This window comes from Stegostoma tigrinum, chromosome 38 (genome assembly GCF_030684315.1).
Source record: "Stegostoma tigrinum isolate sSteTig4 chromosome 38, sSteTig4.hap1, whole genome shotgun sequence".
In the NCBI taxonomy this organism is placed as follows: Eukaryota; Metazoa; Chordata; class Chondrichthyes; order Orectolobiformes; family Stegostomatidae; genus Stegostoma; species Stegostoma tigrinum.
Window position 1 is genome coordinate 6,204,665 of NC_081391.1, and position 71,890 is coordinate 6,276,554.

At 47.1% G+C, this 71,890-nt stretch overlaps 1 protein-coding gene across 1 annotated transcript; it reads left to right on the forward strand.

The window, feature by feature from the left end:
• Positions 1 to 13,665: 13,665 nt before the first annotated feature.
• On the forward strand, positions 13,666 to 34,434 carry LOC125447117 (thyrotroph embryonic factor-like). Its single transcript, XM_048521247.2, has 4 exons — positions 13,666 to 13,931; positions 22,829 to 23,134; positions 24,609 to 24,841; positions 28,822 to 34,434. Exons 1-4 carry the CDS (start codon positions 13,805 to 13,807, stop codon positions 29,023 to 29,025), a joined length of 870 nt encoding a protein of 289 aa, XP_048377204.1. The 5' UTR covers positions 13,666 to 13,804; the 3' UTR covers positions 29,026 to 34,434.
• Positions 34,435 to 71,890: the final 37,456 nt, after the last annotated feature.

Consider the following 71,890-nt stretch of genomic DNA (forward strand, 5'->3'; position numbering starts at 1 on the left):
CCATCTGTAAAGGACATTAATAGCCCAGATGGATTTTTCCAGAAATGGTCACCATAAGACTCTTAATTCCAGATCAAATTCCACCATGGCAGGATTTGAACCCAGCTCCCTCGAACATTAGCTGAGTTTCTGGATTAATAGTCTAGCGATAATCCCACTAAGCCACCGACTCCCAATGCTCCAGGCTGCTCAGACTCCCTCGTCAGTAGCGCATGCGCTGATGGTGATGTCACTGCACATGGAACACAATTATGTCCTCAGCACACATGCAGTCACTTCCTGCAGTCTGTCCTGGTGCAGACAAGCAGCATCAGACACTATGCCTGTGGATGCCCAGTGACCATTGTGTGGCTGTGACTAATCTGGGTCAAAATGGGGAGGCTCCGAGAGCTGGTACAACTCATTCCTATGGAATAATGAACTTGTTATATCCTGTTTCAGTCAATGGTTCAACTGAACAAACCCACAAATCGTCCTGGACTATTATTGAGTTGATAACATCAACTACTTCAGCTTAAATGTCAAGCAATCAGCAAGCTTCCATTGGCAGACACTTAGCCTGGCATCATAGTCTCTCAGCTTGGCATGGCAGTTTCTTGGGCCTGGCAAGGTGATCTCTAGGCCTGGCATGGCAGTCTCTCAGCCCAGCGTAGCAGTCTTTTGGCCTGGTGTGGCCTCAGCATGCGCATTTGGTCTTGAGGTGACTCCTCACAGTGCAGTTCCCATCCTGTTGAAGCTCTTAAGAAAGACTGAATTTTTAGCTTTATTTCTTTATTTTCTACTTAAACTAAGAAGGTCTGCAATCTGTAACTTTTCACCTTATTTCGTACGTTTTACCCTTTCACACTAATGAGTGTTCAACTTTTAACTCTGTTCTTTCTTTCTAACTAGTTCTTAAAATTCTGTAGCTAGGTACTTGTACTGAAGGGGGTGCCTTGTGTGGCAATGTTATACACTTTTCACTGTGCTCCTGTACTTTTGTGCTTGAGTACACATGACACTAAAAACAAATCAAATCAAAACTAATATTTTATTCAAACTTATTTTTGCTTCATGCTGTTTAGTTTCTTTATGGCTGCAGGGGGATGAATGCCACACCGCACCCCCCCCCCCCCAACCCTCACAGTACCCCAGGCTTCAGTCGAAATTCTGGAGGTTGAGTTGATTGCTGGGTGGCTGTTCCCTTGCTAGAGGCTGCGTCCTCAAGACAAAGAGGCATTATTCATTGAGTATCGAGATCCAATGCGTTTCAAAAACAGAGCCTCAATGGTCAAATAATTTGTTTATCACACGGACTGATACTTTAACATGCTCAGGGCTGAGGCAGCCGAACATGCCAACATCCAGGTTTCAAAAGGACTCCTCACCAGATTGTTGGCCTGGTGGGCTGAGGTGTGGAGTGAGGGCAGTGGTCGGGGCTTTGAAAGAGTGAGCTGATAGATTAGGTTTAATTTCTTAACAGTTCTTTCACGGGTGGGGTAACGCTGGCAAGTTGCTGCTCATCCCTCATTGACCTTTTGAGATTTCTGATAACTGGATCCATCAACTGAGCAATGGAGTGCTTTCCAGGACATGGTCCTCTCTGCGTGTCCCTAGTTGCCCCAGGAGGCTGGTAAGAAGCTGCTGCCTTTGTCTTATACACATGCAGTTCTGGTTTGTTACAGCACAGCTCCTCAATGGGTCAGTTCAGAGGGCAATTAAAGAGTGAAACCATGAGTGTAAATTTTTAACAAAATGTTTATTGGTTCCACAATTGGGAAACACTTACTGAATAATCCTGATTATGCAGATGGCTACACTAAAAAATCTGTACGTCAAAGTCAGTCGAGCTCACAAAGTGGCTCATTTATGTTTGTTAGATTGGATATATATTGATATGCAGACTCTCTGCAAAGAAAAGGTGTATGTTCAAACCTTGTGCTTATTTTCAATTGGCTCATAGGTTAGGGAACTTATTACATTTCACATTTAACTAGAGTTGATCACAGCAGAGTTAGAGTTGGTCAGGACAACCACAGAGTTGCAACAGAGTAAATCAGAGTAATCCGTAACCTTGTTACAGAGATTGTAAGAACTGCAGATGCTGGAGAATCTGAGATAACAAGGTGTAGAGCTGGATTAACCCGGCAGGCCGAGCAGGAAAGCTGACGTTTCGGGCCCAGACCCTTCATTTTTCTGAAGAAGGGTCTCGACCCAAAACGTCAGCCTTCCTGCTCCTCTGACGCTGCTTGGCCTGCCGTGTTCATCCAGCTCTACACCTTTTTAATCAGTAACCTTCCCACTTTTGTAATTGTTTGAAATCTGGCTCTCTAACATTTGTCATGATTTAGTGAGAAGTTGCAACAACATCACTCTTTTTCAGCCAAGAACATAAATCTCATGGACATTTGCTTTCCTGGGAAAGCTCAGGCCTAATTGTGCTTGAGAAGACGGTGGTGAGGCACCTTCTTGAACTGCTGCAGCCCATCTGCTGTAGATACACCCACTGTGCTGTTAGGGGGGGGAAACCCAGGAGTTTAACCCAGTGACCATGAAGAAACAGTGATGCAATTCCAAGTCAGGACAGTGTGTGCCTCAGTCGGGAACTGCGAAGCACAGAATTTGTATCTAACGCTGCCCTTGTTCTTTGAGGTGGTATAGATCACAGGTCTGAGAGGTGCTATCGGGAAGGGAGCCAGAAAAGGAAGGTTGGGGGGGGGGGGGGGGGTGCGCAAGTGAAGGAAAAGGATAGACCACCATCAGTACCAAGACCATGGTTCGAATCCCATCACGGCAGATGTGAAATTTGATCACAATTTTAATAAAAACTAGAATTAAAAGCCAGCATAATGATGACTGTATGACCACTGTCAAATGTTGTTAAAGCCCACCTGGTACAGAAATTAGGGATGAATCCACCCATCCTTGTCTGGCCTGGCCTACATGTAACTCCAGACCACACCACAATATGGTTGACTCTGATTTGCCCTCTGGGTGATGAATTTGGGCAATAAATACTGGGATCTAAAAAAAAACAAATAGAAAAAGATTCCAATTAATTTGGGTGAGACCAGAAGGCAGCCATTTGTCATTAAGTGACACTTTTAGGGTCCAATTTGAGATGTTTCTTTTGACATTTGAGTGAGCATGGTCAGTCACCTAGATTGTCTCTCCATGGTTTACTCCAGTCATCATTTGCAGACTTTACAGTTATCTTGTGATTAGAAATGTCAGATTAACATCAACATGAGTGATGTAAAATGGCAATCTAGAGTTAAAAAGGTTGGAGTTCGCATTAGAGATAGTGGAAACTGCGGATGCTGAAGAATCTGAGATAACAAGGTGTAGAGCTGGATGAACACAGCAGGCCAAGCAGCATTAGAGCAGCAGGAAGGCTGATGTTTTCGGGTCTGGACCTGTCTTCAGAAATGAGGATCCAGACCCGAAACATCAGCTTTCCTGCTCTTCTGATGCTGCTTGGCCTGCTGTGTTCATCCAGCTCTACACCTTGTTATCTTGGAGTCTGCATTACCCAGGTTTGGATGAGGGAATGGACTATACGTTTAAAAATAAATTTTAACTGGTGTACTTTCCTCCTGGGCACATGGAACAGCCAATAAAATCTGTCGATGATACTGTTTTATAAGCCTCAGAACAATAGAACATAGAATATAGAACAATGCAGCACAGAACAGGGCCTTCAGCCCTCAATGTTGCGCCAGTCTGTGAACTAATCTAAGCCCATCCCTCTACACGATCCCATCATCATTCATGCTCCAGCATGTTTATTCTCAAGGGTTATTTTCTATTCATACTGACTTTTCCCCACTGGGCCGCTGTCAGTTTTTTTTAAAAAACTAATTATTATGAAACAGAGGTGGAGCATTCCATCAGGAACTTGTAAAAGCTCAGCAAGAGGCCATTCAGCCCTATTCGAATAAGCATCATTACCCAGTGCCGATCATCTGCTTTGTCAAGTTATTTTGATTTGAATAATAGTCCAATGACCTCTGCAAATACTGTACGTGGAAAATAGTCTCCTTTGGCAGTGTATAGACAGCCCAATCCTAGGCCTGTCACAGCCCTTTGGTGTCACCAACCTCGTCTGCAATCCCTCCAATGGCCACATGATTGTCTCTTGCGCACTCAGATGATTTAATCACTCTGATAATAACATTGCAAATCCATTTAAAAACCCAAGCTTGACACAGTGGCTCAAGGGTTAGCGGTGCTACCTCTCAATGGCTTTGATTTCACTCTCAGGTGACTCTGTGAAGTTTACATATTCTCGCCGTGTCAGCGTAGGGTTCTTCCAGGTGAAGCAGCATCTTAGGACCACAAAAGCTGACTTTTCGGGCCTAGACCCTTCATCAGAAAAGAAAGACCCTTTTCTGATGAAGGGTCTAGGCCTGAAACGTCAGCTTTTGTGCTCCTCTGATGCTGCTCAGCCTGCTGTGTTCATCCAGCTCCACACTTTTTGTGATCTCGGATTCTCCAGCATCTTCAGCTCCCATTATCTCTGTTTCCTCTGGATGCTCCAGTTTCATCCCTCCGTGCAAAAATGTGCAGGCTAGGTGATTGGCCGTGGCAAGCGTAGGGTTACAGAGATACAGTAAGGGAGTGGGTCTGGGTGGGAAGTTCTTTGCAGGGGCAGTGTGCACTCGATGGGGTGAATGGCCTTTTCCACGTTGTAGGAATTTTAGGATTTCCAGCTTGTAAAACCCAGGGACTGCCACACAGCCACTTGGGGGACGAGGGCCGCAGTTTGACCAGGCCTTCTGATGTCCCTGCTGGCTCCATCTACCAATTCCCCATTTCCCCCTCCTCCCAATGCTGGAGAGTTCCCTGCATCCTATCTCCCCAGATTCAGCGACCCTGCTATCACTAGCAGTCCAGCCTGACAACAGAAAGACAGTTCCATTGAATCCAGTCCAATATCATGGATAAGGGGCAGGGCAGAGACAGAAACACTGTTGTTGGCCTTGCCAACCCTCTGATCAGAGCATGGTGGGCCTCACTGGAGAGCTCAGGCCATGGACAGGTAGGCCTGGGGGCTAAACAGCAATAAATGTGCTTCATAGATTTTTTTTATTATTCATTCATGGGATGAGGGCGATGCTGGCTAAACAACATTTATTGCCCAGAGGACAGTTAAAAGTCAACCATATTGCTGTGGATCTGGAGTCACATGGAAGCCCAGACCAGGTAAGGATGGCAGTTTTTTCTCCCTAAAGGACATTAGTGAACCAGATGGATTTTTCCAACAATCAACAATGGATTCATGGTTATCTTTAAACTTTTACTTCCAGCTTTTTATTGAATTCAAATTTCACCACCTGGCGTGGCAGGATTTAAAGCTGGGTCCCCACAACTTCAGCTGTATCTCTGGATTAATAATCTAGCGATGAAAACCAACAGCCTAGTGGTATCAATGTCGACCCAAAGCTGTTGGGGCTGAGTCAGAACCTTGAGCACTCGGTTAAACAGTAGCTTCCGCATCCTACTCTCTCCCTCGATCAAAGAAAGATTCTGAAATACTCAATGGGATTTGATGGTCACAATCTCATTGTATTGACTGGAATTATGGCTTCCGACAATCCTGTCTATACATCTGAAATAATAGACAATGACTTCTCAAAGCAATGAGATTAAAGTATGAGACGTTTGTGTATTTAGGATGATTTAATTTGTTCACTTCCTGAGGCACAAAATCAGTTGTTTAGACATGCTAGGTACCTGCCCAAGTGACTTGCGAGAACTGAAAACACTTCAGGGCTTTAATCTATTTTAAGCATTGGTGTGATGTGATGTGAACTCAATGCACTATGAACAGCAATGTTCTCTGAGTTGCTGGCACAACAGCTAGGGAATCACTTTAGAGATAGTAGGAACTCTAGTTGCTGTAGAATCTGAGAAAACAAGGCGCAGAGCTGGATGAACACAGCAGACCAAGCAGCATCAAAGGAGCAGGAAAATTTTCTGAAGAAGGGCCCGAAACGTCAGCCTTCCTGCTCCTCTGATGCTGCTTGGCCTGCTGTGTTCATCCAACTCTACACCTTGTTATCTCAGGGAATGTCTATGTTGGGATTGAGCAGGGTCGACACAAGGAGGACTGAAGATACATGGATTACAGCAGTCGGAAAGGAACTACACAGGGCACCCAGAAAACCTGTCATTGAACTTGGAGACTAATTTTTCTGACTTCCATATCACTTGTTCTATGTGCAGTCTTTCTCCAAATAAACAATATTCAGTGCCTGTATTCTTACTGCATTTCCCCACATTCTATTCTATCTGCCAAGTTCTCACCCACTCACTTAAGATGTCTACATCAATCTCCAGACTCTTTGTATCATCCTCACTACTTGCCTTTCCATCTGTTTTTGTGTAATCCTCAAATGTGGCTGTAGTACATTTGCTTTCCATCTGTTTTTGTGTAATCCTCAAATGTGGCTGTAGTACATTTGCTTTCCTCATCCAGATCAATAACACTTATTGTGGATAATTTTGGGCCCAGCACAGATCTCTTTGGCAAAACACTAGTTACAGGTTGCCATTCTGAAAATGCCCCTCTATAACTTAGCCAGTCCTCTGTCCATGCTCATACACTGCCTCCAACACCATGGGCTCTTTATTAAGCAGCGTAATGTGTGGTACTTTGCCAAACACACTTTGAAAATCCAAATATATTACATACGCTGCTTCCCCTTTATCTATTCTGCTTGTTGGCTCCTCAAAGAGGTAATAAATTTTAATATTAATGGTTATTCATTATTAACGATATTACAGACAGGCATTAGGCTAACTGACCTGCCTTTCTTCTCCCTTCCTTCTTAAATAAAGGTGTCACATTGACTGTTTTCCACATGTTTCCAGAATCCAAGGATTCTTGGACAATTACTTGCAGTGTATCCACTACCTTTGTTTCTTCCTACAAATGCTGCCAGACCTGCTGAGTTTCTCCAGCAACTTTTGTTTTTGAGGTTGCAGACCTGCTTGCCGAGCCCATGGGTTTGGCTGCAAATGTTTTGTCACCCTGCTAGGTAACACTGTCAGTGCGTCTTCGGTGAAGCGTCAGTGTTCTGACCTGCTTGTTATTTATATACCTCAGCATGCTGGGGTGGTTGGTATTACAGAGATAATGGGAACTGCAGATGCTGGAGAATCCGAGATAATAAAGTGTGGGGCTGGAAGAACACAGCAGGCCAAGCAGCATCTCAGGAGCACAAAAGCTGACTTTTTCCTTCATCTCTGATGAAGGGTCTAGGCCCGAAACGTCAGCTTTTGTGCTCCTGAGATGCTGCTTGGCTCATTGGTTGGTATTACTTCAGGTTTTGTTTCTCAATGGTTTGTACACAGCGTCTAATTTAATATATTTGTTGATGGAGTTCCAGTTGGAATACCTGGCCTCCAGGAATTCTATGGCATGTCTCTATTTGGCTTGTGCGATTATTGATGTGTTGTCCCAGTCAAATTCATGTCCCTCGTGTGTAGTGAGACAAGTGAGAATTGGACACTATTATACAGCATCAGGACACTATTAAACACATTGCAGCAACCCAGAACTACGTAAAGCAGAACAAGAGCACCTAATGGAGTCTTCAAAAGGAATGGATACCCAAAAAGCACAATCCGCTGTTACCCCCGAGACTGACCACAACATGATGACACAACACAACCAGACTCACTAATCACCCTCCATCAGAGGCATTTCAGAGGTGACCACAAGACTACTCGGACCCCTAGTATAAGAGTAGCCTACAAACCGACGACCAACCTACGGTAGCCACTGACAACTCTAAAGGATCCCACACCCATTAGCAGCAAAACTGGGGTAATACACAAAATACCATGCAAGGACTGTGAGAAAAACTACATGGGCCAAACCAGAAGAAAACTGACAATATGGACGCATGAATAGCGACGAGCTACCAAAAGACACGACCAATTCTCACTCGTCTCACTAAACAGGGACAACAAAGGACACAAATTCGACCTGGACAACACATCAATAAACACACAAGCCAAACGGCGACACATCAGGGAGGCCAGGTGTTGAGACCATTGGGCTGCAGGGTTCCCAGGCATGACATGCCTATCCTGGGCCTCCTCTAGTGCCACATCGATGCCACGCGAAGGCTGGAGAAACAGCACCTCATATTCTGTCTGGGAATGGTCTCAATGTGGACTTTACAAGCTTCAAAATCTCCCATCCCCACCGACTTCATCCCAAGGCCAGCCCAGCTCGTCCCCACCTCCTTGACCTGGCCATCTTTTCTCCCACCTATCTGCTCCCCCACCTCACTGACCAACCACCACCCCGACTTCCAACTTACCAGTCTCATCCCTGCCTCCCTGACCTGTCTGTCTTCTCTCCCACCTACTCGCCCCTCCCTCCTCACTGACCAACCCCCATCCCAACTCCCTGCCGACACTCACCTTTACTGGCTTCATCCTCCCGTCCTTGAACTGTCTTCTCTCCACCTACCTGCTCCTCTATCCGCCTTCTATCATAGCACCCCCTCTCTCTCTATTTCAGAGCCCCCCCTCCCTGCCCCTGCCCCATTTCTGAAGAAGGGTCCAGATCTAAAATGTCAGCCTTCCTGCTCCTATGATGCAGCTTGGCCTGCTGGGTTCATCCAGCTCTACACCTTGTTATCTCAGACTGTAGCATCAGCAGTTCCTACTATCTCACATTGAATTAGACCCTGTGCACAAACCACTGAGAAACAAAACCAGAAGTAATACCAACCACCCCAAGCAAACTGAGGCCTATAAGTAACAAGCAGGACAGAACACTGACCCTTTGCTGGAGGCACACTGATGATGTTACCCAGCAGGGTGACAAAACACGTGCCATCACACACACCTCGGTGAGCAGGTCTACAACCTCATCCACAACCTGAGCTACAAAGCTTCTTGAAGACTTTAAACTTTGCTATTTTTGTTTCAGATTTCCAGTATCTGCGGTTCTTTGTTTCATAATTGTAGCTAATTCTGTTAATATCCTAAGTATATCCCATCAGATCCATATGGCGCATCAGCCTTTGGCCCCATAAGCTTCCCTAGCATTTTTTCTCTAATGATATTATTGTATTTACCTGCTCTCCTCCTTTTGTCCCTTTAAATATATGGTAATTTTGGAACACTATTGGTATCTTCTATTGTGAAGACTGATGCAAAATATTTATTCAACTCCTCTGCTATTTCTTGGTTCCCAGTTATTATTTCCCCAGTCTTGTTCTCTAAGCTAAGTTCACTTTGGTTTCTGTCTTCCTTTTTATACATTTAAAAGAAGCTCTTACTGTCTATCCTAATATTTCTTGCAAGTTTACCCTCAAAGTATACCTTCTGCCTCTGTTTTGGTAATTTCTTGTTGGTTTTTAAAACTTTCCAAATCTTGTGGATTGCCATTAATCTTTGTCATTTTGTGTTTATTTTCTGTCATCGTGTCAGAGAGATGTACAGCATGGAAAAAGACCCTTCGGTCCAACTCATCCATGCTGACCTGATATTCTAAATGAATCAAATTCCAAATTAAGATTGTTCCATACACGCACCACCCTCTGCGTGCCCCTTAGGTCCCTTTTTAAATCTTTCCTGTTTCATGTTTAAACTATGCTCTTTAGTTTTGAAACTCCCACGCTGGGGACGTGACCTTAACTATTCACCCTATCCATGCTCCTCTTGATTTTAGAAAGCTCTATAAGGTCACCCCTCAGCATCTGACACTCCGGGGAAAATAGCTCCAGCCTATTCAGCCTCTCCCTCTAGCTCAGACCCTCCAAACCTGGCAACATCCTTTTAAATCTTTTCTAAATCCTTTCAAGTTTCACAACATCCTTCCCATAGCAGGGAGACCAGAACTGAACGCAATATTCCAAAAGTAGCTTATCCAAGGTCCCCCCAACTTCTATGCACAATACACTGACAAATGAAGGCAAACACACCAAACACCTTCTTCCCTATCCTATCTACTTGTGAGCCACCTTCAAGGAGGTGTGAAGCTGCACTCCAAGTCCTATTTGTTCAGCAACACTCCCCAGGACCATTAAGTGTAGAAGTCTTGCCTTGATTGCCTTTCCAAAATGCAGCACCTCATACTTATCTAAATTAAACTTTATTCAATTTAATGTTGTCCCTAACTTACCTAATTATTGTGACCGGCTTCCACTTTTCCTGGATCCTTCCTCTTCACTGGGAAATGTCGTCGCTGTGAGCTGTGAACAATGTTCTTAGATGTTTATCCTTATTCCTCAACTGTTTTTGCTGCTAAACTCCAGTCCACTCCTGCCAGCTCTGCCCTCGTTCCTTTGTATTTATCCTGAATTAAGTTTAGCATGGTTGTTTCTGATCCATGCTTCTCGATCTCAAACAGAATGCTAAATTCTATCATGTAGTATGACTGTTTCCGAGGAGATCTTTTAAACTAGCATTATTCTCCAAACCCACCTCACTCGCTGCACATCCCAGGATCGAAAATAGACCTATCCCTGGTTGGATCTACAACATACGATTTTAGGAAATTATCCTGAATACACTCAATGAATATTTCCTCGTGGCTACCTCTGCCAACCTGATTATCCATATCTAAAAAGAGACTGAAGTCATCCCTGCTTAATGTACTGCCTTTGTAATATCACCTCCCCATCTCCTGATTTAGTCTCTGTCCCACTCCAGAGCAACTGTTAGGGAATGACAGACGACACCTTCCAGTCGCTTCTATTGGTTTTTATTTATTTCTTTCTTCCACCCTTTGGATTCTTCCGATTCTTCTAATTCAGGATCATTTATTGCTTTTGCACTTTTTTCATCTCATTCCAATCAACGCTACTCAGCTATCCTTTCCTTCCAGCCTGTCCTTTTGATCTTATGAATCACACTTGATTCCACCGTCAGTACAGAGACACTCACTTCAAGAACAGCACCCTCATCCCCGTACCTGAGAAAACACACGCAACGTGCCTTAATGTCTACCGCCCAATGGCTGTGACCTCAATAATGATGAAGTGCTTTGAGAGTCTGGTCATGGTCCACATCAACTCCGGTCTCCCAACTTGCCTCAATCCCGTACAATTTTCCTACTGAACACAACAAGTCCACAGAAGATGCCACATCCCCAGCCCTGTGCTCGTTCCTGGAACATCTGGACAAAGACACCTACGTCAGACGCCTGCTCATCAACTACACTCTGCCTCCAACACTGTTATCCCCTCTAAACTGATCTCAAAACTGTGCGACCTTGGTCTCGGCTAGACCCTCTGCAAATGGATCCTCAGCTTTCTGACCCACAGGACTCAGTGAGGATAGGTAACTGCACCTCCCCCATGATAACACTCAACACTGGAGCCCCCCCACATGTGTCCTCAGCCTCCATACTGTACTCCCTGGACATCTTCAACTGTGTTGCCAAATTCCGAACAAACACCATCTACAGGCTCGCTGATGACATCACCTTTAGGGGGACAGATATCTAACAACAACAAGTCAAAATACAGCAGGGAGATAGCGGGCTTGGTGACGTGGTGCAATGAAAAGAATCTCTCAACGTCAGCAAAACTAAAGAACTGATCATTGACTTCAGAAAGAAAGGAGGAGAACATGCCCTCACCTACATCAATGGAACTGAGGTCGAGAGGGTGGCAAGCATCTAGTTCCTCAGAGTGACGATACCTGACAGCCTGGCCTGGACTTCTCAGGTAGATGCGACAGTCGTGAGGCACAACAACATCTCTTCTTCCTCAGGCAGCTCAGGAAATTTGGCATGTCCATCAGGTCCCTCACCATCATCTACAGATGCACCATTGGAAGTATTCTGCCTGGTATAGCAACTGCTCTGTCCAGAACGTTAAGAAACTACAAAAGGTGGTGTGCTCAGCCCATCACAGAAGCCAACCTTCCATCCATGGACTCTATTTACATGGCTCACTGCAGTGGAAAGGTGACCAATATCAAGGACCCATTGCGCCTCTGTAATGACCTGCTACAATCTCTGAAGTGAAGCAGAAGATACAGAAACCTGAACACATGCACCAACAGATTCAGGGACAGCTCCTGAGATAACAAGGTGTAGAGCTGGATGAACACAGCAAGCCAAGCAGCATCAGAGGAGCAGGAAGGCTGGCGTTTTGGGCCGAGACCCTTCTTCAGAAATGGGGGAGGGGAAGAGGGATCTGAAATAAATAGGGAGAGAGGGGGAGGCGGATAGAAGATGGATAGAGGAGAAGTGGAGAGAAGACAGACTGGTCAAAGAGGCGGGGATGGAGCCAGTAGAGGTGAGTGTAGGTAGGGAGGAGATAGGTCAGTCCAGGGAGGATGGACAGGTCAAGGGGGGGAGGGGAGATGTGGTCAGTAGGTGGGAGGAAGGACAGGTTAGGGAGGCAGGGGTTTGTTATCCGGGACCAGTTTTGGTATGCAGCAGGGTGAGGGGAGATTTTGAAGCTTGTGAAATCCACATTGATACCAATGGGCTGCAGGGTTCCCAAGCAGAACACGAGTTGCTGTTCTTGCAACCTTCGGGCGGCATCATTGTGGCACTGCAGGAGGCCCACGATGGGCATGTCGTCTGCAGAATGGGAGGGGGAGTTGAAATGGTTTGCAACTGGGAGGTGCAGTTGTTTAGTACGAACCGAACTGGGAGGTGCAACTCATATTTTGCTTGGGAACCCTGCAGCCCAATGGTATCAATGTGGATTTCACAAGCTTCAAAATCTCCCCTCCCCCCGCTGCATCCCAAAACCAGCCCAGCTCATCCCTCCCTCCCTAACCTGTCCTTCCTCAAGCCTCAACCCCATCTCGTACTTACTAACTTCTTCCTGGCCCCCTGACCTGTCCATCCTCCCTGGATTGATCTATCCCCTCCCTAACTCCCTGCCCACACTCACCTCTACTGGCTCCGTCCCTGCCTCTTTGACCAGTCTGTCTCCTCTCCACCTACCTTCTCCTCTATCCATCTTCCATCCACCTCCCCCTCTCTCCCTATTTATTCCAGTTCCCCCTCCCCCTCCCCCTCCCCCTTTTCTGTGGCAGGGTCCAGGCCCGAAACGTCAGCTTTTGTGCTCCTGAGATGCTGCTTGGCCTGCTGTGTTCATCCAGCTTCACACTTTGTTATCTCAGATTCTCCAGCATCTGCAGCTCCTGCTATCTCAGGGACAGATTCTTCCTGGCTGTTATCAGACTATTTGAGGCTAGAGTCCATTCAACAATGTAACCTGCATGCTTCTAAGTCTTTCTGATCTGTACGTCCTTTGCTTGCTGCGATCTGCCTGCCCTACACGTGACAATAAAATCAAGACAAACGCACACTTGGCTGCTCCAGGTCACATGATCCTGGAGCACGTGTCTGGCTGCCTGACCATGGCCTCGCCCCCACCATGTGACATCGCCTCGGCGCCTGCGCTTTTTGGCGGCTGCGAGCAGGTTTAATGACAGTAGATTTTGGGGGGGGGGGGGAAGAGAGATATCATGACTGAATTCGGTCGCAGGACCCCGGACCGTCACATTGGTGCTGCAACACAAAATAAGGCGGAGAATTAAAACCGGCCGTGTGGAAATAAATAAACAGGAGCTGCATCATTGGACCAATGGGAAACTGGAATAAACCATAAATTAATATAATTTATGATAATATGCGGACGGTGTGGGTTAATTATGTCAATGAGCTCCCTAGGGTCCAATCAGGGCCCGAAATGTGAACATATGCAGATTAGTCTAATGCAGTCAGAGAGCTGAGGAGTTGTTCGCTTTTCGTGTTTGTGGACGGACAGCGCATTCACGTTGTTTTTTTTTGAACACGGACGAGGCGAGTTGATTGCTTCCACATAAAATGCACCGAAAGAGCCCGCAGGTGTCGGAGCGGGAGCCGGAGGCCCCGGTTTTATCCTCCTTCCCGGTGGTTCTGAAGAATCTTCTGGAGAACCCGCCGCAGAAGCTGTTGGAGAGCGAGAGCGAGGGTGAGGCTGAGGCTCCCAGCGGGTCCGCGGGCCCGGCTCCGCTTCCCATTGCCGCCTCCCCCGCAGGCCCCCTCCACCACAGCCCGTTCCCCCCCGCCTCCACAAGCCGGCTTCCCGGTTCCCTCACCCTCGCCCTCACCCCCACAGCCTGGCTCCGCTTCCCCGCCACCTCCCTCTCGCCACCTCCTCCCACTCTCACCCCCACAGCCCACCCCCAGCTCCGCTTCCCGTTCCGTCACCCTCGCCCCCACAGCCCGGCTCCGCTTCCCCTCCACCTCCCTCCCGCCACCTCCACCTCCCTCCCGCCACCTCCTCCTCCTCCGCCTCCCACTGCCCCACTCTCACCCCCACAGCCCACCCCCAGCTCCGCTTCCCGTTCCGTCACCCTCGCCCCACCCCAACACACCCGTCCCCCACACCGTGACACCCCCTCCCCCAACACACCCATTGTGGTAGGAACAACAATTTAGGCCCTATCCTGTAATTTCTGTCGTATACTTCTCTTCCATTGCCTCCTCCCATCACCTCAGTGACAATAATTATTTCCTTCACACTGGAACGAAGAAAGATTAGACAGAAGAATATTTGCCCATCCAGCATAATAGCTCAAAGTAAGACTGAAATAATGATCGTAATGATATTCCAGACAAGAAACTCGTTCACAGCTGAAGGCAGAATTGCAGACCGACTTGCACTGAAAAATTCACAGCTCGAATGTTGAGGTTTAAAAACATGCAAATACGAACAACCAGATAACAAAAATAGCCAAGCACCTTCTGCGGGTAACAGGAAAATGACCATCACGGTATTGAAGGAAGGGTAATGTCAAACTAAAACGCAAGTAACAAACGAATACACCATTCCTACATTGCAAATACTGAAGTATATGCCGGGGAGGGGGAACGGGGGTTGGAGCCGGGCTGTGAGCGTGAGGGCAAGGGCGAGGGCGGGGGAACGGGAAGCGGAGCCGGGCTGTGGGGACGGGGCAACGGGAAGCCGAGCCGGGCTGTAGGGGAGGATGGAACGAGAAGCGGAGCCGGGCTGTGGGACTGGGCAACGGGAAGCGGAGCCGGGCTGTAGGGGCGGGGGAACGGGAAGCGGAGCTGGGCTGTAGGGGCGGGGGAACGGCACCATTGAGGATTTGAGCCATGTAAGGAACACCAGTTCTTTTCCATTCTCTAGTTTTGAGGCTGCATTGAATTTTTATTTCTGAATACTCAAAGTTGTATATCTGTGTGATTGATTGGGAATACAAGCTTCAGCGGTAACAAGGTGTACACAACCCTTGATTCCCATTGGATGTGCAAAGGGTAATCTTTTAGATAATGTGGCTATATGATTTTGCAGTCTGAGTAATTTGAGTATATTTTCTCTCATTCAGAATTCTGGAATGAGTTTATAAAGTAGATGTTGAGGGATTGTATCCCTTGCAATCTAAAACCTGGCTCAGTGTGAGGGGCTGATTGGTTCAAGACTGAAATAGGGCACTTTTCGTCACTCAGAATGAGACGTGAAGAACATTTGTAAATCTTTGAAATTCTCTACCCTCATTGTTGTAGTTGTTACATCATTGAAAATATTAGAAGCTGAGATGGACAGATGTTTGGTATGTCAGGGAATGGAGGAATATAGGGAGCAGGCACAAAAGTGGATTTGAAACTGGAGATCAGCCAAGATTGTATTAAATAGTGGATCAGGCTTGTCAGGCTGTGTAATTTGATCTTGTCCCTGCTTCTTCTGCTGTTGTGTGAGTGATAATGGGAACTGCAGATGCTGGAGAATCCAAGATAATAAAATGTGAGACTGGATGAACACAGCAGGCCCAGCAGCATCCCATGAGCACAAAAGCTGACGTTTCGGGCCTAGACCGGCTCTCTAATGAAGGGTCTAGGCCCGAAACATCAGCTTTTGTGCTCCTGGGATGCTGCTGGCCCTGCTGTGTTCATCCAGCCTCACATTTTATTATCTTCTGCTGTTGTGTTGGGTAAGGCTGTTTGAGGATGTTGAGACTCCACTGTCTGATTAACTGCCGTGCAAACCAGGTATCTTAAAAATCTTTTGGGAAAACTTGGATGCGAGCGAGATAATGAGAATTGACACGTTCTCCGACAAAGGGTTATGCATTGAAATTTGGAGAACTTAAATGGGTAATTAATGCATTTCTTTTATCTGTAGAGGTTGAGCATCTGTAATGTATGTGTTTAACCACTGAAGATACTGTATTATATGACTCTTGCTGTGTTGTGAGCTTTTGGCAAAAGAGCTAAGTGTGAGGACTGATGGCCAGAATGGACCGTTCAGGTTTTTTTGTGATCTTACACAAATTGAAAGATGAGAGAATAGTTTAATGGTGGTGATTATTACATTGTGTATTAATAAAGAGTGAATTAATTCCTCACTTTCTCCATCTTCATTATCCCATGGACAGTTACAGTGTCCTAGAGGTTTGGCACTAGTGTCTCCTAGAGGTAGCTTGATCTCCTTCAGGAATTAGGGAGTGGGTAATTTTTCAGAGATTTGACTTTTAGAAACATGATGGTCTCTCTTCAATGTTCCCTCCCACCCCTGCAGCACAACCAAACTAGTTCAGTTTTGAATTCCCATTCTTGTTTTCAAATCGCTGCATGGCTTCTCATTCCTCAAACCTCCTCCAAGATATTTGCACTCCTTTCAACTCTGACTCCTTGACAATCCCCAGTTTTAACTACTGCACCATTGGTGATCATGCCTTCAGTTCTGGAATTCTGTCTTTAAATCCTCTTTTTAAAGTGCTACATACAACCTGCTTCAAATAAAAAATTTTGTCATTTGTCCCAGACCTAAGATCAGCTGCAGCTCAGTGAATAGCTGTTTCCTGAGATTTTTGGCTATGGTTGCAGTAATATGGAGAGGCAGCATAGTGTAGAATTGGCACTGTAGTCCTGAGTACTGAGAGCAGATTCTGTATTGCAAATGTTCTGGTAGTACCCCCACAGAATGTAATTGTTAATTTATGCTGAAACTTGGACTTGACCCTAAAGACAGACATATTTTTAATGTGGACTGGTAATGTGCTACAGGTAAGCTCATCACAAACTTCTCTTTCTTGTCAGTCATGACCTCGCCAAGAAATTCTCGAGCATGGAGTTTATTGCTTGGGTGGTAGACTCAATGTGATACTGACCCAAGAATATTCCAGGTTTGGTCTTGATTTTTAATCAGTGTCATTGGAAAGACTGTAAAGTTGCTGATTCTCAAAGCAGTATCTGTAGTGGAAAGCAGCATAAACATTGAGGAATTTGCTTGTGGCTTTTGACTTAGATCTTGTTTGTGCAAAATAACTCGCTAAAGGATTTGTGTTGGCAATCATTATTTGAAATAATTGAGCAACAAATCAAGAGAGCAGGAAGACAGCATTCTTTCTGTTGATTGAAAGCTGGGGTGGGGATTTCTTCTGACAAAAAGTTGGTACTGCGAGGATTTTGAGGCCAGACTGGTGATCTGGGCAAGTTTTGACCATCATTGTTGATTGGGTTGGAGAGGAATTTCCCAAATTTCTCCTTTCTCACCCCAAAATTTGGCCGAATTTTGATTTTTTTTTATTCAGATGTGGTTTTGGGAGTGAGAGAAATGTGTGTGTGTATATATACCATGAAACCTATGAAAACAACATGACTTCCTGTGACAGATGGGTGGATCAGAGGGTCTCTTTCTATCTGTCATTTATTATTAGACCAGATTGCTTTCAGTTTGTTTACATTCAGACATTTGTCTTGATCTCTGCGCACATTGTGAAAGCAGTTGTGGGTTCTTATCCAAAGCTAATGTCTTGTATTGAAACCGTACATGATGTATGACTTTACAAAGGGGCCCTGAATTACTTCTGGATACCATGGTACAATTTTGTTCAGTGGAATTTGTTGGTTAACTTCAGCACTCGATGTCTTGAAGAGCAATGTCAAGAAGCTTTTAGTCCATCCAACCTGTTGCATACAAACATGGTGTATTTTTTATCATAGTATCCACAATCTCCATTCCACTCGAAATGCGTTTCTTAGAAGATGTCTGAAACCACTTAGATCCTTTGAGACTAATTCGGGGAAAATATTGATTATTCCTTCACAATCCTGAACCCCAATGTTGTAATTGATAGTAGACTCAATGATGGTTATGAACTCAAACAATCAGCAGAGGGCAAAAAACAATATTTCATGATAAGCCTTTTGAACAACAGTTGTTAAGTGCTAAGTTCCCATTCTTTCTTAGTGCTAATATTAAAATCATAAAATCAGACAAGGTTTATGAATTAAAATTATAATGAACCACATCACAAATGCAAACTATCCATTTATGGCTAATATCTCAAACCATCGAATGAATACAGCGCAGAAGGGAAGCATTATGGCCCTATGCAAGATTATTTAACCTGGTCCTATTACCCCTACCTTTCCTTCTAGCCCTTACATTTTTCTTTTTTGATACAATCCCACTATTTTAGAGAATGCTTGAATTAAATCTCCACTACCACTATTTCAGGCTGTATGGCATGGTGGCTCAGCGGGTAACACTGCTGCTTCACAGAGCCAGGGCCCCGGGTTCAGTTCCATAATCGGGTGACAATCTGTGTGGAATTTGCATGTTCTCCCTTTGTCTGCGTGGGTTTTCTCCTGGTGCTCTAGTTTCCTCCCACAGTCCACAGGTGTGCGGATTGGGTGGATTGGCCATGCTAAATTGCCCATAGTGCCCAGGGATGGAGGAGATTAAGTGGGTAAACGCTAGGAAATACAGGGTTACGGGGGTAGGTTGGGGAAGTAGATCTGGGTCGAATGCCCTTCGGGGGTCAGTGTGGACTTGATGGGCTGAATGGCCTGCTTCCATTGTAGGGATTCTATTCTGTATGTTTCAGATTCTAAGCACTTTCCTCTTGGTGTCATTGCTTCCTTTACAAATGCCTTCAATCTCTGCTTCTTGATCCATCCATCAATGGGCACAGTTTAGCTCCATCCACTGTCTAGACACCTCATCATTTTGAACAACTCTCAAATCTCTGGTTAACCTTCTCTTCTCTAGGGAAAGCAATTCCAACTTCTTCAATTCCTCCAAGTAACTGAAGTTCCCCATCAATACAACCAGGTGTAGTCTCACTGCCCTGGATATTATTGACCCACCTCACCTAGAGGCCACCCTTAGACTTTAGTCCCAATGTGCAATTGCAGTGGACGTCACTTGGTAGTTATTCTGTAGAGTCAGATAGAGTCACCACTCTATGTGGTGTCTCCATAGAGCTACCCCACTGACGGAACAAATGGCTTTACTTGAGTCTTACCATTCAGAGTGTCCTGACTTCATGTTTAGTTCCAAAGGACGTCATCTCTTATGCCAAGCTAAAGATAGCAAACAAAGTAGGACGGGATCAAGGCTTGGGTTTCTTTTTGTGAAATTTACTCTACAGTAGGTTAGGTGGTTGTGGCAAGAAGACTCCTAAAAAAGCCAGCAGAGAAGGTGGAAGAGAAAACAATTATTTGTGAGAATTTCTGGTTTATGTTTCAGAAGCCTCTGTACCAACTGTTATCAAGACAGGGATTGTTTGGAAGTCAGTAAATCCTGCCTATAGGATCGATGTGGCTGTGTGGTGAAATGCTCAGTGAGGTCTAATAGTAATCCTGACTGACCACAATTAGCAGCTTGAGTTCTAGATTGAAAGCTGGGCTCCTTGCAGCTGCTACATTTCCGGAATGGGATATGAAAAGTCAGCAGCTCCTCACTTGAATTTATCGGCAGCAAGGGAAAGAGTGCCAGGCTGTCAAATCTGTTGCTCACCTCATAGATGCTGGAGCATTGTAAATAAATACTTTCCCAACGGCCCCACAGCCAAATCATCCTGGGTCTAAAAATGAAAAAACACTCCAAATAATTCCTGGGATAATGGGAACTGCAGATGCTGGAGATTCCAAGATAATAAAATGTGAGGCTGGATGAACACAGCAGGCCAAGCAGCATCTCAGGAGCACAAAAGCTGACGTTTCGGGCCTAGACCCTTCATCAGAGAGGGGGATGGGGGGAGGGAACTGGAATAAATAGGGAGAGAGGGGGAGGCGGACCGAAGATGGAGAGTAAAGAAGATAGGTGGAGAGAATGTAGGTGGGGAGGTAGGGAGGGGATAGGTCAGTCCAGGGAAGACGGACAGGTCAAGGAGGTGGGATGAGGTTAGTAGGTAGCGGGGGGTGCGGCTTGGGGTGGGAGGAAGGGATGGGTGAGAGGAAGAACCGGTTAGGGAGGCAGAGACAGGTTGGACTGGTTTTGGGATGCAGTGGGTGGGGGGGAAGAGCTGGGCTGGTTGTGTGGTGCAGTGGGGGAAGGGGACGAACTGGGCTGGTTGAGGGATGCAGTAGGGGAAGGGGAGATTTTGAAACTGGTGAAGTCCACATTGATACCATATGGCTGCAGGGTTCCCAGGCGGAATATGAGTTGCTGTTCCTGCAACCTTCGGGTGGCATCATTGTGGCAGTGCAGGAGGCCCATGATGGACATGTCATCAAGAGAATGGGAGGGGGAGTGGAAATGGTTTGCGACTGGGAGGTGCAGTTGTTTTTTGCGAACTGAGCGGAGGTGTTCTGCAAAGCGGTCCCCAAGCCTCCGCTTGGTTTCCCCAATGTAGAGGAAGCCGCACCGGGTACAGTGGATGCAGTATACCACATTGGCAGATGTGCAGGTGAACCTCTGCTTGATGTGGAATGTCATCTTGGGGCCTGGGATGGGGGTGAGGGAGGAGGTGTGGGGACAAGTGTAGCATTTCCTGCGGTTGCAGGGGAAGGTGCCGGGTGTGGTGGGGTTGGAGGGCAGTGTGGAGCGAACAAGGGAGTCACGGAGAGAGTGGTCTCTCCGGAAAGCAGACAGGGGAGGGGATGGAAAAATGTCTTGGGTGGTGGGGTCGGATTGTAAATGGCGGAAGTGTCGGAGGATAATGCGTTGTATCCGGAGGTTGGTGGGGTGGTGTGTGAGAACGAGGGGGATCCCCTTGGGGCGGTTGTGGCGGGGGCGGGTTGTGAGGGATGTGTCGCGGGAAATGCGGGAGACGCGGTCAAGGGCGTTCTTGATCACCGTGGGGGGAAAGTTGCGGTCCTTAAAGAACTCCCTTCCTCCCACCCCAAGCCGCACCCCCCGCTACCTACTAACCTCATCCCACCTCCTTGACCTGTCCGTCTTCCCTGGACTGACCTATCCCCTCCCTACCTCCCCACCTACACTCTCTCCACCTATCTTCTTTACTCTCCATCTTCGGTCCACCTCCCCCTCTCTCCCTATTTATTCCAGTTCCCTCCCCCCATCCCCCTCTCTGATGAAGGGTCTAGGCCCGAAACGTCAGCTTTTGTGCTCCTGAGATGCTGCTTGGCCTGCTGTGTTCATCCAGCCTCACATTTTATTATCTCCAAATAATTCCTGTCTGACCCTGCAATCTGGGTTTTGCTCTGTTTTTTAACCTTCCCATCTTAAAAAGGCAATAGGAGCGTCAGTCAATGAGGCCACACGTATTATCCACAAAGTCTAGATGTCTGTATAATATGATCTGTGCCCTAGCCAGGAATTAGTTTAGCGCCTGAAGGCAGAATCAACACCCTCATCAATTTATAACATGTTCCTGATTTCTGGCTGTTGTTTGGCCAAAAAAGAACTGTTTCAACATCTCTTCCTACTGTGCTCTGGGGAAGAACATTGAAAAGGAAAGAAGAGTAATAAGATGCAAGTAAATACAATACCTCTAATGTTTCCTGCTCCTCCCCAGTCCCTTGAACTGGAAAGTCTTGTTTTTGGATTGCTATTAGCTGTTTGCCCTTAAGCTGTTTATGCTGATTGTAACTAATAGAATGAAGCTGGACAGCCATTGTCTCCATAGAGCTACCCCACTGACGGAACAAATGGCTTTAGGGAAGAAAGGGTGAAAATTGATGGGTGAAAGGGAAGAGTAAGTGCTGTAAATATTTGAGAAGGACAGTGAAAGATTTCGTCTTCTTTGGTTATTCTGACTTAATTTTGCACATCCCCGACTCTATCAGTCCATTTTGGCAGCTGTGGTGCTTTTGTTCTGTATTCCATCTCTTAACTCCTCTGCCTTTGTTATGTCCCACTTAAGAAAGTATGTGATTCAGTAACATCATTGCTAATTATGTACTTCAGAATGCATTATGCCTTATCCCCTTCCTTAGAATCCAAAATCTCAACCTCTTTCTTTAATAGAAGTGCTGATAATGCATCTGCAGCTCCACAGGGCAGAAAATGTCCACTGTTTCAAACCTTACCTTCTGAGGAGGTTTCTCCATCTGGAATGGCCAAGTCCCTCGTTGTGACAGACTGACCTGGTCACTGGCCCCACAATAAACTCGGAAATGTTGTGCATTGTGGTATGAGGCTTAGCCAGAAGGGAGACGAACATAGCCTGTGTTGATCGTAACTGGATACTGCTGGAACTACAGGCCTAGCTCCACCGTATTTCCCTCCCAGTTTATAGATTGGTGTCACTATTCTCTCTCGTTCTTGCTGTCTCACCAGACAATGTGGCGAAAATTGTTGGTGATGAAACTGGCTGTAAACTATCCTGATAACTTTGGATACTGAGTCACCTGCAGGTCAGCAGAGTCCTAGAGATGTATTGAGTTGATTTTAACATTGGAAGCATTATCATATTATGACTCACTGTTGTTTAAGGATGGGATCAGTTCATTAAGATTTCTGTTAATTGTGTTTGAGGCAAGTGGGGGACCCTTTGCAAGAAGAGAAGACAGGGTAAGAAGCAGTTGATTAAATAGTTTTATCTAAACTACTTTCTGCCAATAGATAAAGTTTAGTGTTTTCCACCCAAGAGAAACATTGTGCAGCAATTAACAAGCTTAACAAAAACCTGTTTTGATTTCCTACTTTAGGTAAGGACGAGGGCAAAGAGAAGAATGTGGATGAAGCAGCCAGCAGCACCACAGCTCCCTCTGCCTCCCTCATGCCAACCATCTGGGATAAGACTATTCCCTATGATGGTGAGACCTTCCACCTTGAGTACATGGATCTGGATGAATTCCTCTTGGAAAATGGCATTCCAGATGGCTCAAGCCAGTTTGAACTGCAGGAAGAATTGCATGATGGCCTCTTGCCAGTGGCAGAGCTGGAAGAGAGAGTATCGTCTCCTACGTTGTCGTCGTCAGGATCTCCAATGCATTCTAAAGTGGAGAGTGATGGTGAGTCCTAACCAAAGGGATCCTTTTGATTAAATTGTTTTTCATAGCTTGATCTCAATGATCTATCTCCAGACTTGGGTTTAAATTAAAACTAGACCAATAGGAGGAAAGTCTCTCCTCAATCTATTGGATGTGAAGATTGGATGTATAACGTATTTGTCTCATGGCGACCCTGTTCCTAGGTGTTGAGAGCATATCCCACCACCACCACCACCTCCACCTCCCCTCTCTCCCTCCCCCCCCCGCCCGATTGCAACATACGCAATTTTCCTGCAAGCCACAGGCAATGAGGAAATTAATCCAACTAATGTATGTAGGAATGTATTACTGAGATACGGAAGGGTGAGCAAGCTTCACTAAAGTGATTTATTTGCACCAGTTGCCCAAGCTTGCAGGTTCAGGTGTGGTGAACAACAGGAAGGAGAAAGGTGAGTTAAGTTCAAAGGTGAAAGGAGTGCCACTCTGTTCGCTGTGGATTATGCTGTTCAGCTATCCTCGCCTTCAGCACTGACCTGAATTAGTTCTGACTTTGTTGACCTTTTTAATCCCCTAAAAGACTTGTTTAAAATCAAACCATAAATCCTCATTACAGAGAAGGACATTACGTATTGTATTTCTTAAATAAGTCTCTCCCCTTCCTCGTAGGCAGCCACAAACAGGTCTGTTGCTGTTTGCATATCCACTGTCAGATGCATCTAACTAAAACATGGCTTTCTGTCTTTTGTTTTAAGCCCCTATTTTAAAGGTAATGTTTCATAGAGCATAGAAGAGTACAGCACGGTACAGGCCCTTTGGCCCACGATTTTGTGCTGAACTTTTACCCTAATCAGAAGGTCTATCTAACCTCCATCCCTACGTTATACTAGAGTCCCTGTGCCGATCTAATTGCTGCTTAAGTGTCCCTAATGAGGCCAAATCCACTAGTGAAACCTTGTCTGACCAGCACCGTGAATCAGTGCAATTTTTGCAACTAACCACAGCATTGGCTTGAATCAGAGATAATGGGAACTGCAGATGCTGGAGAATTCCAAGATAATAAAATGTGAGGCTGGATGAACACAGCCAGCCAAGCAGCATCTCAGGAGCACAAAAGCTGACGTTTCGGGCCTGGACCCTTCATCAGAGAGGGTCCAGGCCCGAAACGTCAGCTTTTGTGCTCCTGAGATGCTGCTTGGCCTGCTGTGTTCATCCAGCCTCACATTTTATTGTCTTGAATCAGCTGTGTACTGAGCAGGATACTAACCAACAGCTAATTTTAAATTAATCTGAACTAACTAATTGATGACTAATTTGTATTTTGATCAGTTGAACTTTTGATGCACATGCACAGTAAGGGTGTTGTCATAATAAGTAGCATTCAGCTACCTAAAATGTTCTCGGATGCTGGTTTAAGATCAATCGAATATAAAATGGATGAGAAGCAGGTAATTTATAAGCTCATAACTCATTGCTTATGTTTTAAAATTGGATCTAGCTCTCATTCTGGAAACGGGTGGGAAGAAATCTGAACGGAATACTCCAAACTCTGACCTGGAAGAAGTTGATGTTCTGGTGAATTTTGAACCTGACCCTAGTGACCTGGCACTCTCAAGTGTTCCAGGAGGAGAACTCTTTAATCCGCGGAAGCACAAGTTCAGTGATGAGGAACTCAAACCACAGCCGATGATTAAAAAAGCAAAAAAGGTCTATGTATCACCTGATCAAAAGGTATCTGTTCGACAAGCTCTCTGGCACTTCCCTAAAATAAAACTCTGCAAGGCTAGCATTCTGCTGTTCTTACTCAAGACCTAGTATCCATTTTTCTTTACAATTTGATCTCCTGGAAACTGTAGGGATTGTAATTAGGTCAACCAGGTGGGCCTCATAGCATACAAGCTCCCTGATTAGGGCTGTTAACTTGGTTCAATCAGAAAGTTCTGGATGACAGATGTAAACTAGTGTCAGAGGTTCTGTGCTAGTGTGTAGTACTATGCACATGTAAATAAAGGGTGACTTGGTGACAGGATACCAGCCTTCATTAAGTTATTTCAGAAACCACAAGTTGATCCCGAGTAGAGCAGTCTTCTCCATGATTGTGAGCCAGGTTAGTTCAGTGGTTGCTGAGAGGAGCAGCGTCTAAGTTTGATCACTGCTGTGTGCTGAATTATTTGATCTTGTTTAGGAAGAATGTGTAAGAGCCTTTGTTTGAACTTAATGACTGTACACCAAAGAGGCATTAGTGAGCAGATGAGATGCTGCTTTACTCACTCACTTGCCCCCCTCCACCCCAGTCAGTGAATATTGGTTACAAATAAGATCAGATCCAGTGTAAGGCCGGTGTAGTTTTAACAAGTCCTACAAAAATGAAACACTGGGATGCTGGATATCTGAAATAAATCAGAAAGGGCTGGGGAAACAATGTAGATCTGTTAGGCCCCTTTGGTGAGCTGCTGGAGTATAGCAAGCGTCTGTGAAGCAGTACTTTCAGGAAAGGTCGTTGAGAAAATTGGGAAGGGAAACTCTAGTGGAATCAGCAGCACAATCTGTTCCAGTCTTCTCTAATCGGTGATACAGCTCAGTAAGACGTTGCTGAACTTGTCTATGCCAATGCTTTGCAAGAGCTGTGCACTAGTGTTTCTATCCCACCCTTTCCCCAAAGTCTTGCATTGATCACGTATATATCATTCCAGCATACAATTAACTCAGTGCTACGCTGTTAGAGATGCTTCTTTATAAGATGAGGTGCGAGCTGCCTGTTAACTAGGGCATGACTCATTGTCTCTCAGTTAACACTCATTAATTTATCAGTCATCTTAATGGGAATGGGTTGCTGTAGTCATCGTTTTCTCACTAATGCCTCAAAGATATAATGACTTATTGCTGTCCTTGCTCCTCTTACCCCATGCATATTGTTGGATTCAAATTTTAATATTCCCAAGGCCCTTCTTCATATCTGGTTAAAAGAATGGTGTTCAATTCTGTATCAAGCTGACCACTATTGGAGACCGTGACTGCAAAGAAGGGAAGCTTACTTGGCAAGTTCTTGGCAATGACCCATACACTTGAGTCCACCTTCATTTATTAATCAGGATTTGGTCTGAATAAATGTACACACCTGAATTGTAAGAATCATGAAGCTTGGAGATGTGTGAAGCAACATGGTTGTAAGAATTTCAGAATTGACATTGGGTCTTACATCAAAATCTGCAGTAGCATTCAAGTAAAATGTATCTTGTTCCAAGTGCTGGTGGAGGCTTGATGTTCGAACTGGAGGCCTGTGACAAGTGGTGTTCCACAGGAATCAGTACTGGATCTACTGTTGTTTGTTGATTGTATAAATAGTTTAGATGAGAATTTAGAAGGCATGGTTAGCAAGTTTGCGGATAACAAAATTGGCAGTATAGTCGACAGTGAAGAATGTTACCTAAAATTATAAAAGGATTGTGATCATTTGGGCCAAAGTGCTGAGGAGTGGCTGATGGAGTTTAATTTGGATAAATGTGAGGTAATGCATTTTTGTAAAATGAACAAGGGCAGGACTTACACAGTTAATGGTAGGGCCCTGGGTAGTGTTGTCGAACGGAGACCTAGGGGTTTAGGTACATGGTTCTTTCAAAATTACATCACAGGTAGACAGATGGTTAAAAATGCTTGCTTTCACTGCTCAGACATTGAGTAAAGGAGTTGGGATGTCATGTTGAGGTTATACAGGACGTTGGTGAGGCCATTTTTGGAGTACTGTGTACAGTTTTGTCACCCTGCTATAGGAAGGGTATCATTAAATTGGAGAGGGTTCAGAGGAGATTTACCAGGATGTTGCCGGGTCTGGAGGGTTTACATTGTAAGGATAGGCTGGGATTTCTGTCACAGGAGCACAGGAGGCTGAGGGGTGACCTTCAAGGTTTATGAAATCATGAAGGGCTTAAATAACGTGAATGGCTAAGTGCTTCTCCCTAGGATTGGGGGATTTCAAAACCAAGGGGCATATTTTTAAGCTAAAAGGAAAAAAGACATGAAAGGTAACTTTTTCTGTCATACATTGATTCTTATGTGGAATGAACTGCCCAAGGAAGTGGTAGAAGCAGATACAGTTACAGCATTTTAAAAGACATTGGGACAGATACATTAATAGGAAAGGTTTTAGAGGGATTTGGGCCAAAAGCAGGCTGTTTAGTTTGGGAAACTTGGTTGGCATGGACGAGTTGAACTGAAAGGTCTGTTTCCATGCTGTATGACTCTGACTGGTCCAGCTTAATCAGTCAATACTACTGACCCTCTAACAAAGCTTTTGTGCTTGTCCCAGCAGTTGATCAGCACCTTGCTCGAATGACTGTGGTATGTGAGAGCATTTTGCGGACTGGCCGACCAGGAGTTGATAATCATTCATGAAAGCTAATAGAATGTTATGGTTTATTGAAAGGGGAAATTGAATGCAAATAAAAATCAAAAGTCAAACAATGCCAGGTTATAGTCCAACAGGTTTTTTGAAATCACAAGCTTTCAGAGTGCTGTTTCTTCATCAGGTGAACTGGAGGAAAGTGCACAGGCACAGAATTTATAGAGAGAGATAATTGCAAGAGAATACAAGAAAATAAAGTTATACTTAAGTTGTACAGGGTATTGATAAGATCTCATCTAGAGTACTGTGTACAATGCTGGTCACTGTAACTATGGAAGGATGTTAATGTTGGAAGTGGTTCAGAGAAGTTAGGCCAGTATCCCCTGGAGTTTAGAAGAGTGACTGAATTGAAACATGTAAGATCCTGAGGGAACTTGACTGGGTGGATGTTGAAAGGACGTTTCTTCTTGGGGGAGAATCTAGAACTGGGGGCTGTGGTTTAATAATAAGGGACATGCATTTAAACCAAAGATGAAGAACCTTTTTTTTCTTGAGAGTTGAGTCTTTAGAATTCCCTTCCTCAAAAGGCACTGGATGCAGAACATCTAAATATTTTTAAGGCAGTAGATAGTTTCTTAATCACCAAAGGGATGAAAGATTGTTAACGAAGTGCAGAAATGTAGAGTTGAGGTTAAAATCAGATCAGCCATGGTGGAGCAGGCTCAAAGGGTCGAGTGGCCTACAGGATTACTGAGGTTAGCTGCAATCAAATACCAAGAAACTCTAAACAGACCTGGAACTGACTCTGGAAGCTTGCTTTCTATTGCTATGTCTATCCAAGAGCCACAGTAGCATATGGCATTCTATAAATGTACTTCTTTTATCACCCAGTGTTATCAGTTGGGAGGATGCCACTGGATTAGTACCCAGGGCTGGGGGAATCAGCTGGGGGTTTTGTTCCTTTGCTGTCCGAACTAGAATTTCCCCTATGCCCTTCAAAGATATCCTTTTTGTATTTATTTTAAAAATTATGCATTGTTATATTTATTTGCAGGGTTATTCATTGAAAATGTGCAACTCCAAACTGAACAACCACAGCTTCTGTCTGCATCTAGTTGTACCTGCCTTAATCCAGCCAGACATTGTCAACAACAATATTGTTCCTTCTCTAAGAAGTAACACTGATATAATATCAAACCTGCTGGTACTGTCTTTTTGATTTGACACCAAAAAATAACCACATGCTGGTGAAATCTTGGATTATCAATAGGAGTTGGCATTTAAGTAGGGAAAGAATTTTTTCAATTGTTTGGAGAAATGGCCTGAGGTCATATGAGCCTGTATCATTAATATGTTTTCCTTTCTTAAGGACGATCGCTACTGGGCAAGACGCAAGAAGAATAACGTGGCAGCAAAACGTTCACGTGATGCCCGGAGACTGAAGGAGAATCAGATCATAGTGCGAGCAGCCTTCCTAGAGAAGGAAAACTCAGCCCTGAGGCTGGAGGTAGTTGAGCTGCGTAAGGAGGTGGCACGGTACAAGAGTATCATCTCCAAATACCGACCTCAGTAAGAGACCCTCAGTTCTGGTGGGGGTGTGTGGTGTCAGAGTTTTTTTTTAAATAAAATTCTCTTTAAAGGGACAGTAACTTACAAAAGAGCACAGCTAACTTCTTAGTCACTTCTTCACCCGAAGAAAATCAAATTGAATGGCTTTTATTTTGAACATCCAAATATATTAATGAAGTATTGATCCTCCTTTCTCCCATCTTTATATTGTATTGAATAAATCTCGCTACTATTTAGGTGGCTATCTGGGTCAGCCTGTCAAAACAGTAATCACTTGCTGGGGAGATGAGGGTTTGATTTTTGGAGGAATGATGTTAAATTGGCCTGGAGCTGGTGCCATCACAACTCATCCTTTAGAGTACTGCACTGCTTCATTCATGTCATTCATGCTGTAGAAGCTTAGGCAATGACCTCGTAAATGCTCATTAAATGCTGGAATATGCCCTTTCAGAAGAGAAACTAAGAACACAGTAGGAATCAGCCCCCTGCTCCTGCTGTGCCATTCAGTAACAATCCCGCCCTATTCCCCCACTCCTATTAGTGTCCAGAAATCTGCCTTGTGACTGATGTACTTTAGCCTAATGGAATCCTTTTACTTTGTCCTGGCGTGTGGTGCCAGTTTACTTTCTTCCCTACACAGATTGGGGTTTCCCTCAGTCTGTGTAGGATGTATATGGAATCAGCCAGCACCCTTACAGTTCTGAAGCTAGCATAAGCAGTTCTGGACCAGGAGCTTTTCCACTGTAGCATAGAGAAACATAGGCACTTGCCTTCTGACTCTGGCACTTTGTCTTTTATTCTAACGTACTTGCACTATTAATGGGCCTCAAATCCCCACCGGCTGAATGAATGGTGGAGAAGTATCTTCAGAAAGATAATTCTAGCACAAGCATGGAAGCACATTGAGATCTTCACACCAGAGAGCTGAATCAATTGTCACGGCAGCAGACTCATTGAGAGTTGTACATCTTTTAATTATTTTTGTCTCATCAAGTTCTCACATGGTGTACATTTTGCTGAATTTAGAGGTGTGGGATTTGAAGTGGAAATTCTGCTCATTATAGTATCTAACTAGCTGTGGCACAGATCTTACTGTGTCCCTTTTATTTCAAGTGGTCCATGAAACTTGGAATAATTCAACTAAGATTTGGACTGAGAATCAGGCAAATGATATAAGCAAGGAGAAACTGAACTTTTAATTTAATAAAAGTTTGTATTCTGAGTGTTGCTGGGTGAAGGATGTGTTGTATCATTTATACGTCCTTATCCCTCTTTTCTTCCCTGCATTCTATTTCTAAACCTTCTCAGGTTGCAGAGCAGCTTTCAGTGTGGGTCACCTTTTTAAACTTGCTGATACCACCTGGGGTCAACATTTGCTGCTGCAAGCACATTTGCATTCTGTGCATTATTTTAAAAATCATTCCTTTCTGGTTGGAATCCAATGTGCTTCTTTCTACTCCTTTCTAAAAAAAACAGTTAACACTTTTCAAAGATGATGATTGTGATTGTGTAGAATACAGAAAAAGCTTGGTGTTGCGCAAAATGAAATCTCCTCCCTTGACCATCAAAGGGAAGTAACCTTTCTCTTGGGCATGCTGTTGCACTGGCAGCAGGAATTGTTCAGGAGCTGTACAATTTTAATTCTGTTTGAGACATCAGTTTTAAACTTTGGCTTTTTATCTTAACGTTCGTATTACCCAGCGTTGGGATGGAGTAACTTTCCAATGACACTCTCTTCTTTGTTAAAAAGAGAAATTGTTCTAAAATTGATACGACTAATGGATCTCCCTCAGCCTTGTGCACAGAATCGTAACCTAAATGAACCGTGGGCAGAGGGCAAGGGACAGTTGGATCAGGGTACAAAGATGTAATACATTTGCAATTTTTAAAGTTGTATATTTTATTGTATTTCCATTGTTCAGGTTGCAATGGAAACATGTAAATGTGACAAGTAGGAAGTTATATTAAACTAATGCTTAAAATCTTGGAATACTGCACATTTCTGGTCTCCATTTGATAATCATATAGAGGCAGTGAAGAAGGTGCAAGAAATAATTCTGCAGGATAATACTGGAATTGACTTATAACTTACCCAGAAAGGCTGAATATCTTTGTGCTGTTTTCGTTAAAAAGACCAGGCAGAGGAAAGCCTTTAAGAATCATGAAAGTATATATATATATGGAAGAGGAGTGTGGTTAGAATGTGGGACTTGCTGCCAAGAGGGGTAGTTGGGTGAGAAGAATGGATGGATTTAAGAAGATGATAGATAAACTCATGAGAGAGAAGGGATAGAAGGTTGTGCTTTTTTTAAGTATTTAATCATGCAACTTGTTTTTCCAGGACAAAGTTCTGCCCTTAAGATTTCTCCTCCACATTCTTACCTTGCTCACCTTAGTCACTTTTTGTTTTCCTTCTCATTTTTGATCAGTTTTCTACCAAACAGCAGCTACATCTCTTTTCTTCAGCCACTGTCTCCACCTTTGATTTACTCCATTTGGACTTCAACTGAATTTCCATCCTCACATTCCAAAATATTAATTCCATAAACCACTGCTTTCACTCACATCCTGAGATCCAGTCTTGATGCTATGTATGCTACATAGATGTACTTGCCCCTCCCTCTTCAGTAGCACTGTCCTTTGATTTCATCCTTCACGTCATCTGACACTTCAATGAGACTTCTTTACTTTTTATTTCTGAAGAAATCCAAACTTCAGCAGTAGTCCTTTGAGTCCCTATTCCCTTCAAATCTCACCTTTCACCATGTTTCCAACATCTACTCCACAGTAAACAGCACTGTCTCAACATTAGCATGCTTCCATTACACCCTGACCTCCATGAACGTAGAATTCACTATAGTAGAGTTTTTGTGGCTTCACTTTCCTGCTCACATTGTTTGTTTGCCAAGAGCTCCCACTGCCTTTTATGCTCCATATTGCTCTCATTCCCATCCTTTCTCTGGTTTTTGCAATTTTTGTTTCACCTGGACACCTCCCTCTTCCCCCTGTCTTCCCTTCATTGAAGGCCACAGTGGTGACATCAACTATCTCAAATTCCCTGTTCCTCTCTCGTATTCTAAACTGTCTCCCACTGAAACTACAGCTTCTGTTCTTTCTGGTCCTGCCCTGATTTTGTCATTAAACCTGCTGACTTAGGGTGGTGTGATTATTGTACAAATCAGCATCAACCTTGCTGAAGCAAAACATCAATCCTGAGACTTACCACTGCTCCATGGCGCCATCTTTAAACATCAAACCATTGTTTCCAGGATTATGACTGACCTAATTTTCTCAGGAGATCTTCCCTCCACAGCCTCCAACTTTCTCGTTTTCCCAAATTACAAACTTCTACCTTCTTCTTAAGATCTGCAATCAGGCCTGTTGTAGTAAATCCATAGTTTCAGTCTGTTGTCACCTGGTTTCGTCTGTTGTTTATACTGGTTTTCTTTCTTTTTTATCAACTCTTCATCTCCAACCCATCCTTTTCTCACCTTCATCCGTGACTCATCTGATGTCCTTGTCACTTGTAAACATTCTCTGTTCTAACATTCTCCTCTTCACAGATGCCCAATCTCTCCACACCGTGTCTAAGATACAATCTGACTGCTTTTTCCTTTATCGGTGGCCCCACCAGTCGTCTCCGCCTGGCTGATTTGTTCTTGAATTGAATAACTTCTCCATTTACTGTACTCCCCTTTACTATCCAGTATTTCTTTGAGAAGCTATAATGGTCCTAATTAGCGTGCCTGTTTGTAGAATGTGTGATATGTGGAAAAGAAATATTATTTGTTCCAGCCCCACCCATCTCAAGCACCCCAACCACCATCGTATGCATCTCTCTTCTAGTACCTTGATTATATCAGACCCATCTCCTCCTGCTCCCAACTTAAAAACTATTTCAACTTTGCTACTAGTCTCTGCTTTCCCTTACCTTCGTGTGGTCCATCTTTGACATTTTTTCCATTTCCTTTCCTTCCCTTCCTCAACGTGTCTCCATTTCTGTGGGTTTAACTATTGACTGTTATTCACCATGAACCCACTAACTCTCTCAGCAACTTTTGACCATACTTCCTCCCATTCCACCTCTCATAGGATTGTACACCATTATCCTGGTTTTCCAGTCTCTGTTGCATCTGTTCTAATGATGCTGATAACTTCTCTGCTTACCAACCAAGCATTTCCATTTGTCGTAGTTGATAAGGCTCTCAAGCATGACCGTTCTGATTCTGCACCAGTGTATCTCAAGCCACTGCTCCAGGTCAATAAGTTGGTATCCATTAGCATCATCAGTGTAGGTTTGGAATGAGAAATTGGCACCTGTTTGGCTCACAGGTATATGTACATTGTTGCTGAAATCAGTGTGTACGTGATGTTTGCTACCTCTCTGGCTGTACACTTGCCATTTTTTCCTTGGCATACTGCTTACTGTCTCCTGTCACGCTCCCAGCTTCTCTCTGTCTCCATTCCACTAGCTGTCCCACACCCTCACTAAAAGTGAGGAAGCAGGATTGCAAGCAGGATGGTTGCAGTGAGGGACCACAAGTGAAATGGCCAGAGAGGTAACAAGTGGGGCAGCAAGTAAAATTTGAAATCCCAGTATCTGATTTTAATCAATATAGAACATTTGCAAAATGCATTACTGATATCACACTTGCTAAAACACTTTGCATTGATTCTTGTTACAAATGTTCCTGTTTTTTAATTCTGGAAGCCATTTGCTGCATTAGCTATACATGAACAGTGACTGTACGGACAGTAATCGTGTACAGTTGAAGTGCCAGCAAATGCAGCCTTCCTGCACAACTCCTCGTGCCCTTTCCTTCACATCCTAAACCCTGTGTTCTCTCCTTCAACCCCAGCAAGTCCATATTCAATGTGTGATTTCCCCACCACTACTTCTCCCATTTCTAGTAAGATTCCACTGCAGAATACATCTTTCCCTCCCCTTTCAGCATTCCAAGGAGAATGTATTTCCTTTCCAGCTTCCTGTCCAATTGTCACGCAGTCCCTCTCCTCTGGAGCAAGCACAGCAGATGTAGCACTTGCCCTTTTATCTCCTCCCTTCCCGTTGTTTGGAGCCCCTGTATATTTTAGTAGACTGCATTCACTGCTCAGTGTAGACCTGCCTATAGAGGAGGAGATGTTGCAGGTTGGGTGGCTACTTTGTAGAGTATTTCCATTCTGTCCACAAGTGTGACACTGAACTGCTAGTTGTCTTATTTTAAATTCTTGTTCTGAACGCTCTCCTCAGCCTCCAGTGCTGTTCTGATGAAGTAGAGGTGCAGTGTTGGACTGGGGAAGACATGGTCAGAAATCACACGACACCAGGTTATAGTCCAGCAAATAGAGGAAGCAGAATGGAAGCACTCTGAGATAGGGCAGGAGGAGAGAAATCAAACGACAAGTAGGGATGTTGGTGCAAAGCAAAAAGGAGATGGTCATGGGACAGGTAAAGGAAGATGATGGTTCGGAGATGATGTACGTACTGCCTGACAAAATGAAAACAATAAGAATCATGTGAAATTGCTTAACTCAATACAGAGCCCAGAGGCTGCAAAGTGTCCAAGCAAAATATAGAATGCTGTACTTTGATTTTCATTAGAACAAAATCAGAAATCACACGACACCAGGTTATAGTCCAACAGGTTTATTCAAAATCACAAGTTTTCGGAGTCTCAGACTAACACATGAAGAAGGACTGAGGCTCTGAAAGCTTTTTTAAATAAACCTGTTGGACTATAACGTGATGTCGTGTGATTTCTGATTTTGTTCTAATGAAATTCAAGGTACAGCATTTTATATTTTGCTTGGACACTTTGCAGCCTCTGGACCCTGTATTGAGTTAAGCAATTTCACATGATTCTTATTGTTTTCATTTTGTCAGACACATGTACATCATCTCCTAACCATCATCTTCCTTTACCTGTCCCATGACCATCTCGTTTTTGCTTTGCACCAACATCCCTAATTGTCATTTGATCTGTCTCCCCCTGCCCTATTTCAGATCACTTCCATTCTGCTTCCTCTGTTTGCCATTCCATCTGTTACTCCTACCGGGTCTGTTGGAATGTCATCATCCTGAAACATGAAATATCTTTGTCTCTGTGCAGCTACTTCCCGACCTGCTGAGTGTTTCTTGTTTGTACTGTCTTGGAAATACGCTGCTTGCATGAGAAGGCTTGAGTAGAGCATAGGCATTGGCATCGGCCACTTGAGGTAAATGACTTATTTGCTGCACATTAAATTGCACTAGAATGAAAATGCCTTAGCGCAATCAACTTATATTCAAAGTCTTCATATTAACTTCTTACATCATGTTTCTGGTAGAAAAGTTGAATTGTGAGTGAATATGGATGATTTAATACTGGTGGGAGGCTTGAGGTTCATATTGGAATGGCCAGAAATCTAATCATAAATTGAGTGTTTCAATCTGAATGGGAAGAGCTTGAATTTTTAAAAAGAAGCTTTGTTTCTTTTTTGAAAGCTTTTGCCATTGTGGTCCTGATTCAACCAACATAATTGTCTAGCCATTACCATCATGCTTGTGTAGGATTGTATTCTGTCTCTTTCTCAGGCTTTTGCTGTGGCTGTGTGTCTCCCTCTGTGTCTATCTCTTCCTACCTCCAGTCTTCCAGGGGTTGATACTTGAACTCCAGCACAATGCCAAGAGCAAAACCCTAGAGAAAATTGATAGGCTTATTAGAATAAAATTGTTTTTGTTTTATTTTAAACCTACTTTAAAATGGTGGATGGCAAGGTGCCTCTCAACACCAGGAACCTGGGTTCAGTTCTACCCTCTGGCAACTGTTTGTGGAGTTTGCACATTCTCCATGTGTCTGCGTGGGTTTCCTCCCACAGTCCAAAGATGTACAGGTTTGGTGGATTTGCCATGCTAAATAACCCAGAGTGTCTAGGTGGGTTAGCTATGGGGATATATAGGGTTACAGGGATAGAATAAGGGGTAGGGCCTAGGTAGGGTGCTCTTTGGAGGGTTGGTGTGGACTCAATGGGCTGAATGGCCTGCTTTCGCACTGGGAGTTCTGAGCTGAGCTTTTGATTGTGGTGGTGGGAATGTTTTGTGTAGTCAAGGTAAGCAACTGGGTAACCATTGATTGGAGTGGGAAGATAGTGATGGTGGCGAGATTTGAGACTGAAAATTTTCTGGTGAAGCCTTCAGGGTTGGCAATCCTGCTCAGAGGGAGCCTTCAAAAACTTTGTCTTAGAGTTGATGCCTTCACTCCACAAAAGGAGTCCTGCCCATACCCTTGGCTGCTTGGACGGCTAAAGGACAGTTGTCCATTGTAGAGAAAGAGGGAGATTTCCCGGAAATGTATCTAGAGCTGTAAAATGCTGACTTTGCACAATTGCTCAGTGAGTATGCAGAAGATGAAAGGTGGTCTTGTGTATCAGGTGAGAGATTCTTCCTTCACCAACTCTTCCTGCCTCTATATCAGTAGTATTGAGGTTGTCACGGTATCAATAAGCGTTGGGGGAGGGACGTCTGGACCAGTTGCTGACTCTAGTTGCCATTGGTCACCATAAACCTGGTGACTTGCGAAGCTGACTAAGCCATGTATTTGTATTTATTGTTTTAAAAAGCACAACAGTGGTCACGCATTGCTCTATCCCTAGTTGAGGGTTTTTTCTTTGCTCAGCCTTTAACAGCTTGCTTGAATGAAATGTCATGTGTTTAAGAAAACATATATTGTGTATGTGGAACCAGTGTTCTGGCGCTGCCATTACTGTGTAATTAAATTCTAAATGCATCTATTATATAAACCATAATTACAGAAAGCATTTTATTTCAGGGATGTTGCAAAATAGAATCAAAATGGCTAAATACTGTGGAGACTGGAAACAAAGTGCTGAAGGAACTCAACCCCTCTGGCAGCATCTATGGAGAGGAACAAAGTGAAAGCTTAGAGCCCAGGATGACACCTTTGTAACACTTCAGTTCTGAAGAAGGGTCATACTGAACTTGAAACAGCTCCCCTTCTTTCCACAGATGCTGCCAGACCAGCAGAATTTCTTCACTGTTTGTTACAATCAACATGGTTCTCTGAATAACTAAAAAGAGTCAATGTTAAGAGCTAACGGATGCTGAAAGAGTGTTAATTTTCCAATTTGTATAGATTAGTGATGAGAATGGGTTTCAAATATACTCTTCTCTCAGGTGTCCTGATTGATTCATTGGTTTAGCTGCATCTCGGTCACATAACTTGAGCTCGGGCAGTGATTGTGTGTTTTAGACAGAAGCCTACCATCCTCGAGAGGCAGGATGGTGCACGTATAGCTACTGATTCAGTTGATATGAACTAAGGAGCTACAGCTGGCCTCTGTATCCCTTGGGTGAAGAAAGGAAAGAATCAAACAGGTTGCCACGACACTCTCCCTTGCCAGTGAACCCCACCAGAAAGTACACGTGGATATCGCGTGAGAATGGTATCAGTTACATGCACTGCTCTCCAGAGTTTAAAAAATTATATTGTGGAAACGTAGAAGTTTCAGAAGGGGCTTGACAAGGTAACTGATCAGTGATTATTCCAGCTGGTCAAGGAACCTAAAACACAAGGGCTCAGGATAAGGGGCTTATCATTTCAAACTCGAGAGGAGAAATTAATGTACTCAGGGTTGTAATTGTTTGGAACTCTCTATGCTGGAGGATTGGGAATGCTCCAATGTTGAAACTTTAAGTCTGGGATAGGCAGCATTTTGGTGTCTCAGGGATTCTAGGGATTTGGACAGTGGGCAGGGAAATGTAGTTGAAGCCAAAGACAATTGAGCCTGCTCCTCTATCCATTATAATGGGCTGAACAGTCAACTCCTCCATCCTGGTTTGGTTGAGTTATGGCTTTGATGGGCTCCAAAGAGAGAGAAGTCTATAAACTAGTGAACTGTCAACTCAAAGGGAGCAAGCTCAGAAGAAGAGATTAAGGAGTTGTAAGTTAGTATATTTGTGTATCAGGGTTATCGGTTTAAGCTGAACTTCACAGGAAAGTTCAAGTTGAACATGGCCTTTCACAACAGATGTCTGGTTCGAAATGTTCTCTCCAGGTTCTTGTTACTGTTTGATTGAGAGGCAGATGGAGAGTTTGCCAGTTCATGTGGCATTTTGGCTAGAGCATGTCACTAGGTGAAGTGGTTACTGAAACATTTCACCTCTGCTTTCTGGGTTCAAATCTGCACCCTTCTCACTCGCCCAGATATATTAATTCAGCTCTTGAGTGGGTGTGTGTCACAAACATAGGCTGCCAGCGGAGTAAACAGTGAGTTAATACTGAGGCAGAATGCGACTAGACGTGAGCTTCCTCTTCATCACATTAACTTGCAAGCTTTTACTCCTGGACTTAAGAAAACATTCCATTTCAGACACCCAATTGCCAGCACTTGTGTGATTGAGCTTAAAAACACAACAAGGGATAAAGTTTGTAACAGTATCCAAATACTGTGTTCCAATTTGACAGTGGGAGATTGGAGTGGCTGGCAAGGTTTTGTTAACTCTCGCTGGCTGTGGTAGTTTGGAAGAGGCCCTACTCTTCCTGATGTGGAGCATTTGATGATGGGAGGGGTCCCTGAGGGAGAGGGTAGCTACTTTTATTAAAACCATATCTGGGCTTTTAAACAGTTGGATCTAGTGCATGATGTGTATATTTTAAACCCTGTTATCTCTGAAACATTATCTGTATAAAATGTACATTCTTGCTGTTATTAAATGTGTAAAGTTTTAAAAGTCTATTTTTGATTCTGTTTGTTCTTTGTAGGACAATAAATGATTTTAAAACCTCAATTTGTAGATTTTTTTGCATATGCCTTACAACATAATACATATTCATTTTTTTCATTCATTGGATTGCTGAGTGGGTTGATTATTATTGCCCTTGAGAAGACACTGGTGACCCACCACCTCGAACTGCTGCAGCCTTAGTACTGCATGCATTACCCATGGTACTGCTAGAGAACATGATATTCCAAGATTTTTGACACTGTATCAATGGAGGAATACTGTAATTGCTTGTCAGCTTGGAGTTGGTGTTCTCTACATCATCTGACCTCTGTCTCTTGACTTAAGAGGGTGTGTGTTTGGAAGATGCTATCAGAGGAACCTTTTGAGAGCTACATTCACTTGGAGCTAATGAAATGTGAGGCTGGATGAACACAGCAGGCCCAGCAGCATCTCAGGAGCACAAAAGCTGATGTTTCGGGCCTAGACCCTTCATCAGCCCTCCTCTGATGAAGGGTCTAGGCCCGAAACGTCAGCTTTTGTGCTCCTGAGATGTTGCTGGGCCTGCTGTGTTCATCCAGCCTCACATTTCATTATCTTGGATTCTCCAGCATCTGCAGTTCCCATGATCACCTTCACTTGGAGCTGTTCTGGTGTCTGTGGGTGGTGCTTGTGAATTGAAGCACCTTATCACTGATGTATCTGTGTCACTGTGTTTGCAGTCATTTATTGGGGCATGCTTTGAGCAGAGTTGCTCCCTTTTTATTCCCTGCCGAAGATTCCGCTGCGTAATGTTGGAATGACCAACAATGATCATGGCAAGTGAAATATCCAATCTCCCACCTCACCAATCTGGAAGGGGCACCCCCTTTTTTGTAATCCTGATAACCAAGCACAGAATGGTTAATTGTGTCATGTTTACTGCAGACTCCATTTTGTAGAAGTGCCAAATGCCTCTGAGCTTTCTGCAGAAACTTCACTGTACAGGCAGATTAATCTGCAGCTGCCCTTTTGTTTTAAATCTAGCACCTGCTGTATTGCTCTGCCTTCGGTTAGTATAATCCTGACCCCTTCAAAGGCTTTGCAGCTCATCCTTCAATGACAGTAGGAAGGGCAGTGGTGAACCACCTCCTTGTCAGCAGAGTGTCTGGGTAGACCATTTAGGAGGGCAGTTAAGACTGTACTGCATTAGTGTGGGCCTAGAGTCCCATGTAGATCAGACCGAGTAGTGAGGGCGGATTGCCTTCCTGAAAGGGAAGGAAGTTAAAGCACTAGGAGTGAACCAGGTAGGTTTTTAACAACAGTCAGTAATTGTTTCATGGTCTATAATCCAGATTTTTCATCTGCATTTAATGCTTTAAATACCATGCTGGGATTCCGTCCAAGTTCCCATGGACCTCTGGATTAGCACTGTGCCTCAGTCTTCCCTATTTTGAGGGTAGTTAAGCATTGACTACATTGCAGTGGGTCTGGAATCACATGGAGGACAGACTGGGCATATTGCAAATGTCTTCCCTCAGAGTTAATGAACTAGACGTTTTTATTTGATACAATAGAGTATCAGTTCAGCCTGTGGATTTCTAGTCCAATACTAACATGCCTCCTTCCTTTCCTTTGTTTAAAAAGCTGTGTTTTACTGTTTAGGGTGGAGTGGATTGGAAAGATGCAGCTTGAATCAGTAAGTACATCGTCTGCCTTTGTTGACTTGGAACTTTGTTCTGTTGCATTGAGATTCACAATGCACCTTTTGCAAGTATTAGCAAATAATGCTGCACCTCATAATGAGAGCGCGACACCCTTCTTCCTCCAGCAACTGATTCTGGTCAAAGGGGCTGCAGCTATGAGGTTCACAAAACCAAATCCTGAGGAACAAGAAAGACCGGCGTTTGTCAGCTGCATTTGCTGCTGGCAGTGGGACAGGCAGCAAACCTCAATGAGGTTGAATTAATGCAGTTACATAACCGTACCTTTGACTCTCATTACGAGGGCCTGATTTGACTCTGACCTATTTGATTAAAGATGTCTGTTAGCTGACATTTGGCTACTTTTTAAGCAACCTTATTAAAAACAGTGAGATCTGTTTCTTGAAAGCGCTTTTATGTTGATTGCTGAAGACAAGTGGCGTGTGTTCATCGGAAGCTGGATGCACAGCACTCGAGTCTCTGATTTCCTGCTCCTGTGTGGGAGTATGCAATAGAGTAAAATTTATATAACACTCCTCGTGACCACTGGCTGTGTCAAAGTGCCTTCTAGCTATCCAAGTACTTTTTAAAAGTGTAGTTAGTGTTGTAGCAAATACTGCAGCTAATATACACCTAACAAGCAGACAAACAAAAAATGTAATAATAAACAATACAGGTCAACTTTTTTTTCTTCTATTGATCAAAACAGAAATTGCTGGAGAAGCTCAGCAGGTCTGTCAGCATCTGTGAAGAAAAGAAATCAATATGTCGTGTCCGGTGACCCTTTCTCAGAGCAGATGGTAGCTAAGAAAACGTCGATATCATAGAATCCCTGCAGTGTGGAAAGAGGCTTTTCAGCCCAACAAGTCTGCACCGCCCCTGCAAAGAGCGTTCCCACCCAGAGCCACCCCAATCTCCCACATCTAACCCACCTAACCTAAACATTCCTGGACGCTCTGGGCAATTTAACGTGACCAATCCACCTACTCTGCGCATCTTTGGATTGTGGGAGGAAACCCACGCAGACACGGGGAGAATGTGTAAACTCGGCACAAAGTCGCCCGAGGCTGGAATTGAACCTGGGTCTCCAGCGCTGTGAGGCAGCAGGGCTAACCACTGTGTCACCAAAATAGGGAGGGCGGTGGGTTAAGGAGTTAAACAATAGGAAAGAGACAGAAGAGCAGTTGGGCAGACAAATGGGTTGATAACGAACTGGCTAGGAGGGTGAGTAGTCATTAATGGAGACTATTAGTGACCAACAATAGATAGGGTGTAATGGCAAGGTCTGATAACAAGCCCAGACGTGTAGAGTAGGGGGCTAAGATTATTGAACTCAATATTGAATCCAGAGGGCCACAGAGCCGTCAAGCAAAAAACATGGTGGCGTTCTTCCTGACTCCCAGCCAGGTTGTTTTCAACTCCTTTATCTATCCAACTGCTCTTCTCTCTCTAGCGACTCTATCCTATCATTTACTCCCTTCCCTATTTTCTGTATATAAACCTACATTTTCCCAGCTACCATCAGTTCTGAGGAAGGGTCGCTGGACCGAAACATTAACTGATTTTTCTTTTCTTCACAGAAGCTGCCAGACCTGCTGAGCTTTTCCAGAAACTTCTGTTTTTGTCCATGATTTACAGCGTCTGCAGCTCTTTAGATTTTTCTTCTGTTGCTGTAGGTTGAGCGCATGGTGTTGGGGGTTGTATATTAGTGTGAGTAAAAGATGGATAAATAGGTCAGCACGGTTTGGCCGAAGGAATCAAATAAGCAATCATAGAATCCCTACAGTGTAGAACCAGGCCATTCAGCCCATCAAGTCCATACCAATCCTCCAAAGAACATCCCAGGTTCCTCCCATCTCTATAACCATGTATTTTCCATGGCTAGTCTACCTAGTCCAGGCATCCCTGGACACTATGGGCAATTTAGCTTGGCCAATTCACCTAACCTGCACATCTTTGAACTATGGGAGGAAACTGGAGCACCCGGCAGAAACTCTCGCAGACCTGGGAAGAACGTGCAAACTCCATGCAGATAGTTGTATGAGACTGGAATCAAACCCGGGTCCCGGGATTGAGATAGGTGAGCAAAAGAATGGCAGATGAAGCATGATGTAATGCATGTACTTTGGCAGGAAGTATAAAAAGTGGCACAGTATTTCTGTTGAGAAACAGTTGCAAGTCTGCATCATTGAAGGAGGTGGCTGTTTCACCAGGTGAATCACAGTAAATGCAGCAGTGATCGGGAAGGAAAATGTAATGTTTATTGCAAGGAATAGAAAAAGCAGAAGATTTTGCAACAGTTGTATAGGGGCATTGGCAGGGCCACATAGTCATACAGCCTGGAAACAGACTGTTCAGGTCAACCAGTCCATGCTTAACATAATCCCAAACTAAAATAGTCCCGCCGACCTTTCCTATTCATGTACTTGTAACTTTTAAATGTTGTAACTGTGCCCACATCCATCATTTCCTAAGGAAGTTTGTTCCACAAGTGAACGACCCTCTGTGTAAAAAAACAAATTGCCCCATTTTTAAAACTCTCTCCTCTCAAGTTAAAATTGTGCCCCCTAGTCTTGAACTCTGCCATCCTAGGGAAAAGACCTTTGCTACTCACCTTACCTATACCTCTCAGGATTTTATAAAACTTTATAAGGTCACTTCTGAACCTACCATACTCCTGTGAGAAAAGTCGCAACCTATCTGTATAACTCAAAACGTCCATACCTGGCGACATCCTGGTAAATCTCTTCAGAACCTTCTCCAGCTTGATAATATCGCCAGAACTGGGCACCCTGTTACGGGAACTGTTACTGAACTGCCTTTGTGGGAGTAGGTAGAACCAGGGGGACACTGTTTAAAAATAACAGGTCACCCGTTTTCAGTCAGAGATGAGACATTTCTTGCAGAAGTCATTAGTCTTTGGAATTCTCCAGAGAACAGTGAAGGCAGATTCATTGTATGGTTTTAAGTTTTCAAGCGAGTCGAGGGTAGACAGGAAGGTGGAATTGAGGCCACAAGTTGCAGGAACTCTCAATGTCTAGATTTTGTATGCCGGATAAACAGTCACCTGCGCTAGGACTCCTTGCAGGCGCTGCACAGTCTTTATTTCCTTTCTGCCTGTACATATTAAAAACCTTCAAAGCACGTTTAGGGAGTACGGAAGATTATTTGAGAAACCTGCATTGTCCCTAAAGCTGGGAAATTCTTTTCCATACGTGTTTATCCACTGCCAGCTTTATTGGATCTAGAGGTTAACTTGCAGGTAGAGTCCGTAATTAAGAAAGCGAATGTAATGTTGTCGTTTATCTCAAGAGGGTTGGAATATAAAAGCAGCGATGTGCCTCTGAGGCTTTATAAAGCTCTAGTTAGGCCCCATTTAGAATACTGTGTCCAATTTTGGGCCCCACACCTCAGGAAGGACATACTAGCCCTGGAGCGTGCCCAGCGGAGATTCACACGGATGATCCCTGGAGTGGTAGGTTTAGCGTATGATGAACGGCTAAGGATCCTGGGATTGTACTCATTAGAGTTTAGAAGGTTGAGGGGCTATCTAATAGAAACTTACAAGATAATGTATGGTTTAGAAGGGGTGGACGCTAGGAAGTAGTTTCCGTTAGGCAGGGAGACTAGGACCCATGGACACAGCCTTAAAATTAGAGGGGGTAAATTTGAAACTGAAATGAGACGACATTTCTTCAGCCAGAGAGTGGTGGGCTTGTGGAATTCGTTGCCGCAGAGTGCACTGGAGGCCGGGACGTTGGATGCCTTCAAGGCAGAGATCGACAAATTCTTGATCTCAAAAGGAATCGAGGGCTACGGGGAGAGTTCAGGGAAGCGGTGTTGAAATGCCCATCAGCCATGATTTAAATGGCGGAGTGGACTTGATGGGCCGAATGGCCTTACTTCCACTCCTATGTCTTATGGTCTTAGGGTCTTTAAGTTTTGCAAGGATGTACCCACAAGCTATCCTTCATCGTTGTCATCATCTCTGCCTCTCTGTGTGTGTGTGTGTGTGTGTGTGTGTGTTAGAGTGTTAGAGAAGAATATTGACACTGGTTCTGAACAGATTGTAAACCCTCAGATCTCCCATTCCACCAGAATACCTCTTGCTGCTTTTGCTGATAGAATTCCAACCCACAAGGAAATCATCCTTTCTGGAGAGGAGAAAGTAAACTGGTTCGAGATATAAACAGAAGATCTCAAACCAGGACTCAACCAACATTGCAGTTCCGGCTATCTCTGAAGATGCTGGAGAATCTGAGACAACAAGGTGTAGAGGTGGATGAAAACAGTAGGCCAAGCTGCATCAGAGGAGCAGGAAGGTTGACATTTCGGGCCTAGACCCTTCCTCAGAAAATCATTTTCTGAAGAAGGGCCTAGACCAGAAACATCAGCCTTCCAGCTCTACACCTTGTTACCTCAACAACATTTTCTCGTTTCCATCTCCAGTGGTGATAGCCCTCCATCTGCTGGCTGATTCAGGAGTTGCAACTAAAACCCGATCTGTCCAATGTGGCTGAAAGCTCGTAGAATCCCTATAGTGTAGATGCAGGCCATTCAGCCTGCATCCCATCCTATCCCTATGTTTACTATAGTTAACCCACGCAGCCTGCACAGCCCCAAACTCTATAGAGGAAATTTAGCATAGCTAATCCACCTAAGCTGTGCATCTTTGGACTCAGGGAGGAAGCTAGAGCACCCGGAGGAAACCCGCTAAGAAAATGTGCAAACTCCACACAGACAGTGACCCAAGGCTGGAATTGAACCCAGGTCCCTGGTACTGTGAGGCAGCATGCTAACCACTGTGCCCCTACGTTGCTGTCAGTTTTTGTTTGAAAGAACTTAGAAAGTCATCGATACAAACAAGTTCAGTGGGATTTTCTTTAAAGAAGAGAAATGTTAAATTTTAAAGAAATATGCTACTCTTTCTCATCCCCAGGTCCTGCATATGAATGCTGACAAAATCCTATTATACCTCATCGTCACCTCTTTCAACTCCTTCACTGTTTGCCTCTTCCCCTTCTGAGTGAGTAGAGATTTCCTTACACAAACACTGAAGACTGAAGACACTGTCTTCAATCCCCTCCAGAAACTCCACTCCCTTACCAATGACTCGAGGCTCCTTCTCCTTATCCATAGCCTCAACATCCTGTCTGAAGCTGAACCTCAACAGCTGTACTCTGGCCCTCACTAAGTTTGACACCTATCTCTGTAATGTCTTCCCACTGCCTCTGTTTTCCTGCTGAAAAGCCTAAAGCTAACCTCAGCTGAACATCTCAGGGGCTGACTCCTGTCATCCAGCCTCCATAAACCTCAACTCATCCAAAAGCTTACATACACAGATACATATATAGATACATACATAGAACATTACAGCACAGTACAGGCCCTTCGGCCCTCGATGTTGTGCCAACCTGTCATACCAATCTCAAGCCCATCTAACCTACACTATTCCATGTACGTCCATATGCTTGTCCAATGACGACTTAAATGTACCTAAAGTTGTCGAATCTACTACCGTTGCAGGCAAAGCGTTCCATTCCCTTACTACTCTCTGAGTAAAGAAACTACCTCTGACATCTGTCCTATATCTTTCACCCCTCAATTTAAAGCTGTGCCCCCTCATGCTCGCCGTCACCATCCTAGGAAAAAGGCTCTCCGTATCCACCCTATCTGACCCTCTGATTATTTTATATGTTTCAATTAAGTCACCTCTCAACCTTCTTCTCTCTAATGAAAACAGCCTCAAGTCCCTCAGCCTTTCCTCGTAAGACCTTCCCTCCATACCAGGCAACATCCTAGTAAATCTCCTCTGCACCCTTTCCAAAGCTTCCACATCCTTCTTATAATGCGGTGACCAGAACTGTACACAATACTCCAAGTGCGGTCGCACCAGAGTTTTGTACAGCTTCACCGTAACCTCTTGGTTCTGGAACTCGATCCCTCTATTAATAAAAGCTAAAATACTGTATGCCTTCTTAACAACCCTGTCAACCTGGGTGGCAACTTTCAAGGATCTGTGTACATGGACACCGAGATCTCTCTGCTCATCTATACTACTAAGAATCTTACCATGAGCCCTGTACTTTGCCTTCCGGTCACTCCTACCAAAGTGCATCACCTCACGCATGTCTGCATTAAACTCCATTTGCCATCTCTCAGCCCAGCTCTGCAGCTTATCTATGTCTCTCTGCAACCTACAGCATCCTTCGTCACTATCCACAACTCCACTGATCTTAGCGTCGTCTGCAAATTTACTAACCCATCCTTCTACGCCCTCATCCAGGTCATTTATAAAAATGACAAACAGCAGTGGACCCAACACCGACCCTTGCAGTACACCACTAGTAACTGCTCTCCAGGATGAACATTTCCCATCAACTACCACCCTCTATCTTCTTTCAGCATGCCAATTTCCGATCCAAACTGCTATATCTCCCACAATTCCATTCCTCTGCATTTTGTACAATAGCCTCCTGTGGGGAACCTTATCGAGCGCCTTGCTGAAATCCATATACACCACACCAACCGGTTTACTGTCATCTACCTGTTTGGTCACCTTCTCAAAGAACTCAGGAAGGTTTGTGAGGCACGACCTTCCCTTCACAAAACCGTGCTGATTAAAAGAGGGACCAGCAGGAGGTTGCTGTACACATTGGAGCTAACAACATAGGAAGAGACAAGGATGAGATTCTGACAAGAGAATTTAGCAAATTAGGCAGGAATTTAAAAAGTAGATCCTCGAGGGTAGCAATATCTGGGTTACTCCCAGTGCCACGAGCTAGTGAGGGTAGGAATAGGAGGGTAGAGCAGGTGAATGTGTGGCTGAGGAGCTGGTGCAGGGGAGAAGGATTCATGCTTTTGGATCACTGGGATCTCTTCTCGGGTGCAAGTGACCTGTATAAGAGGGGCAGGTTGCACCTGAATTGGAAGGGGATTAATATACCGGGGGAGGGGAGATTTGCTAGAGATACTCGGGAGGATTTAAAGTGGGGGGAGGTTGGTGTTGGGACCCAGTGAGAATAGGGATCAGCCTGATCTTGGTACATTTGGGAAAAGGAGTAAGTCAGGGCAGGCAGGAACAAAGTAGAGAATGAGTAAGGATCGATAAATTAAACTGCAATTATTTCAAAGCAAGAGGCCTAACAGGTAAGGCACATGACCCCAGGACATGGTAGGGAACATGGGACTGGGATATGACAGCAATTAGAGAGATGTGGCTCAGGAAGGGATAGGACTAGCAGTATAATGTTACGGGGTATTGCTACTATAGGAAGGATTGAAAGAGGGGCGAGAGAAGAAAGGGAGTGGCATTTTTCATGACGGATAACATTATGGTTGTATATAGGGAGCACATTTCTGGGAATACATCCAGTGTATTTGGGTAGAACTGAGGAATAAGAAAGGGATGATCGCCTTATTGTGATTGTACTATAGATCCTCTAATAGTCAGCAGGAAATTGAGAAACAAATTTAAGGAGATCTCAGTGATCTGTAATGATATTAGGGGGATATTATGGTCGGGGATTTAAATTTTCCAAACATAGACTGGGAATGCCACAGTGTTAAGGGCTTGGACAGAGAGGAATTTATTAAGAGTGTGCAAGAAAAGTTCCTGATTCAGTATGTGGATGTACCGACCAGGAGAAGGTGCAACACTTGACCCACTCTTGGGAAATGAGGCAGGGCAGGAGACTGAGGTGTCAGTGTGGGAGCACTTAGAATTACAGTCACCAGCCCCCACCAGTTTTAAAATAGTGATGGAAAAGAATAGATCGGATCCAAAAGTTAAAGTTCTGAACTCGAGGAAGGCCAATTTTGACGGTATTAGGCAAGAACTTTCAAAAGTTGATTGCAGGCAGACGTCACAGGTAAAGGAACGGCTGGAAAATGGGCAACGTTCAAAAACGGGATAACGAGAATCCAGAGACAGTCTGATCCTGTTAGAGGGAAGGGCAAGGCCGGTAGGTGGAGGGAATGCTGGATTAGGAGTGAAATTCAGGCTTTGATCAAGAAGAAAGAGGAAGCATAAGACAGGTATAGACAGCAGAGATTGAATGAATCCCCAGAGGAGTAGAACGGCAGTAGGAGTACATACTTCAGAGGGAAATAAGGAGGGCAAGAAGGGGACGTGAAATAGATTTGGTAAGTAGGGTCAAGGAGAATCCAAAGGGATTCTCCAAATACCTTAAGGACCAAAGGGTAACTAGGGAGAGAATTGGGCCACTTAAGGATCAGCAAAGCCCCATATGTGTGGAACCGCAGGAGATGGGTGGATATTAAACAGGTATTGTGCATCAGTGTTTACTGTGGAGAAAGATATACAAGAGAGACAACGTGGGGAAATAAATAGCGAGATCTTGAGAAATGTCCATCTTACAGAGGGGATGGTGTTTAACATTTAAAACGCATAAAGACCCTAAGACTATAAGACATAGGATTGGAAGTAAGGCCATTCGGCCCATCAAGTCCACTCCGCCATTTAAATCATGGCTGATGGGCATTTCAACACCACTTCCCTGCACTCTCCCCGTAGCCCTCGATTCCTGTGAGATCAAGAATTTGTCGATCTCTGCCTTGAAGGCATCCAACGTCCTGGCCTCCACTGCACTCTGCGGCAATGAATTCCACAAGCCCACCACTCTCTGGCTGAAGAAATGTCTCCTCATTTCAGTTTTAAATTTACCCCCTCTAATTTTAGGCTGTGCCCACGGGTCCTAGCCTCCCTGCCTAACGGAAACAACTTCCTAGTGTCCACCCCTTCTAAACCATACATTATCTTGTAAGTTTCTATTAGATCTCCCCTCAACCTTCTAAACTCTAATGAGTACAATCCCAGGATCCTTAGCCGTTCATCATATGTTAAATCTACCATTCCAGGGATCATCCGTGTGAATCTCCGCTGGACACGCTCCAGGGCTAGTATGTCCTTCCTGAGGTGTGGGGCCCTAAATTGGACACAGTATTCTAAATGGGGCCTAACTAGAGCTTTATAAAGCCTCAAAAGCACAACGCTGCTTTTATATTCCAACCCTCTTGAGATAAACAACAACATTACATTCGCTTTCTTAATTACAGACTCTACCTGCAAGTTAACCTTTAGAGAATCCTGGACCAACACTCCCAGATCCCTTTGTACTTCTGCTTTGTGAATTTTCTCACTATTTAGAAAATAGTCCATGCCTGTATTCTTTTATCCAAAGTGCAAAACCTCATATTTACTCACGTTGAATTTTATCAGCCATTTCCTGGACCACCCTCCTAAACTGTCTAAATCTTTCTGCAGCTTCCCCACCTCCTCAGTACTACCTGCCTGTCCACCTATCTTCATGTCATCAGCAAACTTGGCCAGAATGCACCCAGTCCCTTCATCCAGATCATTAATGTATAAGGTGAACAGCTGTGGCCCCAACACTGAACCCTGTGGGACACCACTCGTCACCGGTTGCCATTCTGAAAAAGAGCCTTTTATCCCAACTCTCTGCCTTCTGTCAGACAGCCAATCCTCAATCCAAGCCAGTAGCTCACCTTGAACACAATGGGCCCTCACCTTGATCAGCAGCCTCCCGTGAGGCACTATATCAAAGGCCTTTTGGAAGTCTAGATATATAACATCTACTGGGTTTCCCCGGTCTAACATACTTGTTACCTCTTCAAAGAATTCTAACAGGTTTGTCAGGCATGATCTCCCCTTACTAAAACCATGCTGACTTGTTCTAATCTGACCCTGCACTTCCAGGAATTTAGGAATCTCATCCTTGACAATGGATTCAAGAATTTTACCAACTACCGAGGTTAGGCTAATCGGCCTATAATTTTCCATCTTTTGCCTTGGTCTTTTCTTAAACAAGGGGGTTACAACAGCGATTTTCTAATCATCTGGGACTTTCCCTGACTCCAGTGACCTTTGAAAGATCACGACCAAAGTCTCCGCTATTTCCTCAGCCACCTCCCTCAGAACTCTAGGATGTAGCCCATTGGGGCCAGGAGATTTATCAATTTTTAGACCTTTTAGCTTTTCTAGCACTTTTTCTTTTGTAATGCCTACCATACTCAACTCTGCCCCCTGGCTTTCCCTAATTGTTGGCATACTACTCATGTCTTCCACTGTAAAGACTGACGCAAAGTACTTATTAAGTTCTTCAGCTATTTCCTTATCTCCCATCACTAGCCTTCCAGCATCAATTTGGAGTGGCCCAATGTCTACTTTTGCCTCTCGTTTAGATAAAAGGTGAATAAATCCCTGGGACCTGATCAGGTGTACCCTAGAACTTGGTGGGAAGCTGGGGAAGTGACTGCTGGGCCCCTTACTGAGATATTTGTATCATCGATAGCCACAGGTGAGGTGCAGGAAGACTGCAGGTTGGCTAATGTGGTGCCACTATTTAAGAAAGTTGGTAAGGAAAAGCCAGGGAACTATAGACCAGTGAGTCTGTCATTGGTGGCGGGCAAGATGTTGGAGGGAATCCTGAGGGATAGGATTTACATGTACTAGGAAAGGTAAGGACTAATTAGGGATAGTCAACATGGTTTGTGCATGGGAAATGGTGTCTCACTGACTTGATTGAGGTTTTTGAAGAAGTAATGAAGAGGATTGACAAGGGCAGAGCAGTGAATGTGATCTACAGGGGCTTCAGTAAGGTGTTCTTCAAGATTCCTCATGGTTGCCTGGTTAGCGAGGTTAGATCACACTGAATACAGGGAGAACTGACCATTTGGCTACCTTTGCTTTTCAAACTGGGTGCCTGTGACCAGCAGTGTGCCACGAGGATCAGTGCTGGGTCCATCGCTGTTCATCATTTATGTAAATGGTTTGGATCTGAACACAGGAGGTATGGTAGTAAGTTGCAGATGACACTAAAGTTGGAGCTGTAGTGGACAGCAATGAAGGTTACCTCAGAGTACAGCAGGACCTCAATCAGACGGGCCAATGTGCCGAGGAGTGGCAGATGAAGTTTAGTTTAGATAAACGTGAGGTGCTGCGTTTTGGAAAGGCAAATCAGGGCAGGGATTTACACACTTAATAGTAAGATCCTGGGGAGTGTTGCTGTGTGAAGAGACCTTGGAGTGTAGGTTCATAGTTCCTCGAAAGTGCAGCCGCAGGTAGATTGGATGGTGAGGAAGGCATTTGATATGCTTGCTTTTATTGGTCAGTGCATTGAGTATAGGAGTTGGAAGGTCATGTTGTGGCTGTACAGGACTTTGGTTTGGTCACTATTAGAATACTGCATGTAATTCTGATCTCCTGCTAGATGGAGGATGTTCTGAAACTGGAAAGGGTTCAGAAAAGATTTTCAAGGATGTTGCCAGGGTTGGAGGGTTTGAGCTACAGGGAGAGGCTGAATAGGCAGGGGCTATTTTCCCTGGAGCTTCGGAAGCTGAGGAGTGACCTTATAGAGGTCATGAGGGACATTGATAGGGAAAATAGATAAGGACATCTCCCTGGGGTGGGGGAGTCCAAAACTAGAGGGGCATAGGTTTAAGGTGAGAGGGGAAGACTTAAAAGGGGCCTAAGGGACAACTTTTTCACACAGAGGGTGGTATGTGTATGGAATGAGCTGCCAGAGGAAGTGGTGGAGGCTGGTACAATGACAACGTTTAAAGACATTTGGATGGGTACATGAATAGAAAAGGTTTCGAGGGATATTGGGCCAAATGCTGGAAAGTGGAACTATATTTGTGCCACCTGCAATCTGACCCCACCACCAAAAGGATATTTCCCTCCCCACCGTTATCTGCCTTTCATAGGGACTGCTCACCTCCGTGACTCCATCATCTGCTCCACACTCCCCACCAGCCCCACCATCTCCAGCACCTTTCCCTGCAACCGCAGGAAGTGCTACACCTGCCTCTACAGCACTCCCCCCCACCCCCCCCAACTCTCACCTCCACCCAAGGCCCCATACAATCATTCCAAATCCAGCAGAGATTCACCTGTACGAATCCTCCAACCTAGTCTATTGCTTCCATTGCTCCCCATAGGGTCTCCTCTTTATTAGGGAGACCAAGCACAGATTCACGCTTGGTACACTCCAATCAACAACACCTTCCGGTTGCAAACCATTTCAACTCCCGCTCCCGCTCCCCGGGCGACATGTCCACCCTGCACCTCCTTCACTCTCAAAATGAGGCCACAAGTAAACTGGAGGAACTCCACCTTATATTCTGCCTCGGGAGCCAACAGCCCAATGGCCTCAACATAGAATTCACCCGCTTCAAAATCTCCCCACGCCCAGCCTCAACCCATGTCCAGGCCTCCCTCTCATCCCCGCCTCCTTGACCTGACACAACCTGTCCTTCTCACCAATCAGCCCCACCCTTCCCACTGACCAGTCTCTGCAAACCCCTACTCGCATCCACCTATCACCATCCCACCTACCTTTCCCCAGCTCCACCACCAACACCCCCCATTTCTTTCTGAGCTCCATTCCCCCAACCCAGGCCTGATGAAGGGTCCTGACCTGAAATGTTGATTTTCCTGTTTAACTGATGCTGTCTGAGCTGCTGTGCTCCTCCAGCTCCACACTTTGTCGACTCTGATCTCCAGCATCTGCAGTCCTTACTAACTCCGAGGTGTTTACAGAATAACTGGTTGACATGGACATGTTGGACAGAAGGGTCAGTTTCCGTGCTGAGCAGCTCTGTGACTGTATGACTGTATTTCGGGAAATATTTTGGTGAGAGTGTTTGCAGACGAATCTGTGGAGCCAGCAATGGAAAGCTGAACACAATCCTTGAAGATTCACCACAACAGACACAAAATCAATTTCCCCTGGTAACCTCCACGGGTCCGTCTGGAGCAGAGTACAGGCTAAATAAATGGAGGTCTGTGAGTATTTCTGCAAAAATCAAAAGAGGCCACCTGCTGGCAGAGAATTTACAACATAGGACAGGCCATTCGGCCCACATGGTCTGTACTGCTGTTTATGGCCCACGTGAGCCTCAAACCATCCATCTTCAACCCAGACCATCCTCCTATTCCTTTGTCCCATTTATCTAGCTTCTCCATAACCTGCTTAATACCAAGTTCCCCATTCTCCAGATAAAGACGTTCCTGAATTCCCTCAGAGATAGTAGGAGCTGCAGATGCTGGAGAATCCGAGATAACGAGGTGTGGAGCTGGATGAAGACAGCCTAAGATGCTGCTTGTCCTGCTGAGTTCATCCAACTCCACACCTTGTTATCTCCTGAAATCCCCTCTTTTTTTGGCTATATTTATGTTCCCCTGAGCTTATTTTATTTTCCGTTATTCTTCCTGGGAATCTGCTTTTGTTGACAATCTGCAGTTGCCCTTTGAACTGAATAGCTTGCTGACCCATTGCAGAGAGGGGGTTAGGAGTTAACCATGTTGACGTGGGTCTGCAGTCACATGAAAGGACAGCAAACTTCCTTCCTTAAAGAGTATTAATAGATTCTGAGGATCTACATGATCAAAGCGTTAATCAAAGCTTTACATTTATAGAGTAGGTTATAGAGCCATACAGCATGGAAACAGACATTTCAGTCCAACTTGTCCAAGCTAACCAGATTTCCCAAACTAAACTGTTTGCCTGTTTTTGACCTGTGTCCCTCTAAACGATTCCTATTCGAGTGCCTGTCCAGAAGTATTTTTAACTGTTGTAACTTTACCAGCATCTACCACTTGCCCTGACTGTTCACTCTGCATACACACCATCCTCCATGTGTAAACTTTGCCCCTCAGGTCCCTTTGAAATCTTTCCCTTGTCACATTAAACTTCATGCCCTCTAGTTCTGAACTCCCCTACCCTCGGGGAAGAAATCCTTTACTATTCACCTTTTCTATGCCCGTAATAATTTTACAAACATGTATAATATCATGCAAACTCTTAATCTACACTGCTTCAGGGAGAAAAGATCCAGTCTGCCCAGTATTTCCTTATAACTCAAATCCTCCAGTCCAAATAATATCCTTGTAAATCTTTTCTGCACCCATTTCCAATTTAATAATATCCTTCCTTCAGCAGGGAGACCAGACTGTACACAGTACTCTAAGACTGTTGAGACTAGCTTTCAATTCCAAATTAATAATGGAAAGACAGTTGTGCTGAACTTTTTATTTTTCGATGTTCCAATGTATTCTGCTGATCTGTAATGTTGGACTTTGTTTTATTTTTCTAACATTTTCCCTTAGAATTTATAGGTAAGAATCTATAGCTAAGTTGGTGACTTGTAAATCTTCCATGTGAGCACACGTGAGAATAAAGCTAATTCCAATTCCTATGCCAATATCTACCAGTTACTGCAATTCAACTGATAAGAATCACTGAGTTTGGAGAAAGGCCCTTCGGCTCATTGTCACAACCAACTATTACAATCCCATTTCCCGGCACTTACCCCGGAGTCTTGTATGACTCAACATGACAAGTGCACATCTAAATACTGCTTCAATGTTGTTCTGCCTCTCCCACCCCCCCACAGGCAGTGAGCTCCACATTCCCACCACCCTCTGTGTGAAACAGGGTTTCCTTACATCTCCCTCTAAACCTCCTGCCCCTTCCCTTTAATCTATGCTCCTGGTCATTGATCCCACCACCGCCTGTCTACGCCCCTCATCACTTTATCCCTCTCAGTCATGACTGCCCCTCAGGCTCCTCTGCACCAAGGAAAGCAAACCCAATCTGTCCAATCTGTTTCCATAACTAGAACTCTCCAACCCAGGCAACATCTTGGTACATTTCCTCTGCACCCTCTCTAGTGCTATCACATCCCTCCTGTAACATAGACTATGGGAAGTTGGTTTGAGTTCGCTTGGCTGGGTGACTGCTTTGCAATGCAGAGTACTGCCTGTAGCATCAGTTCAATCTGTCCACCAGCTAATGTTACCATAAAGGATTCTCATCAATCTCTCCCCACGTCTGAAGTTAGGGTTAGTTTAAACCAGCCCCAGTTGGCCCTCCCTAACAGCAGCCCTGGGTCCTTTGGGATTGTGATGACTTTACCGTTACAATGTGGATTCCAGAACTGGGTACAATATTCTGGCTGAGGCCTAGCCACATTTTATATACTTGCAGCATCACCTCCCTGCACTTAAACACTATGTCTCACCCAATAAAGGCAAGCATTCCTGCGGATGCTGTAACTCAGGAACAAAAACAAAGTTGCTGGAAAAGCTCAGCAGGTCTGGCAGCATCTGTGGAGGAGAAAACAGAGTTAACGTTGCAGGTCTGGTGGCCCTTCCTCAGAACTGGGTCACCGGACCTGAAATGTTAACTCTATTTGTTACCTTCACAGATGCTGCCAGACCTGCCGAGCTTTTCCAGCAACTTTGTTTTGGTTCCAAGTATTCCATATACCTTCTTCACTACTTTCCTCTACTAATACCTTAATGGAGCAGTGGTCAAACTCATCAAGGTCCCTCTAAACCCTTGTGCTTCCCAGGGTCCTACTGTTCCTTGTTCATTGTAGGATCCCCACAGTGTGGGAGCAGGCCATTTAGCCCTTCGAGTCCACACTGACCCTCTGAAGAGCATCCCACCCAGCCCCACGCTTCTAACTCTATCCCTGAAACCCAATGCTTCCAGTGACTAACCCATCCAGCCTGCACATCCCTGAACACTTTGGGCAATTTAGCACGGCCAACCCACCCTAACCTGTACATCTTTAGATTGTGGGAGGAAACCGGAACACCCGGAGGAAACCCGCGCAGACATGGGGAGAATGTGCAACCTCCACACAGACCCAACCCTAGAATTGCATCTAGGTCCCTGACACTATGAGGCAATAGTGCGAACCACTGAGACACCATACGGCCCCATTTAGTCAAGTTACAGGTCCTCTTGTGGTCTACTGTTGAACCTGGCCCAGATGGCCATATGAGGAAGAGGTTGTAGGCCATAAAAGGGCTGGTTATAACTCACTGCCTGCATCTCTGCCTTAGCTATGTCAGTGGCTGGGCGTCCTTGGAGACAGAGCAGGCAGTGCTCATAGCTACAATGGAGGCCATACGTGATTGGTGGCACCGTAGTTTCTGAAGTGTATCACCATCCTGGGTAACATTTCTTTGTTCAAATCTGATCAGGTTTCTTTGCAGATTCAGTATTGGTGCAGAGGCCCATTCAGTATGGCTAATTGTGTTTTAGATTGTGTAAGCAGTCAGGATTCGGATCAAGACGGAGGTCCAGCTGCCTTCCGCGACCACTTCAGTCTTTGTTCACTGGGCTCACCCACAGAGCTGGAAAGGAGGCAGCTCCAGAGCTCTAAACCCAGTGATCCTGAAGTAACAATGATCTAGTTCCAGGTCAGGATGGTGTTATCGAGAATGTCCCCAGGAACGAAGGATTTCAGTTATGAAGGTAGGTTTGACAGTGTTGGGTCTGTTCTTGAAGAGGAGAAAGCTGAGAGGAGATCTGATTGGCCCAGTTCCTCATTGACCCTCACACTCACTGATTCCCCCACTTTCTGATACATTCTTCAACCCCCTCCTCCTGCCTTCTCCCCTTGGATCTTCTTACCAATCAAGAATTCACGGATTTCAGAGACCCACATAGTGGATGGGCATAGCTGGAAGTGAGTGCATTGGCATAGCATTGGCACTGTGCCAGCTCACCAGTCAGCATGCACAGACGCTTGGAGGGAATGTTGACTCTGAGGGCACATCCCCCTTGACTGTGCACCGCTCTGCTACCAACAACGGTGGGCTTGTCTTGCCCATTGATCCCAACTTTCCCAGGGATAGTGACAGAGATAACTGGGATATTGTCTGTGTCCCAAGGAACTGACAAGAAATGTATTGCAGAAATTCTTTAGACAGCACTTTCCAAACCTATAACCACTTCCACTAAAAGGACAAGGGCAGCAGGTCCAGGGGAACACCACCAAGAGCAGGTTGCCTTCCAAACCACTCACCATCCTGTCTTGGAATTTTTATTTATTCATTCTTGGAATAGGGCAGTTAAGCATCAATCACATTGCTATGGGTCTGGAGTCACATGTAGGCCAGACCAGGTAAAGATGGAGATTTAGAGACAATAAAAACTGCAGATGCTAGAATCCAAGGTAGCCAAACAAAACACAGCCCTGAAGAAGGGTTACACTCAAAGTATTGATTGCTCCTTTCCTCCAGATGCTGCCTGGCCTGCTATATCCTTCCACCCTTCTGTTTGACCACCAAGGATGGGGATTTACTTCCCTAAAGGCCATCAGATGGGTTTTATGTTGTTCTTCTTTAGTGTTGCTAGGTCAAGATCATGCAACTCACTACCACCTTTCTGAAGGACAACTGGGGATGGGCGATAAAGCTGGCCCAGCCAGCAACACCCACATCCCATGAATAAATTTTAAAAATAGATCCTTCAAGCTGTGAGACATCAAATTCCTTTAATATTGAGTTGCTGTTAATGCATCTGAAACGTGGGAAGACTACGAGGCAGCTGGAGATAATAAAAAAGGACTAGAATTTAAAAATCCTGAACCTGAACTGGAGAGAGAAGAGAAAGACAGGCGGACTTGGAAACTAGAATTGGAATTGCAGAGGGAAAAGGATTCAGAGAGAGAGAGAGAGCGAGAGGGAGGAAAAAGCAGATTAAAATAATGTGGTGTTAAAGTGGACCTCAGAAGCAAACTGTAATGAGGAGAATCCCAGTCATAATCCAAGGTCCAGTAAGGAAATGCTTAAGTCTGTACAGACCCTATGAAGGTTTGAGAGAAAAAAAAGTTGTGGAAGTATTTGTTATGTCAGTTGAGAAGATAGTAAGGTAAATTAATTGGTTGAAGGGAAATGTCCATCCAGAGTAAATAGACAGGCAGCATGAAGTGCATGTGTCACTGTCAGAGGAGGTTCCTGATGATTCTGTTTCTGTAAAACAGGCTGAGACAGGAGTTACATCTCAACCATCCTCAGTATCCCAGGGTAATGAGGCCATGAGTGAGAAAACAAGCAGTTCAGGGTGTTTCTGGATTGATAGAATCACAAACTGAGGCTGGACGTATTTTGGTGAAACCTCATTGTGTGCAGTTTTGATCTCCAGTTATTGTTTAAATTCACCACCTAGATGGGAGAAGCTGCGGGCTTGGAATTCCTGCAGTGCATCTTGTAGATGGTACACGCTGCTGCTCCTGACCGTTGATGGTGGATGGAGTAGATGTTTGTGGATGTGGTGCTAATCGGGCGGGCTGCTTTAATGAAGGGTACCCTTGCAGTAGAGATGGAACAGAGAAGGATCAACTAAACTGCTCCTTGGAATGTGGAGGTTGTTCTGCAATGAAAGGCCTTATAGAGATCTGTAAAGTCAGGAGAGGCACAGATAAGGTGGTTAGCCAACAGCTTTTCTCAATGGTAAGGGAGTTTAAAACCGGAAGGTGAGAGGGGAGAGATGCAAAAGGGTCCAGAGAGACACTTCTTTCACATAGACGGTGGTGAGTGTCTGGAACGTGCTGTCAGAGGTAATGGTGGATGTGAGTACATTTATAGAGGTACGTGAATGGGATAGGAAAGGAGGGATATGTGCCAAATGCAAACAAGTGGGACAAGATTAATTGTGAAAACTGGATGGCATGAACAATTTGGGCTGAAGGTCTTGTTTCCATGCTGTAAACTCTATGACTCAATAAGTAAATTGGCCAATATTCTAAGACAAGGCAATCTCATTAAAACATACAGAATCTAACAGTGTCAGGACAAGGGATTAATCTTTTGCAACTGGAATAAGGAAAGATTAATTCACTGAAAGGGTTGTGAATTGTTTGGGGGTGGCACAGTGGCTCAGTGGTTAGCACTGCAGCCTCACAGTGCCAGGGACCCGGGTTCAATTCCAGCCTCAGGTAACTGTCTGTGTGGAGTGTGCACATTCTCCCTGTGTCTGCGTGGGTTTCCTCCGGGTGCTCCGCTTTCCTCCCACAGTCCAAAGATGTGCAGGTTAGGGTGGATTGGCCATGCTAAATTTCCCGTAGTGTTCAGGGATGTGTAGATTAGGTGGGTTATAGGGGGATGGGGATGGGGATGGGTCTGGGTGGGATGCTCTGAGGGTCTTGTTGGGCTGAAGGGCCTGTTTCCACACTGTAGGGATTCCATGATTTATGATAAGATTTGCGAACAGGAGGAGGCCATTCAGTCCATCATTGAGCAGGATCATGGCTGATATGACTTCAACCCCACTAGATATATATGCCTCAGACATAGTCAATGACCACCTCCCCCGCAATATTCCCCACAGTAGAGTTACACAGACACAGTGGAACGTCACTTAGAATCATACAATTATACAGCATAGAAACAGGCCGTTCAGTCCGACCAGTCCACCCTGACCATGTTCCCAAACTAAATTAGTCCCACTCACCTGCGCTTGGCCCATATTCCTCTAAATCTTTCCTACTCATGTGTTTATCTAAATGGCTTTTAAACCTTGTAACTATACCTGCATCCATCACTTCCTCTAGAAGTGCATTTCACGCCACTCTGTGTAAAAAATTTGCCCCTCGTGAATTTTTTAAATCTTTCTCCTCTCTCTTTAAAAATATGCCCCCTGGTTTTGAACTCCTTCATCCAAGCGAAATGACCTTTGCCATTCCCTTCATCGATACCCCTTATGATTTAGTAAATCTCTATAAGATCATCCCTCAACCTCCTAAACTTGTGGAAGAAGTCCCAGCCTATTCTTTCCTTATAATTCAAACCTTCCATATTTGGCAACATCCTGGTAAATCTTTCCTGAACTCTCTCCAGCTTAATAGAACATAGAACAGTACAGCACAGAACAGGCCCTTCAGCGCATGATGTTGTGCCTACCATTGATCCTCATGTATGCACCCTCAAATTTCTGTGACCATATGCATGTCCAGCAGTCTCTTAAATGTCCCCAATGACCTTGCTTCCACAACTGCTACTGGCAACGCATTCCATGCTCTCACAACTCTCTGTGTAAAGAACCCGCCTCTGACATCCCCTCTATACTTTCCTCCAACCAGCTTAAAACTATGACCCCTCGTGTTAGCCTTTTCTGCCCCGGGAAATAGTCTCTGGCTATCAGCTCTATCCATGCCTCTCATTATCTTGTATACCTCAATTAGGTCCCCTCTCCTCCTCCTTTTCTCCAATGAAAAGAGTCCAAGCTCAGTCAACCTCTCTTCATAGGATAAGCCCTCCAGTCCAGGCAGCATCCTGATAAACCTCCTCTGAACCCTCTCCAAAGCATCCACATCTTTCCTATAATAGGGTGACCAGAACTGGACGCAGTATTCCAAGTGCGGTCTAACCAAAGTTTTATAGAGCTGCAACAAGATCTCACGACTCTTAAACTCAATCCCCCTGTTAATGAAAGCTAAAACACCATATGCTTTCTTAACAACCCTGTCCACTTGGGTGGCCATTTTAAGGGATCTATGTATCTGCACACCAAGATCCCGCTGTTCCTCCACACTGCCAAGAATCCTATCCTTAATCCTGTACTCAGCTTTCAAATTTGACCTTCCAAAATGCACCACCTCGCATTTATCCAGATTGAACTCCATCTGCCACCTCTCAGCCCGTCTCTGCATCCTGTCAATGTCCCGCTGCAGCCTACAACAGCCCTCTATACTGTCAACGACACCTCCAACCTTCGTGTCGTCTGCAAACTTGCTGACCCATCCTTCAATCCCCTCATCCAAGTCATTAATAAAAATTACAAACAGTAGAGGCCCAAGGACAGAGCCCTGTGGAACACCACTCACCACTGACTTCCAGGCAGAATATTTTCCTTCTACTACCACTCGCTGTCTTCTGTTGGCCAGCCAATTCCCTGTCCCTCCTTCTCTCTGGGCCGATCCCTGACCCTCCTTCTCTCCATTCCGATCCCTGTCCCTCCTTCTCTCTGGGCCGATCCGATCCCTGACCCTCCTTCTCTCCATTCCGATCCCTGTCCCTCCTTCTCTCGGGCTGATCCCTGTCCCTCCTCGGCTCCGGGCTAATTCTTGTCCCTCCTTCTCTCTGGGTCGATCCCTGCCCCTCCTTCTATCCGGGCTGATCCCTGTCCCTACATCTCTCGGGCTGATCCCTGGCCCTCCTGCTCTCCGAATCGATCCCTGACCCTCCTTCTCTCCATTCCGATCCCTGTTCATCCTTCTCTCGGGCTGATCGCTGTCCCTCCTTCTCTCCATTCCGATCCCTGGCCCTCCTTCTCTCCATTCTGATCCCTGACCCTCCTTCTCTCCTGGCCGATCCCTGACCCTCCTTCTCTCCATTCCGATCCCTGTCCCTCTTTCACTCCGGGCCGATCACTGTCCCTCCTTCTCTCCATTTCGATCCCTGACCCTCCTTTTCTCGGGCTGATCCCTGTCCAACCTTCTCTTCTCGCTGATCCCTGACCCTCCTTCTCTCCATTCCGATCCCTGTCCCTCCTTCACGCCGGGCTGATCCCTGACCCTCCTTCTCTCCATTTCGATCCCTGTCCCTCTTTCTCTCGGGCTGATCCCTGTCCCTCCTACTCTCTGGGCCGATCCCTGTCCCTCCTTCTCTCGGGCCGATCCCTGTCCCTCCTTCTCTCGGGCTGATCACTGCCCCTCCTTCTCTCCGGGCTGTTCCCTGTCCCTCCTTCTCTCCGGGCCGATCCCTGACCCTCCTTCTCTCCATTCCGATCCCTGTCCTTCCCCCTCTCCACTCCGATCCCTGTCCCTCCTTCTCTCGGGCTGATCCCTGTCGCTACAAATCTTGGGCTGATCCCTGACCCGCTTTCTCTCCGGGCCGATCCCTTACCCTCCTCCTCTCCATTCCGATCCCTGTCCCTCCTTCACTCCAGGCCGATCCCTGTCCCTCCTTCTCTCGGGCTGATCCCTGTCCCTCCTTCTCTCCGGGTTGTTCCCTGTCCCTCCTTCACTCTGGGTCGATCCCTGTCCCTCCTTCTCTCGGGCTCATCCCTGTCCCTCCTTCTCTCCATTCCGATCCCTGGCCCTCCTTCTCTCGGGCTGATCCCTGTCCCTCCTCGGCTCCGGGCTAATTCTTGTCCCTCCTTATCTCTGGCTCATCCCTGTCCCTCCTTCTCTCCTGGCCGATCCCTGACCCTCCTTCTCTCCATTCCGATCCCTGTCCCTCTTTCACTCCGGGCCGATCACTGTCCCTCCTTCTCTCCATTTCGATCCCTGACCCTCCTTTTCTCGGGCTGATCCCTGTCCAACCTTCTCTTCTCGCTGATCCCTGACCCTCCTTCTCTCCATTCCGATCCCTGTCCCTCCTTCACGCCGGGCTGATCCCTGACCCTCCTTCTCTCCATTTCGATCCCTGTCCCTCTTTCTCTCGGGCTGATCCCTGTCCCTCCTACTCTCTGGGCCGATCCCTGTCCCTCCTTCTCTCGGGCCGATCCCTGTCCCTCCTTCTCTCGGGCTGATCACTGCCCCTCCTTCTCTCCGGGCTGTTCCCTGTCCCTCCTTCTCTCCGGGCCGATCCCTGACCCTCCTTCTCTCCATTCCGATCCCTGTCCTTCCCCCTCTCCACTCCGATCCCTGTCCCTCCTTCTCTCGGGCTGATCCCTGTCGCTACAAATCTTGGGCTGATCCCTGACCCGCTTTCTCTCCGGGCCGATCCCTTACCCTCCTCCTCTCCATTCCGATCCCTGTCCCTCCTTCACTCCAGGCCGATCCCTGTCCCTCCTTCTCTCGGGCTGATCCCTGTCCCTCCTTCTCTCCGGGTTGTTCCCTGTCCCTCCTTCACTCTGGGTCGATCCCTGTCCCTCCTTCTCTCGGGCTCATCCCTGTCCCTCCTTCTCTCCATTCCGATCCCTGGCCCTCCTTCTCTCGGGCTGATCCCTGTCCCTCCTCGGCTCCGGGCTAATTCTTGTCCCTCCTTATCTCTGGCTCATCCCTGTCCCTCCTTCTCTCCTGGCCGATCCCTGACCCTCCTTCTCTCCACTCCGATCCCTGCCCCTCCTTCTCTCCGGGCTGATCCCTGTCCCTACATCTCTCGGGCTGATCCCTGGCCCTCCTGCTCTCCGAATCGATCCCTGTCCCTCCTTCTCTCCATTCCGATCCCTGTCCCTCCTTCTCTCGGGCCGATCCCTGTCCCTCCTTCTCTCGGGCTGATCCCTGCCCCTCCTTCTCTCCGGGCTGTTCCCTGTCCCTCCTTCTCTCCAGGCCGATCCCTGACCCTCCTTCTCTCCATTCCGATCCCTGTCCCTCCTTCTCTCGGGCTGATCCCAGTCCCTCCTTCTCTCCGGGCCGATCCCTGTCCTTCCCCCTCTCCACTCCGATCCCTGTCCCTCCTTCTCTCGGGCTGATCCCTGTCGCTACAAATCTCGGGCTGATCCCTGACCCGCTTTCTCTCCGGGCCGATCCCTTACCCTCCTCCTCTCCATTCCGATCCCTGTCCCTCCTTCACTTCGGGCCGATCCCTGTCCCTCCTTCTCTCGGGCTGATCCCTGTCCCTCCTTCTCTCCGGGTTGTTCCCTGTTCCTCCTTCTCTCCGGGTTGTTCCCTGTCCCTCCTTCACTCTGGGTCGATCCCTGTCCCTCCATCTCTCCAATCTGATCCCTGTCCCTCCTTCTCTCGGGCTCATCCCTGTCCCTCCTTCTCTCCATTCCGATCCCTGTCCCTCCTCGGCTCCGGGCTAATTCTTGTCCCTCCTTCTCTCTGGGTCGATCCCTGCCCCTCCTTCTCTCCGGGCTGATCCCTGTCCCTACATCTCTCGGGCTGATCCCTGGCCCTCCTGCTCTCCGAATCGATCCCTGACCCTCCTTCTCTCCATTCCGATCCCTGTTCATCCTTCTCTCGGGCTGATCCCTGTCCCTCCTTCACTCCGGGCCGATCCCTGTCCCTCCTTCTCTCCATTCTGATCCCTGACCCTCCTTCACTCCGGGCCGATCCCTGACCCTCCTTCTCTCCATTCCGATCCCTGTTCATCCTTCTCTCGGGCTGATCCCTGTCCCTCCTTCACTCCGGGCCGATCACTGTCCCTCCTTCTCTCCATTTCGATCCCTGACCCTCCTTTTCTCGGGCTGATCCCTGTCCAACCTTCTCTTCTCGCCGATCCCTGACCCTCCTTCTCTCCATTCCGATCCCTGTCCCTCCTTCACTCCGGGCCGATCCCTGACCCTCCTTCTCTCCATTTCGATTCCTGTCCCTCTTTCTCTCGGGCTGATCCCTGTCCAACCTTCTCTTCTCGCCGATCCCTGTCCCTCCTTCTCTCGGGCTGATCCCTGTCCCTTCTCCTCTCCATTCCGATCCCTGTCCCTCCTTCTCTCGGGCTGATCCCTGTCGCTACAAATCTCGGGCTGATCCCAGACCCGCTCTCTCTCCGGGCCGATCCCTTACCCTCCTTCACTCCGGGCCGATCCCTGTCCCTCCTTCTCTCCGGGTTGTTCCCTGTCCCTCCTTCAATCTGGGTCGATCCCTGTCCCTCCATCTCTCCAATCCGATCCCTGTCCCTCCTTCTCTCGGGCTCATCCCTGTCCCTCCATCTCTCCAATCCGATCCCTGTCCCTCCTTCACTCTGGGTCGATCCCTGTCCCTCCTTCTCTCCATTCTGATCTCTGTCCCTCCTTCTCTCTGGGTCGATCCCTGTCCCTTCTTCTCTCTGGGTCGATCCCTGTCCTTCCTTCTCTCGGGCCGATTCCTGTCCCTCCTTTTCACTGGGTCAATCCCTGTCCCACCTTCTCTCCGGGTTGTTCCGTGTCCCTCCTACTCTCCAGGCCGATCCCTGACCCTCCTTCTCTCGGGCCGATCCCTGTCCCTCCTTCTATTGGGCCGATCCCTGTCCCTCCTTCTCTCCGGGCTGATCCCTTACCCTCCTTCTCTCCATTCCGATCCCTGTCCCTCCTTGTCTCTGGGCCGATCCCTGTCCGTCCTTTTCTCCGGGCCAATCCCTGTCCCTCATTTTCTCCGGGCCGATCCCTGTCCGTCCTACACTCCGGGCCGATCCCTGTCCCTCCTTCTCTCGGGCTGATCCCTGTCCTCCTTCTCTCCGGGTTGCTCCCTGTCCCTCCTTCTCTCTGGGTCGATCCCTGTACCTCCTTCTCTCAATTCCGATCCCTGTCCCTCCTTCACTCGGGCTGATCCCTGTCCCTCCTTCTCTCTGGGCCGATCCCTTACCCTCCTTCTCTCCATTCCGATCCCTGTCCCTCCTTGTCTCTGGGCCAATCCCTGTCCGTCCTTTTCTCCGGGCCGATCCCTGTCCCTCCTTCTCTCCGGGCCGATCCCTGTCCGTCCTTCACTCCGGGCCGATCCCTGTCCCTCCTTCTCTCAGGCTGATCCCTGTCCCTCCTTCTCTCCAGGTTGTTCCCTGTCCCTCCTTCTCTCTGGGTCGATCCCTGTCCCTCCTTCTCTCCATTCCGATCCCTGTCCCTCCTTCTCTCGGGCTGATCCCTGTCACTCCTTCTCTCCATTCCGAACCCTGTCCCTCCTTCTCTCCGGGCCGATCCCTGACCCTCCTTCTCTCCATTCCGATCCCTGTCCCTCCTTCTCTCCGGGACGATCCCTGACGCTCCTTCTCTCCATTCCGATTCCGGTCCCTCCTTCTCTCGGGCTGATCCCTGTCCCTCCTCCTCTCCGGGCTAATTCTTGTCCCTCCTTCTCTCTGGATCGATCCCTGTCCCTCCTTCTCTCGGGCTGATCCCTGTCACTCCTTCTCTCCATTCCGATCCCTGTCCCTCCTTCTCTCCGGGCCGATCCCTGACCCTCCTTCTCTCCATTCCGATCCCTGTCCCTCCTGCTCTCCGAATCAATCCCTGGCCCTCCTTCTCTCCATTCCGATCCCTATTCATCCTTCTCTCGGGCTGATCCCTGACCCTCCTTCTCTCCTGGCCAATCCCTGACACTCCTTCTCTCCATTCCGATCCCTGTCCAACCTTCTCTTCTCGCCGATCCCTGACCCTCCTTCTCTCCATTCCGATCCCTGTCCCTCCTTCACTCCGGGCCGATCCCTGACCCTCCTTCTCTCCGGCTTGTTCCGTGTCCCTCCTACTCTCCGGGCCGATCCCTGTCCTTCCTTCTCTCGGGCCGATCCCTGTCCCTCCTTCTCTCGGGCCGATCCCTATCCCTCCTTCTCTCCGGGCCGATCCCTGACCCTCCTTCTCTCCATTCCGACCCCTGTCCCTCCTTCTCTCGGGCTTATCCCAGTCCCTTCTTCTCTCCAGGCTGATCCCTGTCCTTCCCCCTCTCCACTCCGATCCCTGTCCCTCCTTCTCTCGGGCTGATCCCTGTCCCTTCTCCTCTCCATTCCGATCCCTGTCCCTCCTTCTCTCGGGCTGATCCCTGTCGCTACAAATCTCGGGCTGATCCCTGACCCGCTTTCTCTCCGGGCCGATCCCTTACCCTCCTTCTCTCCATTTCGATCCCTGACCCTCCTTTTCTCGGGCTGCTCCCTGACCCGCTTTCTCTCCGGGCCGATCCCTGACCCTCCTTCTCTCCATTCCGATCCCTGTCCCTCCTTCACTCCGGGCCGATCCCTGACCCTCCTTCTCTCCATTTCGATCCCTGTCCCTCCTTCTCTCGGGCTGATCCGTGTGCCTTCTCCTCTCCGGCTTGTTCCGTGTCCCTCCTACTCTCTGGGCCGATCCCTGTCCCTCCTACTCTCTGGGCCGATCCCTGTCCCTCCTTCTCTCCGGGCCGATCTCTGTCCCTCCTTCTCTCTGGGTCGATCCCTGTCCCTTCTTCTCTCTGGGTCGATCCCTGTTCTTCCTTCTCTCGGGCCGATTCCTGTCCCTCCCTTTCACTGGGTCAATCCCTGTCCCACCTTCTCTCCGGGTTGTTCCGTGTCCCTCCTACTCTCCAGGCCGATCCCTGACCCTCCTTCTATTGGGCTGATCTCTGTCCCTCCTTCTCTCGGGCCGATCCCTGTCCCTCCTTCTCTCGGGCCGATCCCTGTCCCTCCTTCTCTCCGGGCTGATCCCTTACCCTCCTTCTCTCCATTCCGATCCCTGTCCCTCCTTGTCTCTGGGCCGATCCCTGTCCGTCCTTTTCTCTGGGCCAATCCCTGTCCCTCATTCTCTCCGGGCTGATCCCTGTCCATCCTACACTCCGGGCCGATCCCTGTCCCTCCTTCTCTCGGGCTGATCCCTGTCCTCCTTCTCTCCGGGTTGCTCCCTGTCCCTCCTTCTCTCTGGGTCGATCCCTGTCCCTCCTTCTCTCTGGGCCGATCCCTTACCCTCCTTCTCTCCATTCCAATCCCTGTCCCTCCTACTCTCTGGGCCGATCCCTGTCCCTCCTTCTCTCGGGCCGATCCCTGCCCCTCCTTCTCTCCGGGCTGTTCCCTGTCCCTCCTTCTCTCCGGGCCGATCCCTGACCCTCCTTCTCTCCATTCCGATCCCAGTCCCTCCTTCCCTCGGGCCGATCCCTGTCCTTCCCCCTCTCCACTCCGATCCCTGTCCCTCCTTCTCTCGGGCTGATCCCTGTCCCTTCTCCTCTCCATTCCGATCCCTGTCCCTCCTTCTCTCGGGCTGATCCCTGTCGCTACAAATCGCGGGCTGATCCCTGACCCGCTTTCTCTCCGGGCCGATCCCTTACCCTCCTTCTCTCCATTCCGATCCCTGTCCCTCCGTCTCTCTGGGCCGATCCCTATCCGTCCTTTTCTCCGGGCCGATCCCTGTCCCTCCTTCTCTCCGGGTCGATCTCTGTCCGTCCTTCACTCCGGGCCGATCCCTGTCCCTCCTTCTCTCGGGCTGATCCCTGTCCCACCTTCTCTCCGGGTTGTTCCCTGTCCCTCCTTCTCTCTGGGTCGATCCCTGTCCCTCCATCTCTCCAATCCAATCCCTGTCCCTCCTTCTCTCTGGGCTGATCCCTGTCCCTACTTCTCTCCATTCCGATCTCTGTCCCTCCTTCTCTCTGGGTTGTTCCCTGTCTCTCCTTCTCTCGGGCTGATCCCTGTCCTTCCTTCTCTACGGGCTGATCCCTGTCCCTCCTTCTCTCTGGGTTGATCCCTGTCCGTCTTTCTCTCTGGGTCGATCCCTGTCTCTCCTTCTCTCTAAGCTGATCCCTGTCCCTCCTTCTCTCCATTCCGATCTCTGTCCCTCCTTCTCTCTGGGTCGATCCCTGTCCCTTCTTCTCTCTGGGTCGATCCCTGTTCTTCCTTCTCTCGGGCCGATTCCTGTCCCTCCTTTTCACTGGGTCAATCCCTGTCCCACCTTCTCTCCAGGTTGTTCCGTGTCCCTCCTACTCTCCAGGCCGATCCCTGACCCTCCTTCTATTGGGCTGATCCCTGTCCCTCCTTCTCTCGGGCCGATCCCTGTCCCTCCTTCTATCGGGCCGATCCCTGTCCCTCCTTCTCTCCGGGCTGATCCCTTACCCTCCTTCTCTCCATTCCGATCCCTGTCCCTCCTTCTCTCTGGGCCGATCCCTGTCCGTCGTTTTCTCCGGGCCAATCCCTGTCCCTCATTCTCTCCGGGCCGATCCCTGTCCGTCCTTCACTCCGGGCCGATCCCTGTCCCTCCTTCTCTCGGGCTGATCCCTGTCCCTCCTTCTCTCCGGGTTGCTCCCTGTCCCTCCTTCTCTCTGGGTCGATCCCTGTACCTCCTTCTCTCAATTCCGATCCCTGTCCCTCCTTCACTCGGGCTGATCCCAGTCCCTCCTTCTCTCCGGGCCGATCCCTGTCCTTCCCCCTCTCCACTCCGATCCCTGTCCCTCCTTCTCTCGGGCTGATCCCTGTCCCTTCTCCTCTCCATTCCGATCTCTGTCCCTCCTTATCTCCATTCCGATCCCTGTCCCTCCTTCTCTCGGGCTGATCCCTGTCGCTACAAATCGCGGGCTGATCCCTGACCCGCTTTCTCTCCGGGCCGATCCCTTACCCTCCTTCTCTCCATTCCGATCCCTGTCCCTCCGTCTCTCTGGGCCGATCCCTGTCCGTCCTTTTCTCCGGGCCGATCCCTGTCCCTCTTTCTCTCCGGGTCGATCTCTGTCCGTCCTTCACTCCGGGCCGATCCCTGTCCCTCCTTCTCTCGGGCTGATCCCTGTCCCACCTTCTCTCCGGGTTGTTCCCTGTCCCTCCTTCTCTCTGGGTCGATCCCTGTCCCTCCTTCTCTCCAATCCGATCCCTGTCCCTCCTTCTCTCTGGGCCGATCCCTGTCCCTACTTCTCTCCATTCCGATCTCTGTCCCTCCTTCTCTCTGGGTTGTTCCCTGTCTCTCCTTCTCTCGGGCTGATCCCTGTCCTTCCTTCTCTACGGGCTGATCCCTGTCCCTCCTTCTCTCTGGGTTGATCCCTGTCCGTCTTTCTCTCTGGGTCGATCCCTGTCTCTCCTTCTCTCTAAGCTGATCCCTGTCCATCCTTCTCTCCATTCCGATCTCTGTCCCTCCTTCTCTCTGGGTCGATCCCTGTCCCTTCTTCTCTCTGGGTCGATCCCTGTTCTTCCTTCTCTCGGGCCGATTCCTGTCCCTCCTTTTCACTGGGTCAATCCCTGTCCCACCTTCTCTCCGGGTTGTTCCGTGTCCCTCCTACTCTCCAGGCCGATCCCTGACCCTCCTTCTATTGGGCTGATCCCTGTCCCTCCTTCTCTCAGGCCGATCCCTGTCCCTCCTTCTCTCGGGCCGATCCCTGTCCCTCCTTCTATCGGGCCGATCCCTGTCCCTCCTTCTCTCCGGGCTGATCCCTTACCCTCCTTCTCTCCATTCCGATCCCTGTCCCTCCTTCTCTCTGGGCCGATCCCTGTCCGTCGTTTTCTCCGGGCCAATCCCTGTCCCTCATTCTCTCCGGGCCGATCCCTGTCCGTCCTTCACTCCGGGCCGATCCCTGTCCCTCCTTCTCTCGGGCTGATCCCTGTCCTCCTTCTCTCCGGGTTGCTCCCTGTCCCTCCTTCTCTCTGGGTCGATCCCTGTACCTCCTTCTCTCAATTCCGATCCCTGTCCCTCCTTCACTCGGGCTGATCCCTGTCCCTCCTTCTCTCTGGGCCGATCCCTTACCCTCCTTCTCTCCATTCCGATCCCTGTCCCTCCTTGTCTCTGGGCCAATCCCTGTCCGTCCTTTTCTCCGGGCCGATCCCTGTCCCTCCTTCTCTCCGGGCCGATCCCTGTCCGTCCTTCACTCCGGGCCGATCCCTGTCCCTCCTTCTCTCAGGCTGATCCCTGTCCCTCCTTCTCTCCGGGTTGTTCCCTGTCCCTCCTTCTCTCTGGGTCGATCCCTGTCCCTCTTTCTCTCCATTCCGATCCCTGTCCCTCCTTCTCTCGGGCTGATCCCTGTCACTCCTTCTCTCCGGACCGATCCCTGTCTCTCCTTCTCTCCGGGCCGATCCCTGACCCTCCTTCTCTCCATTCCGATCCCTGTCCCTCCTTCTCTCCATTCTGATCCCTGCCCTTGCTTCTCTCCGTTCCGATCCCTGTCCCTCCTTCTCTCCGGGCCGATCCGATCCCTGACCCTCCTTCTCTCCATTCCGATCCCTGTCCCTCCTTCTCTCGGGCTGATCCCTGTCCCACCTCGGCTCTGGGCTAATTCTTGTCCCTCCTTCTCTCTGGGTCGATCCCTGCCCCTCCTTCTCTCCGGGCTGATCCCTGTCCCTACATCTCTCGGGCTGATCCCTGGCCCTCCTGCTCTCCGAATCGATCCCTGACCCTCCTTCTCTCCATTCCGATCCCTGTTCATCCTTCTCTCGGGCTGATCCCTGTCCCTCCTTCTCTCCAGGCCGATCCATGTCCCTCCTTCTCTCCATTCCGATCCCTGACCCTCCTTCTCTCCATTCCGATCCCTGTTCATCCTTCTCTCGGGCTGATCCCTGGCCCTCCTGCTCTCCGAATCGATCCCTGACCCTCCTTCTCTCCATTCCGATCCCTGTTCATCCTTCTCTCGGGCTGATCCCTGTCCCTCCCTCTCTCCGGGTCAATCCCTGTCCCACCTTCTCTCCGGGCTGATCTGTGTCCCTCCTTCTCTCCGGGTTGTTCGCTGTCCCTCCTTCTCTCTAGGGTGATCTGTGTCCCTCCTCCTCTCCGGGTTGTTCCGTGTCCCTCCTACTCTCCAGGACGATCCCTGACCCTCCTTCTATTGGGCTGATCCCCGTCCCTCCTTCTCTCGGGCTGATCCCTGTCCCTCCTTCTCTCCGGGACGATCCCTGACCCTCCCTCTCTCCATTCCGATCCTGGTCCCTCCTTCTCTCCGGGACGATCCCTGACCCTCCTTCTATTGGGCTGATCCCCGTCCCTCCTTCTCTCGGGCTGATCCCTGTCCCTCCTTCTCTCCGGGACGATCCCTGACCCTCCCTCTCTCCATTCCGATCCTGGTCCCTCCTTCTCTCCGGGACGATCCCTGACCCTCCCTCTCTCCATTCCGATCCTGGTCCCTCCTTCTCTCGGGCTGATCCCTGTCCCTCCTTCTCTCCATTCCGATCCCTGTACCTCCTTCTCTCCGGGCCGATCCCTGTCCCTATTTCTCTCCATTCCGATCTCAGTCCCTCCTTCTCTCTGGGTTGTTCCCTGTCCCTCCTTCTCTCCTGGCCGTTCCCTGACCCGCCTTCTCTCTAGGCTGATCCCTGTCCCTCCTTCTCTCTGGGTCGATCCCTGCCCCTCCTTCTCTCCGGGCTGATCCCTGTCCCTCCTCCTCTCCGGGCCAATTCTTGTCCCTCCTGCTGT

What these genes read in the sequence shown, in the direction of transcription:
- LOC125447117 (XM_048521247.2), top strand. Translation starts at nt 13,805, where the DNA reads ATGCACCGAAAGAGCCCGCAGGTGTCGGAGCGGGAGCCGGAGGCCCCG. An exon ending in GTTGGAGAGCGAGAGCGAGG is followed by an intron (nt 13,932 to 22,828) that starts GTGAGGCTGAGG and finishes TTCCTACTTTAG; the next exon opens with GTAAGGACGAGGGCAAAGAG. An exon ending in ATGTATCACCTGATCAAAAG is followed by an intron (nt 24,842 to 28,821) that starts GTATCTGTTCGA and finishes TCCTTTCTTAAG; the next exon opens with GACGATCGCTACTGGGCAAG.